Raw genomic sequence first — 72,089 nt, 5'->3', positions numbered from 1 at the left:
CCTTTAGGCTAGATATAGTCTAGAATCAAAAGCTTTCACCGTAACATGCGTTAAGCTAGTATGAGCCGCAGAAAAATGAAGTAAAGATTAAAGAGTTAGAAAAAAGAGTGAATAAGAGTCGGAAAAACAAAATAAAGTTTAAAAAGATGGAGAAATAAATAATAATTTTTTTTTTTTGTAAAATTTGAAGAAATGAGTAAAATTAATAATAAAGAATCGTTGTTTCCTTGATCAACAACATTTGGTAGTATATAATGTATATCCCACTCATTTTCTACTGCATTGATATTCAGATGATTATCAAATAAAACATTCTCTATTGTCATTCATACGTAGAGTCATATTTTGATTAATAAATATGAGAAAGTGAATAATGGAAAAAGGTTAATATCGGGCTCGAATTTACCAAATTTATTTTTTCTTTAAACCTTATGAATTCTTACATTAATTTCACTAACATTAGTAAGGATACCTCTACCCCACTTTCACAGTTTAATAATATTAAAAACAAAACCAAAAGGTCATCTTCAAGTCTGAACATCGACAAAAAAACATAAAACCAATATTCCAACCACAAGGACTAGTATTTGTTTATGAATGAATGGAGAGCTAGAATTTTTGATATCTCATATGAACCATTGAGCAAACATCGTATGTAATGGAAATTAAGATAAGACGGTGATTTCCCTCAACGAAGTAGTAACTTGAGACGAAAATCACTAAATTTACGTTAACTACAATTAGGCTAATGCTTGGTTAGGTAAAATCCCTAAGTATGATTAAAGGCTTTAAGCTTTATGAAAATCAAGGCTAAGCCATAACCTAAATCATCAAGCCACATTATCCGGTTAGGGAATAAGATTAATTACAATGAGTTGTTGAATTATTTACTTGGTTAGGTTTCATAATTCAACTTATCTTAAATTTCTCATATAGAAATAAAATAATGATTCTTTTGCTAATTTCTTATAACACAATATAAAACTCGTTAAAGATTCATATTTGATTAGACTAAGTTCACCTTCATCCTAGCCCACGTGGATTTAGCTCATGATTGAGCTAAAACGTGTAAGCATCATGAGAATGGAATTAGGAGAACTCGTGCTAGTAGAATTGAGATCTTAGAAATGGAAGAAGATGGAGATAAAAGAAAAAAAGAACTTCAAAACAAAACTGGAATTGAAATCTAACAATAATGAAAAGGATCTAAAAACGGTGTGTAAATGGTCTAGAGCTAACTAGCAAATGTCCCTATTTATAGGAGTTTTGGGACTCCTATTTACATAAAAACCACCTAAAATGTCTCCATGATCTTTAATGTTACTGCCTTATCTCGCAATAATTGATTTGAAATTGAGTAAGGAAGATTTTGGAGTTTTTTTAGGTAGATTTTTTTTTTTAATCTCCCTAACCATCAAGGATGCTTTATTTTCTTTCCATAATTGATTTGAAGTTGAGTAATGATGGGTTTGGAGTCTTTTTACACACTTGAGCTTTCCTTCTAATTCTGGAGTCAGAGTCAGCTCGTCTAGTAGTCTCTGGGCAGATTTCTCCAATTACTTCATTTTATATCCGAAAACACTTGAAATTACTCAAAACTCCAATCAAGATAAGAATAAGGTAAAATACACTTAAAACTAGGGAGAAACACTCACAAAAGTCTAAAAATAATAAACAATGACTTAAAATACCATATAAAATGATAATACCAGTCTCGAAATAAAAAAAATTAATAAATATATGTTAATGAATCCCATAAATTAAAAAAAATGTCAACCCATATATGTTATTGTCATAAAATTAAAAGATCGTCAAGTTAATTTTTCATGATGGGAATTTAAATAGCATCCCTAAATATATATAAAAAAAAAAATGTTGACATGTATGTTAAAGCATTCTTAAATTAAAATAGATGTCAATCTAATCTATATAGAAAAATGTCCTTAATTATAAAATATGACATAAATTTAAAGCATCATCCTTTGATTAATAATGGGTTAATACACATATTTGCCCTTGTATTTTTGCAGAAAAACAGATTTACCCTTAAATCAAATAAACCCACAAAACTATCCCTGAATTTCCATAAACCTGCAATTATACCTTAATCTGACGGAGCTGCTAAACGACGATGACATCAAACTTTCTTGTCTCCAAAAAAATTGGATGACGACAATCAAAATTCATTTGGTTTCTTATTGTTTTCTATTGCTATTGCTTTTGGATTAATTAGGAGGTTTAGACGCCATTTTATTAGGTTAATTGAGCTTTTATGAAAATGAATTTTGACCAATCTGTTCTTCTAACTTGCTTTTAATCGAAATTGAATGTGCATAATTTTTTCTGTTTGTGATTGGTTGTTCTTTTCTGAAGTTTTTCTGGAGATAAGAAGGTTTGATGTCATCGCCGTTTAGTAGCTCCGTCAGATTAGGGTATAATTGCAGGTTTATGGAAAATTTAGGGATAGTTTTGTGAATTTATTTGATTTAATGGCAAATCTGTTTTTCCGAGAAAACACAAGGGCAAATATGTGTATTAACCCATTAAAAATCAACTCATTTTTATTAGTGTCGCTAAATTAAAACAAATACCAACAAAAAAAAATATAAATTTTTCCTAAATTTTGAAATACAGCTACATTTTTTTTTCTGAAGCAAATTTAAAATTATGTTTAAATTTAAAAATATTGTAAGGGTAAATTACACCCATGGCCACTGAATTTTACCCATTTTCACATTATAGCCACTCCCAGTATGGCCACTGAATTTTATACTTTTTAACACTGGTGGCTACTCAATTTTAACTAACTTCTCAAAATGACCGTTAACGTTTGTTAACGAGTTCAAAATGAAAATATTCCAGAATTAAAGTTGTTCAGAACAACATTTACCATGAAACCACATTTTTTATTTTCAAAAATAACATTTTTTGGATCTTTCTCTCTCTAAAAATTCACTTTCTCTCTCCTAAACAAACAACACATAAATGACATCAAAACGAAAATTTTCAAGAATTAAAGTTCCTTAGAATATTATTAACGCTTTGGATTTTTTATTTTTAGCCGTCAACGGTCGTTTTGAGGCGTTGAGTGACCACCGGTGTTAAAAAGTGTAAAGTTCAGTGGTCATACCGGGAATAAATGAAGTTCAATGGCCATAATGTGAAAATGGATAAAGTTCAGTGGCTATGGGTGTAATTTACCCATAATTGTAATGATTTCTAGAGTATCTGCGGATAGTGACAATCTCAAATCCGTACTCATCCTAGTACCTTAATGGATATACTGTTTGCATCACATACCCGTCTCATTTAATTCGCGAGTATCCTTATCCATTAAGAATCAATACATAAAACAAAAATATTACAAATTTAATAATCCATAAATCATCCATTTAAAAATTGAACATATCCAAAATTAAAAAACTCTAAATCACTTCAATTATCAAGAAATTAAAATATACGTCATTTTAATAATCTTGATTTTTCTTCCATTTTGTATCACCCTTATCAACCTTCAAGGGAATGAAATATACAATTTAATAAGTTATATTTCTAGTTACCCATCAAATATATATACCGAGCAACAGATGCCAGGTATCCTAGAGGTATTCCCTTACCCGTCACGGGTAGTGATGGTTACCCGCGGGTGTAGTACATATTGTCATCTCTATTTTTAATAATAAAACATATATTTAGTATTTTATAAGTTTTTCTCAAATAATCATGATTTCTTAAATATTAAGTAATTGATTTATTAATTTTAATATAATAATATAACTTTAATTTAGTAATGTAGAACTCTCATTAAAAAAGAGTGAAAAATATATTAAAAATTATCAAAATATGAGAAAAACTATTTTACAAATTTCATTAAAAATATTTTGATTAAATTTGAAAATTAAAAGATAAATTTTTATTTATATAAATTGGGGACTACAAGTGTACAAAACTTAGGGATTATTGTAATAACATGATGGATCTATTAGTACGTTAGTTAAAAGCATAGAGACCTTATAATCGTTTACCTTTAATATTTTAGTTTTAGAATTTATATTCTAGGATCTAGGAATCATAAATTAAGGTCTAGATTTTTTTTAGGATATATGAATTTATATTTTAGGATATAAGATTCATTAATTAGAATTTTTTTTTTTTTGAGAGAAATTAGGATTCATTTTTTAAAATCTAGAATTTATATTTTAGATTCGAGGATTCATAATATATGTTCTATAATTTATTTTTTAGAGTTTAAGGTGATTCGTTAAGGTCTACACTTTATATTTTAGAGCCTTAAATAAATAACTAAATTAAAAAATGGTTACTTTAATTATATATAGGGACAAGGAATAAAAATACCTCTAATATTGACATTTAAGAGCAATTTTACCTTTGTTGGCCCAAAATAAAATAAATTTTATTTTCATATGTATAGAAAGCTTGTGTTTAATTTTAGGGTATAGTTTCCATTTAATGTACAAATTTTCATTTCTAGTCAATTTATAGAAGAGGATATTTGTTGGTCCAATAAATAAATTTTATTTATTTATGTAGATATTCATGTAAATATGTAAATAGACTATATAATTAATTTTAAAGTAAGTTTTTAAATTATACGAAACGAAATAAAACGGAATAATATATATATATATATATATATATATATATATATATATATATATATAAACTAACCTCCAGCTCGGTGAACTGGAAGTCAGCTCGGCGAGCTAGAGGTCAGTCCTCGCCCGGAGCCCGTTTTCGGTCACCGACTTCTCCAAACGCACCCGGACACAACCACGAGCTAACCCACGAAGCCTAGCCCATCCCTACACCTAGGCCCAAGCCTTAAAAGTCTCTCTAACCACAAGGTAGTGGAGTGATGTGGCATGAAAGTTAGTGGTGGTTTGTGGAAATTGAGGAAGTTAGTGAGGTGGCAAGTTAGTGGGCAAAATTAGAGAGAAAAATAAGGGTTAGTTGATGATTAATTACCTAAAATGCCACTTAGAAATGTTATAAATAGACCTCAAAACCTTCATTCATACTCACTCACTCAACACAACAAAAACCTCTTCATAAAGGTTTTTTCCAATGCTCTCCTTTTAAGTTCTTAGTTCTTAAGTTCTTTGTTTTTGTTCTTCAAGTTCTTAGTTTTAATTCCTTATTTTAGCTTCCTTTAGCTTTAATCCAAGTTCCAATAGCCTCTTTCCAAGTTTTTCAATTCAATTTAGCATGTCCAAGCCTTTAATTTGCTCAATCCTTAGCTAGAATTCTGTTTCCAAATTAATTTTCCAGATTCGTCCAAGTATTTTCAAAGCCCGATTTAGTCAATTTAAATTCATTTTTTGCTTTCGATTCCTTCAACAAAGTTGTTCCTGACGTCTTGAATTTCAATCTAGTATATTTATTTTCCCAATTTCGTGCTCAGAAACTATAGTTACAAGTCAATCTTTACAGCCCAAATTCTTTTAGCTAGTCTGTTCCCAGAATTTTCCAGATTCGTCCAGTTGTTTTCAAAACTCAATTTCGTCCATTTAGATTCCGTTTTAGCCTTCGATCCCTTATAGAAGTTTGTTCCTGACCTCCTGAAGTTAAATTTAGCCTATTTACTCGTCCAATTCCATGTTCTTAAGCACTCAAACGAGCTCACCGAAGTCAAAGATTAAATCTGCCACATTTGCCTACCACACGTTTTGACATTGCCAAGATCATATATCATACGGGCCCAACCGACCGCAACGCTCCGAGAACTTCAAGCCGACATCAAAGTTCAACGTCCAGCCGAGATAGCTATTGTGGCTCCGAGTTTGTTGTTGAATTTCAATTTTATTTTAATTGCATTTCAAATCCTTGTATTGATTTGTTTTTTCCAATTCAATTGATTGTCTATATGTTTAGTATAGAAAATTTTCAATTGTAATTCATTTTCAATTTCATGCTTTTTGAACATATGTATTCAAACATTGATCAAATCAATAAAATACCAATTTTTTTACCAAATCCCGTGTCAATTTCGCACTTTTAATTTCTTTATTTTACCCGTCTTCAATTTATACGCTTAGCTTAAATAAAAATAATTAATCTAGCAAAGTTTTTATAACGGCGGTAGAGACCCAAGAGAGACTTTTTCAATCCTTGCGTCCCTCGCCAATCGTTTCGATTAGAATTCATATTTTTGGCGCACAATTTCATAAACTTAACCGTCTTTCATAATTGAGAAATAATTTCTCTGGCACGCCCGCACCCTAACCACACGTGACAAGGTTGAAATTAGCATATTTCGAAAATATCGCTAACAACCTTTAACGTTAAAAATGGTGCAAAATTACCCCTATCGTTGGGACCAAGAACAATTTTACTTCTAATATTGACAAATTATGTCAATTTGAGAAATAATTTATTAATCAAAATATGGCTCTATACATATGAATGATACAGTCTTGGTCACATGCACCTTAATGAGCATATAGAATTTGTTCATTCACCGTTAGATCTAGGCTTATTAGAATCCTAAGGTGGAGATTCAAAACATCCTGAGACTTAGATTTAATAAGCTTATATCTAACGGTGAATGCGTAAATTCACTTGTTTATTAAGATGCATGTGAAAATTCCTGATGAATGACAACACAAAATGATTTTTTTTTTTTTTTTTTTATGATCATGTGGATAACAATGTAGTAAAAAATGAGTGGAATATAAATAACATTCTACCAAACAATGTTGATCAAGGAATTAGTGGGTCCTTATTTGTTTTTCTACGTCCTGCATATTTTTTTAATTATTTGTTTCTCAACGTTTTCAAACTTTGTTTTATTTTTTTCACTTTTATTCATTTTTTCTAACTGTTTAATCTCTGTTTTATTTTTCTGCAGCATATGCTTGCCTAGTGCATGTTACGATGAAAGCTTTTGAGTCTAGCCTACGTCTAACTCAAAGGTTGGGAATGATTGAGTTCTTGCTGTTAGATATATTGTATTTATGGTAATTATGTATTTATGGTAATTATTCTATATTTATGCTAATTGATATATTAGTATAAATATAGGATAATTATCATAAATACAATATATATCCAACACTTGCCAAAACCTATTTTTTCTATACAATACGTTGTAGATGCATGCATTGAATGCTCAATTTAGTTAATTACCACACACCGGAATCACAGTAACATATAATTATCCTTTTTGAGGGGCTAAAAGGTCTAAACCGCTGTAACGAAGTGATTTTTAGTTTTGTTTGCTTTCTTTCCTTTGGTTTTCCTTTTACGATGTTAGCTTTTATTTTCAAATGCTCTTCAAAAAAAACTTTCATTTGAAAATAAAAGTTAACATCCTAAAAAGAAAACTAAAAGGAAAGAAAGCAAACAAAACTAAAAATTACTTCGTTACAGCGGTTTAAACCTTTTGACCCCTCAAAAGGATAATTGTATGTTGTTATGACTCCGACGTATGGTAATTGACTCAATTGAAAATTCATTGCACGCATTTACATCATGTTGTATAGAAAGACTAGGTATTGGTAAGAGCTTAAGTTTTCCCAACCTTTGAACTAAACGTAGTCTAGACTTAAAAGTTTTTACTATAGCATGCGCTAAGCTAGCATGAGCTGCAGAAAAAATGAAACAGAGATTAATAACATTAAAAACTAAAGTAAAAGGTCATCTTCAAGTCTTAACAACATGGAAAAAAAAAGCTAAAATCAATATTCCCACCATAACGACTAGTATTTGATTACTTTTTCTTACCTAGATTTTATAGGGTTAAATTCAAATAAATGGCCTGTTATTTCACATTTTTTTTGCGGAACGGTACCTATGATTGGCAAAATTTTCATTTTTCCAAATTTGGCCAATAACGACCTCAAAATGAAAATGTTCAAGAATTAAAGTTGTTTAGTATCATATTTACTATGGAACCATATTTTTTATTTTTCAAAATCATTAGTTTTGAAGTTTTTTCTCTCTAAACATTATCTTTCTCTCTCATAAAAAAACCACATAAATGACCTCAAACCTAAGAAGTTGAACAATTAAACTTGCTTAAAATAACATTTAATTCTTGAAAATTGAGGTCGTTATCGACCAAATTTGAAAAAATGAAAATTTTGCAAACCACAGGTATCGATCTGTAAAAAAAATCATAGGGTTCTATTTGAAATTAACCCAATTTTATATTACCTAAGGAATTAAATAAGTTAAATTTGTTTTAAAACTAATTAAAAGAAATAACTTTAATAATAAAAATACAAAGTTTTAAACATTTGATTTGTTTATAAATGAATGGAGAGTTGAGATTTTGGATCCCTTTGCTATCTCATATGAACCATTGAGCAAATATTGTGTGTAATGAAAATTAACATAAGACCGTGATTTCCCTCAACAAAGTAGTAACTTTAGATGAAAATCACTAAATCTACTTTAACTACAATTAGGCTAATGCTTGGTTAGACAAAATCCCTAAATATAATTAAAGGCTTTAAATTTTATGAAAACCAAGATTAAGCTGTAGCCTAAACCACAAACCAACATTATCTGGTTAAAAAATATTACTTGGTTAGGTTTCATAATTCAACTTATTTATTCAATTACCTGATTAGGTTTCTCAAATAGAAATAAAACAAGGATTTTAATTAATTCTTTTGTTAATTTCTTATAACACAATATATAAAACTCATTAAAGATTCAAATTTGATCAGGCTAAATTCACCTCCATCCTAACCCACGTAGATTTAGTTCATGATTGAGCTAAAACGTGTAAGCATCATGGGAATGGAATTAAAAGAACTCCGTGCTCTAATAAGAGTAGATTTGAAATCTTACAAATGGAAGAAGATGGAGATGAAAGAAAATAAGAACTTCAATAATACAAATCAAAATCTAGATTTACAAGGTCTAAACTATGGATTAGTTTAACCCTTACTGTTATTTTGGAATCCCTTGCCTTGTATTGATTTGGAATGAGATATTTATACATGAGATTACAATGTGAATGCTATAAAATCTAGCTAATTTACAGCTAATATAATTCCTTAATCTGTGGCTGATTTACATTACTAATATTAACATAATTGTCTAACACACCCCCGTAGTCGAAACGGGAGGAGGATGAACGTTGAGACTAGACCGAAAGTCTTCAAAAAGAATCTGAGGAAGACCTTTGGTGAAGATGTCAGCGATTTGGTGCCGAGAAGGTACGTGAAGAACTCTGACCTCCCCTCTCGAAACCTTTTCACGGACGAAGTGTATGTCCATCTCAATGTGTTTTGTCCTCTGATGTTGGACCGGGTTACCGGACAAATAAACAGCACTGACATTGTCACAATAAACCAAGGTGGATTTCCGAATCGGCAGATGGAGCTCTAGAAGGAGATTCCGAATCCAACAGGTTTCTGAGACAACATTAGCGACCCCGCGGTATTCCGCTTCAGCACTCGAGCGAGAAAGAGTTGGCTGACGCTTGGCAGACCAGGATATGAGGTTGTCCCTAAGGAATACACAGTACCCGGAAGTAGATCGGCGAGTATCAGGACATCCGCCCCAATCAGCATCAGTATAAGAGACTAACGAATCAAGGGAAGAAGCTGTGAGATGAAGCCCATAATCAAGAGTTCCTTTAACATAACGGAGAATACGTTTGATGGCGGCCATATGCTGAGTCCGAGGAGCATGCATGAACAAACAAACCTGCTGTACTGCGTACGAAATATCTGGCCGAGTCAGAGTTAAATACTGTAATGCACCGGCGAGACTACGATACTCGGATGGATCATGATAAGGTGAACCAGAGGAGAGACTGAGTTTCTGCTTGGTGTCAACAGGTGTAGTGCAAGAGTTAGAGGAAGAGACCCGGCTTTTGTGAGAATCTCATTTGCATACTTCTTCTAAGATAAGAAAAGTGATCCCGGGGTGCGAGTGACGGAGATACCCAAAAAATAACTTAATGGACCTAAATCCTTCATAGCAAACTCAGAGCTCAAGTGTCTGATGATAGTCTCTCGTAAAGCAGGAGAAGAAGCTGTAAGGACTATGTCGTCAACATATAGGAGCAAATAGGCGGTCTCGGTCCCACGATGAAAGATAAAGAGCGAGTGATCAGACTTGCTATGTGAGAAACCCAAAGTTGCAAGAAAAGAGGCAAACCGTTGGTACCACGCCCGAGGAGCCTGTTTCAAACCATACAGTGACTTTTGGAGGAGACAAACATGTTCCGGATAGTTGGGATCTCTGAACCCCATTGGCTGATGCATATAAACTGTCTTAGAGAGATTGCCGTGAAGGAAAGCATTCTTAACATCGAGTTGGTGGAGACCCCAGTTTTTGGATAGAGCAATGCTGAGAACGGCACGGATCGTTGCAGGTTTAACAACTGGACTGAAAGTCTCGCCACAATCTACACCAACTAGTTGATTAGCACCATTGCCAACAAGGCGAGCCTTATAGCGCGCAAAGGAACCATCTGCATTAAATTTGTGCCTGAAAATCCACCAACTACGCAAAATGTTAGCATTAGGAGGACGGGGTACAAGGACCCACGTCTTATTTTCAATAAGAGCTCTATATTCATCGGCCATGGCACTTTTCCAATTTGGGTCTCGTAATGCGAGGGAAGGGTTCAAGGGTAATGGAGAAAGAGTGGAAGTGTTGAGGTTTAATTTACAGATGGGCCTAAAAATTCCTGCTTGGCTTCGGGTGACCATGGGATGGGTGGATATTATTGGGGGGGAAGTAGGCTCAGGGGAGAGGGTGTCATTAGTGGAAGGAGAAGGATAGGGGCTAGGCTGTTGGGCCTGTTGTGGAGGCCCAGGCGGACTGAGTGAGTGGGCGGGGCTGGGCTGGTCAATTGGTCCGGGTGGGCTGGGAGGTGGACTGGCGGGCGTGATAGGGTGGTGGCATTGGGGAGATGGCGGGTTGGGCTGTGGAGACGCTGATTGGTGTTGGGCCGGATCTGTAGTAGGCTGAGGTGGGATTAGATATGGGCCAGCTTGGGTAGAAGATAACGGGCCTGGATTAGGGGTAGGGAGAGTGGACGAAATGGCAGTAGGGAAAGGTGAGGATTTAGCAAATGGGAAATGGCTTTCGTCGAATACAACGGGTCGGGAAATAACAATTTTGCGTGTAGAGACGTCATAGCACTTGTAACCGCGGTGGTTGGGTGGAAATCCTAAGAAGACACAAGGAAAAGAACGTGCTTGGAGTTTATTACGAGAAGTGGAAGGAATAAGGGGAAAACATAAACAACCGAAGGTGCGGATATGAGTATAACTAGGATCACGATGATAAAGAATTTTGGTGGGAGAAAGGTTGCTGAGGTTGCGATGAGGTAAGATATTGAGAAGATAGGTAGCATGACCTAGAGCATGTGGCCAAAAATTAGAAGGGACGGAGGCGTGGTGAAGTAAAGTCCGAACAATATCGTTAATGGTTCGAATGGTTCGTTCGGATTTTCCATTTTGAGGAGATGTGTGAGGACAAGAAAAACGAAATTGCATACCATTTAATTTGCAAAAATCATGAAATTGAACATTATTATATTCACCACCATTATCACATTGAAAGGTCTTTATATCGCGTTCAAATTGTGTACGAATGAGAGATCGAAAAGTAAGAAAAGTGGAGAAAACTTGAGATTTAGCAGTAAGTGGAAAAGTCCAAAGGAAATTTGTAAAGTCATCAAGAAATAAAACATAATAACGATAACCGCCGGAACTCACTGTAGGAGACGTCCAAACATCACTATGAACAATATCAAAAGGCATGGTTGAAAAATTAGAGGAATCATAGAAAGGCAATTTAATTTGCTTTCCAAACACACATGAAGAACAAACTGAATTTCCAAAGATTTATTGCAAGAAATTAAATTGTTTGTTCTAAGATTATTCAAAATATGAGACCCAGGGTGTCCCAAACGATTGTGCCAAATAGTAGGAGTCAAAGCAGTAAAAGAAAAAGATAATCCAGATGAAGAATCGGCGGTAACTGGGTAAAGATCACCGGTGCTATTACATCTCATAATAAGCATCCCCGTACGCAAATCCTTCACAGAGAAACCAAAAGGATCAAATTCCACAGATACGTTATTATCGACAGTAAATTTTCTAACGGATATAAGGTTTTTAACTAGTTTGGGGGCATGCAAAATATTGTTCAAGTGCAGGGATTTATTGTTGCTAGCTAAGGACGCATTACCAAGACCGACTATAGGAATACAATTGCCATTTCCAACTACAATAGTATGATTTGAGCTCTTATTTAAATAAGAAGTGAGCATACCTCCATCCGCCGTCATATGAGCGGTGGCGCCGGTGTCCATGTGCCACGGGTCCGGTGGCGAAGTGATCGCCAGCGTGTGCATCGCTGCAGCAATGTTGGTGGGAGAGCAGTCCTGGGCCAGATGGGCCTGCTGAGTGGGCCGTGCTCCAAGAATACCCTGCTGAGTTGGGTGGGCTGGTGGAGTCATGAATGGACGGGTTTGTCCATGTGAGGGTAAAGTGGGATATGGGCATGGGGCTGAAGCCCATGGAAATGGAGAAGCCCATGGTGCTCCAAATCCCCACGACCTATATTGTTGCTGGTATGGTCGAGGAAACCAGCGACCTCCACCACCACGTCCCTGCCTTCCATGTCGGCCTCCAGTTCTGCCGCCACGATGAAAACCGCCGCCGCTGCTCCGATTGAAAGAACCACCGCCGCCACGAGACTATTGGGGCCGGAAATTTGCTACCGGTGGGGGAAAGAAAGGCTGGGAGGTGTCGGAGTTCGCGGTGGCCAAGGAAACAGCCGTTGAATTGACGGTGGTCTCCATTTTCTTAGCACGAGCTGATTCCTCAAGTACAATCATTGATCTCGCCTTGTAGAATTGAGGAAGAGTTTCTCCGTGCCGGATTTGGCTTCCAACAGATTCAAATGCCTCAGTAAGACCGGAAATCAATTGTAGAACAAGTCTGTCGTTATCAACCGGAGCGCCAACATTATCCAATTGATCCGATAAATTTTTCAGATGTTGACAATAGGATGATGCATCGGGAAAGTTTTCCATGCGAACATTCGAAAATTCCTGCTGCAAATACAGTGCGCGGGAATGCTTGTTATCAACGAACAATTCTTCCAAGCGTTCCCAAGCCTTGGCCGCCGTCAATTCTTTCCCAATAATGGTATTAACTAAGTCCAGTGTTATAGTCGCATATAGCCATTGTAAAACAATTGCATCTATCCGTTTCCAGAGACTAGGATTCTTAGTTTTCGTAACGGAGGAGGAAAATTTCGAGCTGTCATCGGTGGACGGGATGATATAATCAAGAACGAGGTAGGCCTTGGCATGATTTTTAAACAGCTCTGTCCAGGTGTTATATTGGCCTGTTTTCTGATCTAATGGTTCTTTAATGATTGAAGAAATATTGGTGAGAGTTAGAGCAGGATGCGTAGGAATTTGGACAGCCATGATGATTGGCAACTGAAAAACTAGAGGTAGAGAAGAAAGAATATGAAAACGAAGAAGAAGAAGAAGGTGGCAGGGAAAAAAAATCGGCTGGGGTTGAAGAGGAAAAGACCTAAGCTGCTGATACCATGTTATTTTGGAATCCCTTGCCTTATATTGATTTGGAATGAGATATTTATACATGAGATTACAATGTGAATGCTATAAAATCTAACTAATTTACAGCTAATATAATTCCTTAATCTGTGGCTGATTTACATTACTAATATTAACATAATTGTCTAACACTTACTACAAGAAGAAAATGCTAGAAATAAAATGGTGAAAATAACTTAAAAGCAAAACTGAAATTGAAATCTAACAATAATGAAAACGATCTAAAAATGGTGTGTAAATGATCTAGAGCTAACTAGTAAAGGTCCCTATTTATAGGAGTTCCGAGACTCTTATTTACATAAAAAAACCACCTTAAATGTCTCCCTGGTCTTTATGTTGCTGCCTTATCTTGCCATAATTGATTTGGAATTGAGCAAGGAATGTTTTAGAGTCTTTTTAGGCAGATTTTTATCTCCCTAACCATTAAGGATGCTTCATTTGCTTTGCATAATTGATTTGAAGTTGAGTAAGGAAGGTTTTGAAGTCTTTTTAGGCAGATTTGAGCTTTTTTCTAATTTTGGAATTGCAGTATCGAGTAGCCTATGCACAGATTTCTCCGATTACTTCACTTTAAGCTCAAAATACCTGAAATTACTTAAAACTCCAATCAAGATAATAATAAGGTAAATATACATAAAATTCTAAAAAATAACACAAAACAATGACTTAAAATGCTATATAAAATGGTGATAACAGTCTCGGAAAAAAATACATAAATATATGTTGACATATATGTTAAAGAATCCTATAAATTAAAATGCCAACCCATATATATTAGTGTCATAAAATTAAAATACGTGTCAAAAAGTTAAACGTCATCAAATTAATTTTTCATGATGCGAATTTAAATATCATCCCTAAATAAATAAAAATGTTGACATATATGTTAAAGCATCTTTAAATTAAAATGGATGTCTATCCACGTAGAAAAATATCTTTAATTATAAAGTATGACATAAATTTAAAGCGTCATCATTTGATTAAAACAAATACCAACAAAAATAGAAATTTTTCCTAAATTTTAAAATATAGCAACATTTTTTTCCTACAAAAATTTAAAATTATCTTTAAATTTAAAAATATTATCGCTTTTTAAAGACCTATATAAAATTTAAAAAATGTCATTAAATGGTAAAACACAAAGACACAAATATTAAAATGTCACTAAATTTTAAAAAAACTTGGGACGCTCCAATTGACAGTATGTTTTATCGATGATTGAGGGCATGTGCGGGGGTCATCAGTACAAGGTTCCCACAATAGCAGGGTCGCAGTAGCAAGATGGATTTGCCCCGTTAGGGGTTGGCTCAAGTGTAACGTGGACGGGGCCATATTCCATCAGGCAACTAAGTGTGGGTCTAGGGCTGTAGTATGTTGTTCCCGTTTATCACAGCAGGTCGAGTTGTTGAAGCATTTGCATTGCGCATGACAACTGAGTGAGTGATCGATTTTCACAATACTAATGGCATCTTTGAATGCGATACCAAAGAGGTGGTGGATAGTGTTACTTCTAGCATGGAGGATCGGTCAGAATATGTCAATATCGTTCAAGACTGTAATAAGGTTCTTTTACATAATAGACTGAACTATCGAGTATCTTTTTCTCATCGCCTAACGAATGAGGATGCTCATGTTGTGACAATAAATGCCCTTTCCAATGCTAGCAGATTCTTTTCTTTTTCGATCCCTAGTTGGTTAGAGGATTCGCTTTGTAATGACTTGATTGATTCCGTTTAAATACAATGCTTATTTCTAAATAAATGTTTAACAAATTATATTTTAGAGGTTATTCTTATTTATAATAAACTCAAATTGAAACCAAATTTTGTTATAATAAATTAGAGGTTATTTATTTCTCCATAAAATATTAAAGATAAAAAATTTTGAAAAACATTTTTGTATAAAAAGAAAACATAGATAAATAAATTGGCAAATAAGCATTGAAATGTTCAAAAACACAGATAAAAACAAAAAAAAAAATTAATATTTGTACAAAAATACTAAACTAAAAGTTCTTGAAAAACCAGAACGACTTATATTTTGGAAAAAAATTCCACTTTTTAAAACGATTTATATAATGAGATGAAAAAAATACTATTTTAATATAAAGGAAGGGAGTTTATTAGTCTCATCTTATACAAGTTCCATTTTCCCACCCAAATGGAGCCTTTTGAGGATTTAATCATCAATTGGGCTTGGGTTTGGCATATTGCCTACCGTGGGGGTTTCTGCTAACCTAAGGCGAAACCGGTAGGATCTATATCTGTTTTCTGTTGCAAAGAAGCCGATAGAAATCCTATTGGTTTTTAATTTACCAAAATTATAATTTTTTATTTTTGTAATTCGAAGCTGGTAGGAGGGAATTGAACATACGCGGTGTTTGTTAGAAGGGATATAGGAGGTGGGATAGGGATAAAAAACACGAGATAAGTTATCCCGTGTTTGTTTGGGAGATAAAAGAGTGAGACAGATGATGGATAAGTTTCTTATCCCTCAAATCATATACCTAGGAAGGGGGTGGTATAAAGAGGTGGAATAAGCTCCTGCGATTTTAATAGGATGGAAAAGTCCATCTTATCCCTCAAATTAATGTTATATAGTTTAAATAAGGTTAAAATAGTAAAATGTATTATTTTATCCTCATCTCAATCTCATATACCAAACATTAAATAATAATTCTCGACTATCATATTTTATCTTTATCCCAACTATTTATCTTTGTCCTATCCCAACCTTTATCCCTATCTCATCCCAATAGAATACCAAACGCCCCGATAAGACTTTTTAAAAATGAATATTAAAAATGAATTCAAAAGTATTATCAAAATAAAATTAAAATAAATAAAAACTTTTTAAAAGAAAATGAAGTTGGAGGGAATTGAACATAAGACCTCTCAAATAGAAGTAAGCATCTTTAAGTATCCCATCTACTTTTAAACATTAAGTAAACCTTACTTTGTTTTTTTCACCATTAGATGATAGTGGACTTTAACAAAGTAAGTTTATCTAACGGTGATAAAAACAAAGTAAGACTTACTTTGTCAAAAACAAAGTAAGCATAGCCTAACCCTATAATAATACTACGTAAAGTCAATACAATTCTGTCCAAAATATTATTAGACTCCATTACTGAAAAAAATAATTTCTCAATTGTCCGACGGTCTATCGAGACTCGAGTCCACCCCAATCCTCTGGTCCCGCCCCTGTGTACTACTGGTCTTAATAAAAGCATAGAGAGATCGATAGATATGCTACGAGTCTCTTACTTTTTCGAATATGCGTCAAACCGTAGGCTGATACAAAAGTAAAATCGGTAGCAGAACTACAGGTTTCGAATTACAAAAAAAATTATAATTTCGGTAAATTAGAAACGGCTAGGATGTCTACCGGTTAAAGAAACCCATACAGCTCCTACCTGTTTTGCCATGGGTTAGCAGAAACCCAGCCATATTGAGGATTAAATGCTCAAAAGAGCCCCCATTTGGGGGCAAAATCCGTATAAGCTCAAGTTCAAATCCTCGCAGATCCAGAAAAAGAGATTAACAAATTCCTCCTTGAATAGCATTTTCTCTTACTCTCTCGCTTCGCCCTTCTCTGCCTCCAGTCCAGATTCGAAAGAAGAAGAAAGGTTTCTTTCTCAATATTATATTAGCTTACACTTTACTTCATCGACCTGCTTAACTTCTGTTTCTTACTTTTTGTGTTTAAGCTTTTCCAGCTCAGACCTGTTTGTGTCTTACTTCTGGTTCTGCAATTGTTTGCTTCACTTCCATTTTGCTCCGATCTTTTCTTTTTTCGCTTAATTTATGTGAAATTGTATTTGGTTTACAGCATTGCGCTAGCTGCTGTCTCTCGAGCTTGAATGAGTAAAAATTTCATCATATTTGCTTCAATTTTCTCATTGTGTTTACTTAGAATCAATCAAATTCAAGCTTACTACAAACTTCTTCAGGTTTCTAGTATTAATAGGTGATGAATTTACTGCATAACTTACCTGGTTACTTCAATTTTTGGTAGAATAATATAGTACGATATCGGAGATTATCAAGATTAAAGGAGATAGTCAGATTTGGAGTTTTCCTGTCATTCGATTGATGCTGTTCACAGAAATAGTTTAGGATTTAAGTGTTTCTTGACAAACAACTTTTTAATTCTTGCGAGGAAGGAAACAGAACTCAATGTAAATCAATTTAAAAAACACTTTTGTTTTCCAGTTTTTGGTGGTTAATGTGAGTTTTTCTCTGTATATTTTCTGATATCCATCTCTTTGGTTCCTTCTCATCTATGTTGCACGGAAATCTTCTTCATTAGTGTTTATGCGTTTCGTGTCGGTTTTCATTTCTTTTCCCATTACCGTTATCTAGCTAATTTTTCTTAAAAATAACGTTCCCCGGTATCCATATCCGTTTCTGTTTCCGTGCAACATAGCTACTCATTGATACTAATCTTGTTCATTAGCAGTACATCTATAATTTCTTTACCTGTCACTTTTATGTTACATCTATGTATCAAAAGTTTTAAGTTACATTTTCTGTGCCATGGATCAATGGTGAAACCATGAGCTTGATCAATGGAAGCATTTAAGCTTGTTGATACAAAAGAATTGGAAGCCTTAATTCAGCTTGGCATTCTGGCGAGGGGTATTCCATAGAGTTGCCACTGAGTTACTGAGTTTGTGAGAAGTTTTTTCTGCAGCAGGAGAATGTACTGTCGAAACCTGATACTTGGCTCTGTCAGATAGTATACTGAGACTAGGAGAAATCTTATCATTCTACATTTTTTCTGGACATATCAACTGTTTTTGCTGGATATGATGATCCTTTTTCTCTCTTTACTTTATTAAGTATTGTTAAGAGATCCTACACTGTTGCCCATTAGCAACACTACTAAGGTCCTAGAGAAATGCTTTGTTTGTGGCAGAAGCTCCAAGAAGGAGATGGTGCTAGATGCTGTGGTGACAGGAAATAATAAGGATATATAGTTGATGTTTACAGGCCTCACAGTGCAAAGAGATTGATGTTGTTTTCAATAGAATAGGTGTTACCTTGTATGATGAAAGTCACATCTAGGATCTAGGATATAGATAGTGCAGCGTATAGAATCAATCTGTGTTTAGTAAACAGCTATGATGCACGAAACTCATCATGACACCCGTTTCAGCGTTTCCGGCAGATGTGGGAAACGGAAACTCTCGAAAACTGATACGAAAGGTTTCCTGGCACGTTTCGGTAATTACCCAAAATATGAAACACAGTCTCTCAGTTTTTAAACAGTTTTCTCGGCCTATTTCGATCAAAATTTTGGAAATTCAAACTTTCTATTTTGTAATTCCTATTCAGTCTAAGATTAAGAAAATTGAAATTTCCTATTTGACTGATAACTGCTTTCTTGTATCCTTCAATTTAAAAAACTTACATATATTTTTTTATCCTATAATTTATGTCTCTTAAATCTCGATTGAGTTTGGACTTTCTTCATCTTGTTCTTCCTTCTTTTTTTTTTGGCAAAAAACATAATTAATCCCTTGAACTTTACATGTTTTAAGGATCAAGCTCTTGATCAATTATTTTTCCGCATTGAGCCATTGAACATTGATTCTGTTACGGATCCAGCCTTATTTAACATTTCCGTCGAGTTTGGGCGACACGCATCGTTAGGGCGATTCGGATAAAATATGAGTTTATTGATTAGGATAAATAGAGAGTAAAAAGCAAAAAGAAATATCAATTTCCAGTATCTTCTCCTCTTCCATTTCGTGATTTTCAGCATTAGAATCGCTAAATCGATCTTTCTTCTAATACCAAAATCTATTTCTAGCAGGTTCTTCCAAGCTCGATTTTCAGCTTGAAAGAACATAGTGAAAATCGATTTCTGTAATTTCTTTTTACTTCGTTAAGAGGTTGAATCCCTCAAAGGCTCGTGTTGCCCAAACTCGAGGGAAAAGTTAAATAAGAGCGGATTCCATAACAGAATCAATGATCACAGACTCAATGTGGAAAAATAATTGATCAGATCCTTAAAACATACCAAGTTGAAGGGCTTAATTATGCTTTTTAACATTTTTTTAAAAATATTTTTAATATTTATAAATATGTAACTATATTTTGAATATTTACATGTTTTCTTAGAAATTAGGTTTCCCAGTGTCCTTTTCCGCTTTCATTTTTGTATCGGTTTCCCTGCAATATAGATAGTAATAGGATATAGAATTATTTGGCTTTCCCTTAACTAACATGAGTTTTGTACTAGTTGTTTGTTGATTTTGTTATTCATAATCTAATTAAAGGAATGAAAGATTACATTTGATAGTTAGAGCACATTGGATACAAGATTGAAAAGAAAATACAGAATCAAGCAGACATACAACCTATTCCATACCGAGTATTAGGGAAGACGAAAAAGAGTCCACTACAGACAACACCAACCATGATAGGAAAACTGTCCATGACTTGTTCCATCTCCTTAACATGATTAGGGAACAAGCAATGAGTAACCCTATGATCAGAAAACGCAATGGCGACAAACACCATAACAGACATGATAGCATGAACAAAATCATTTAGCCCAACATTATACCTCTCATCTTTAGGGACTTGAACAGCAAGTCCAGGTTTGAAAACAGCCAAACCATTTGGGGTAACAAAGCCATAGTAGACCTTGCCATCAGAACCTTTGAAACTGTCTGTGAAATGGAAGAAGAAGCAAGAGAGTGCACAGAGGGAAAGAAGTAGAAGAAGCATTAGAACTGCAACATGAGTGCATTCTCCACTCTTGAGTATGGATGGAAGAACCATCTCGAAGGTTAAAAGTGTTCCTGTAGGAAGGAAATTAACAAGCATTGCTGTTTTTGACAGAGTGCTTTGGACTCCCTTAGACATTGCTCGCATTTTCCTTCCCGGTTCTTTTGAGGGTGGTGCTGGTGGCGGCGGCGGTGGTGGTTCAGACGAAAATGGTGTTTGTTGATCAGTTTTAGGGGATGTTGTGTAGATTTTGATTCCCACTTCTTCTACTGTTTGCTGCTCCATCTTATCTCAGATGATTAAGGAATTGCTTTCATGTATGTGTATATTTATCACAAGATAATGCTTAACCGTCTTTCAATTTCAAATCTATCTATCTATCTATCTATCTATACTTACAAACTGCTGCTGATGTGGCATTCTAAGATTTTTTTGAGAATTTTTTTTTTATTGAAAAAACTGAAAGTACTCCATCTGCCTTTGCAGTTTTGTGGTAGTTTTAAGTTTTCTCTCATGCAAACCGTCTCAATTAGAATTCCCTTGAGCCGACAAAGGTTGAACTGATTCTCATTCTTACTTGCTTCTAATCTCCTATTAGATCTGCATGCCGGCTGCATATGCCAAATTCTGATCTTCCTGGAACTGATCTGCAACTCTGGAAGAGGTAAAGTTTCTAATGTCCATTTTGTAATGAATTTTGTGGATTATTCACTTTTTGTTCCACTTTTTTCCTCTTTTGATTAAAACGGCCCTGTTAATATTGTTGAAAGGTTCTATAGTTTGAGTTGAGAGTTAATTGTAGCTGTTTATCTCAGGTCTTTTAGGGTCTGTTTGGTTACTGGTTCCTGCTTCTGTTTGCTGTTTGCCTTTAGAAAATGCTGCTTTTTTTTTGTTTGCTGTTTGCTTTTAGAAAATGCTGCTTTTTCAAAAAGCAGGGATACAGGACGTGTCTAACCAAACACCTCAAACACCCTCTTAGAAATCAAGCTATCCATAGCAAATGATATTTGCTTTAGAGCTTTTGACTAGATTAAACTAGATTGTTTGAGAGTTAACAATATCTAATTTGGTTTTGCATTTTAATTTCTCGAACTCAAGCTCATTTTTATGGGATGAATTGATTTCGTCAGTTTGGAAAAAATTGCAATGATTTAGGTAAGAATTTGCATCCGAAATTTAGAGGAATTTCATGCAGATGCAAATTCCTCTTGCGATCTGCACTTGAAATCTACACTGTCTTTTACTACTCATCCCTTCTGGCGAGATCGCTCGACTTTTGTATCTGTTCTTTGAATTTAGTTTGTTGTTCGTTCTCAATTTGGAGGACCTCTTCTTTCTCCTGGAGGCAACTCAGTTCTTTGAATTTGTTATCACTTAATCTCTCCAGCTGACAAGATTTTCTTGACTTACAGGGTAAATTGTGGTTTTTACTTATCTTTCTCATCTTTATTAGAGCTCCTTATGTCTGGGCAATGTTTAAAACCAAGGCGGGCGCTTGAAATCGAAAATCCGCTCCGATTTTCCCTGATTAATCCCTCTAATTTTTAGCCGCTTGGACTCCGTCTCGACGCCGCCTATAAACAACAACAACAACAAAACCTTAGTCCCGAAATAATTCGGGATCGGCACATGTTTTTCTATATTAAATAATTTTATATCGTCTATTAATATACTAAAAGCGGGATACTAAAACTGGTTATGTGGCTGAATTTTAGAGATTGTGTTGACGTGGCATTTTTCTAGAGCTCCTTTGTTCGTAGATTTTTTTTATCTCACGATCTTACGCGTTTATGGAAATAAGAACTAACCACTTATGCTTTATGAACTTTTTAATTCATTTAAATTAGAATTTTTTTTGTTTGTTTTAATTGTCATCAAATTACCCACTCAAAATAAGTCTTGTGGTTTCATCGATTTGTAAAAAAAGTCCACGTGGTTTAAAAGTATGTGCTTTTTGCCGTTTACAAACTTAATCATCCATTCAAAAATTATTGCTGTGACTATTTACCCTGAAAGATGGCGCGATTTAGAATAATTAAAAATACTGATTTTGTAAATTATTCAAAATTCAAAGTTTAACTTTGTAAATTAACTAAACCACAAATATTGTTTGATCGAAAAATTGACTCATATCATTTAACGATAAAATTCATAAAATATAGATATATATTTAAATAAACTTTTAAACCACGAATATTGTGTTTATAAATCAGTCAAACCGTAAAGTTTATTTTATATTTTTTCCATTTTCTTGTCAAATGGACGGCATTGTGTATTATTAAACCTAAAAATTGATAGTCGGATTCTCACCAAAACATTCAAATAGAAATTAATTAATTAATTAATTAACTAAAAAAATATAATCGTTAATTCGTTTCTAGAAGAAACATTGATGAAAAAAAAAATGTAAGAGTATTTGTCAGATTGTCACCTAGAGCTGGTAAAAATAATGATATGAAATCCACAAGTAGTTTTAATGTTTAGATTTAGCTTAGTAAATAATGTGTTATTTTTAGATTAAAACGAATTGATATAAAAGATTTTGGATTAGATTAGGATTGATATGTTAACACGAAAATGACACGAATATTTGAAAGGATTAATTTAAAAAAAAAATATGTGGTTTTGCTAATTTGAAAATTTGTGGTTTTTTTTGTTGTTAAAAATAGAGGATTAAGATTTTTTCTATTTATAAATCAATAATTTTTAGATTGATATTAACAATTTGACAGTTGATGATTTCAAAATAGAAAATTTGAAGAATTAAATTTGTTTTGTATCATATTTATTATAAAATCATATTTTTTATTTTTCAAAATCATTATTTTTATTAATTTTTTCTCTCCTAACCAAACACCACGTTAAAGACCTCAAAACTAAAAAGTTGAAGAATTAAAATTGCTTAGAATATCATCCATTCTTAAAATTTTTTATATTGATGTTTAATCTCACTATCACAATTAGGGCTGGGCACGGATCCCGGAGATACTGGACCGGACCGAATATCCGAGGAAAAAACTCCAGAATTGGACCGGGCCGTTGACTTTTTTTGAAGAATCGAACTGGATTGGACCGTTGACTTTTCGTCAAAGAACTGGACCGAACTGGACCGAAATTTATCCAGGACCGGACCGATAACCGAATTGGATTGGATTGGATTGGACCGAACTGAAATAACCGAAAGTTTAGCAATAATAAATTTATATTTCATACATTAACTTTATATAAAGAGAAATATTATATAATATATAGTTATATATTTTGTAAGGTTTGGTAAACTAATTACAATAATATAAATTTATAATTTATTAATAAGGTATAACATTATTATTGTTAATCGCCTTAACCATCTAAACCAATTCTACTTCTTATTAACCATTTAATTAAGTAACAAATATTAGAAGTTTTAAATATTAAAATTTTTAAACATTTTATAAAATAGAATCTCGTGCTTCTTTACCCCATTCTCTCTGCTTCGATTTTTTTCTACGGTTCTATCTCCTCCATTGCACTCCATCGCTGCTACCACCTCACACGCCGCCACCTCCACCTTGCACACCGCCACCTCCACCTTTTACCGATCTAAAGTCTGGTAAGTTTTCTAAACTCTGAACTTTTATATTTCAATTTCTAAACTCTGTGTTGCGTACATTGTGTAGATTTGAAGTTTTATATGTTCTGTGTTATATTTGAAGTTTTATATGTTAGGGTATTAGATATAGTTCTTAATTAATTCACAGAAGCTTCCTCTCATGGAAAATCAATTAGGAAAATTTTCTTCACCTGGTTTTTCAGCCATGGAAAATTTTCTAGACAGCCACTCCCACCTTTCCCATCTCATCACCTCTTGTTCAATCGGGTATTATGGGGTCTTATAGCTAAGCAATAAACTTCAAACATCACCTACACTTTCTAATATAAACATCAATATAAGGGACCTATAAAGCTACAAAAAATGGAGGAAATCTTCGTGAAATTATGCATATAAGAGAAGGGAGATATCAGTCACTTGAAGAATGTTTGGCTCGTGAATACAGAATCACTCTTCGGACTATTTCTTCACAAATCTCCAATAATTTATAGTGGAAATTCATATGAACAATTGAACATGTTTTGTGTTATTTACTTTTTTTAGTCCATTTCGCAGTATGAACTGTCTTAATTTGGAACGCCTGTTTATTCTCTTGGGAAAAATTTGCATATTATGATCTCAAATCATGTTAATTGTTTGGTGAATCATGATTGACCTTGAATCGCATTGTAATTTTGTGTTTGCCGAATTAATTTTGTGTTTATTCTGTATATGATTCTTTAAGTGAATCTTGTCGTCTTATGCTTCTATTTTATCATATCTATTGTGGTGGAAGGTTAATGTTATGCGATATCTTGCTTTATCCAAAGTTGTAAAAGATGTTTTTGCAATTCAATGCTCAACTGTGGCTTCTGAATCTATGTTTACCACAAATGGTAAAACTTTGGATCAATTTATGAGTTTTTTTAACTCCTGCTACAACTGCGGTTTTAATTTGTTGTCAAGATTGGTTGAAAACTTCAACTCAAGCTTTCAAGCATGAAGAAGAAGTTGAAGATCTTGAAGCTATTGAAGAAGGTAATATTTACTTAGCAATTATATTTCATAGTTTTATTTTAATTAAATGTTTATGAATACTAACTATATAAATGTTATTTAATTTGTAGAAATTAGTTTTGATCCTGAAATTGCATCATCTCTTTTATCCATATTTCAATTGGATATCTAAGGTTTTTTTGACCGAATCAAATGCACTTTGGTAAGCATATTTTTTTCCTTTTACTTTTTGCTAGTGTGTTGATTAATTTTATTGAAGTGAAAGCTAATTAATTTAACATTTGTTGATTCACTAATATGGTAAATTTTATATGTTTAGATTGATGTTTGGCTTTTACTGCCTTTGCTTTGGAAAACAAGGAATTTGTTGCGTTAAGAAGATTCAATTACAAATTGGGATGATGATTAGGGAGATTTTGCTAATGAAGTGTTGTCTTTTTTGAATTAAAGGTTGTTTGTTTTTATGGATTTGTTATTTTGTAACTTTGATTTTGTGGGTTTTTTTTGCCTTGTTGTCTACCGTAACTTTTAATACTTTGATTTTATTGGGTTTTTTTAGCCTTGTTGTCTACTGTAACTTTTAATGAATGTTGTTTACTTCCTAAAAAAATATCATTTATTTCAAGTTATGTAAGATAATAAAATTTTATATTTTATTATTTTATAAATTAAATTTTTAATTTATTTTTTAGGACTTAAACTATTAGATATTTATCCGAATCACCGAAAAATTATATTGGATTGGACCGGAACCGAATCTCCGAATCCCCGAACTGGACTGGACTGAAATTTTGGGGCAATTCAATTCTGGAGATTTATTCTTTCAATCCAATTCTAGAGATTTCATTTTATTAATCTCCGAATTTCAATCCAATACTGGAGATTCATGAATCCCCGACTTGGACCGAACTGTGCCCAGCCATAATGCAACCTAAAAAATTTTGATTTGTAAATTGAAAAGAACTTTCGATCCTCTGTTTTTTAACAAAAAAAAAAAAACCATAACCATTTGTAAATTAGTGAAATCACATTAACTCTATTTAAAATTATTGTTATATTCTGTCATGTTTTTACATGTTATTTTTATTGATAAATGTAATACAATTAGAATTAGGGAAAAGTACAAAAATAAACTTGTGGTTTCACCTGTTTTCGATTGCAGCCTTGTGGTTTAAAAGTTTACAAAATGGTACATTGAGGTTCATTCCGTTAGCAAACACATACCAAATTGACTAACGGTGTTAAAAGTCAAAGGGAAAAAAGTTAATTTGGTCCTTATATTTATTTATTTTATAAATTAACCCCCCTTATTATCTAATTATCACAAACAAACCTCAAAATTAAAAATAAAAATCAAATACACCTTCTCCTCCATCTCTCTCTAATTTCTTATTTTTTTCTTCTTTATCTCTCACCTCTCCCTAAAAATACAAAATCAAAAATACAAAAATTATTTACAAAACCAGCTTTCGAAAAAAAAAAAAAAAGCTCGACCTCCCTGCCCACTCTATCCACAAAAAGCATACGCAACCCATTGTCCTCCCTGCCCACCTCAACTTCAGGTAAAACAATCTGCAAACCTTCTTTTCCTCTTCTGGCATTGTGAGTTGTTGGAAATGGTTCTCCATTGTTGATGAAAACTCCTAAGACCAATTCTCTTTGTACTGTCTTGAAAATCTCTTCCAAACCAGAGTCAAATATTTACTAGCAGCCAGGGCCGTCTTAAACATTTTTGGGGCCTGTGCTAAATGAAAAAAAAAAACTGGACCCTATTCATTAAAAAAATTAATACTTTCATATAATAATAATGTTTCTTTCTTGTTCAAACATTCATTTTTCCTTTTATTAATATATTGCGGGTTTGACAGTTCTTGGACCATGGGTGTTCACCCCGCCCTAGTTCTGTCTCGTCCCAATTTCTATCAAAAAAAAATGTTTCTACAAAATGAAACACTAAAATACTTTTAACTTTATTTAAATATAATAAAATAATTAAATTAGATATTGTATAATAACAATAAAAAAAATTGGGACCCTTAAGACTTTTAGAGTGTTAATTTTCTGGATAAATTAACATTTACTTAAATTTTCACATAATAATTAATCATAATAAGACTTTTAGATAATAAAAAATTGGACCCCTTAAGACTTTTAGATTTGTATAATAAAAAAATTGGACCCTCTTAAATTTGGGCCATGTGCGGAAGAGCTCATTGTACACCCTTCTCCTACTCCCCTGCTAGCAGCAATCAATCATCAATTAAGATCAAAGCCCACAGCAATTCACCACCACTGCCTTCACCTGGAACTCGCCGGACACAAGAGACTAGCTAGACACGATTCGCGCAGAAACAGGAAAAATGGCTTCGAAGTCCAAACCGATCGCACAAAATACCGGAAACAGTACTCACCAAAAACCTCTCACAAGAAACCTGGAGAGACAACTCTCACTTGCACAGCCGTCGCCAATCTCTGACTAGGTTGAAGGAGCCGCCACCGCACTTAAATCGCGATTGCCGAACTCACAGTCTAGGGTTTGGAAATCGCGGCAACGTACCTGGAGAGACCTAGAGACTAATTTTTTTTTTATCTTATCATGAAATTATTCATTGATGAAAATGAAGTTGATGAAGTTCATAAAGAAATTGATGTTGGAAAGCTTGACTTGAATGATAGATAAAAGTTCATTGATAAGATTTTTAAGGCTGCTGAAGAAGATAACGAGAAATTCTTGTCCACATTCAGAAATAATTTGGTAAAGGAATAATTTTTGTATTTTTGATTTTGTATTTTTAGAGAGAGGAGAGAGAAAGAAAAAAAATTAGAAATTAGAAAGAGATAGAGGAAAAGGTGTATTTGATTTTTATTTTTAATTTTGGGGTTTCTTTGTGATAATTAGATAATAAGGGGAGTTAATTTATAAAATAAATAAATATAAGGACCAAATTAACTCTTTTCCTTTTGACTTTTAACACCGTTAGTCAATTTGGTATGTGTTTGCTAACGGAATGAACCTCAATGTACCATTTTGTAAATTTTTAAACCACAAGGCTGCAATCGAAAACAGGTGTAACCACAAGGTTTATTTTTGTACTTTTCCCTTAGAATTATTACATGCAAACACGCCCCCGACATAATATTAATGGACTTTTCTTTTTAGGAAAATATTAGCAGACTTTTGGATGATTACTGTTAACATATTAATTCAAAAATGACATAAATATTTAAAAATAGCACAATATCCTCATATATTTTTAAAAGTCACCATTAATATACGCATGTAGTAAAATTGCATGTGATCTGAAAGCATGACATGAAATCGATACTAACTCGATTAAGGGTCTGTTTGGTTCAGCTGTTAGTTAATAGCCGTTGCGGTTGCTGTTAACGGTTTGTTATTAGCTGTTTTAATTATTAGTGTTTTGTAAAATTAATGTTGATGTTAGTATTTAAAAGGTCCAATATGGACATGTTTTAAAAATATTTTCTGGAAATAAAAAAATAATTTTGTCAATAACAAATAACTACAAACAACTGTTTATGAAAAACTCCAAAAATGAATTTTTCGTTAAAAGCTCTAAAACGCAACAGTTTCCAGAGAAAATGCTAAACAATGCGGTTATATAAACCTACCCAAACACTTTATTTCTTGCAGTTTGGAGTGAAACGCTAAACGCTTTTCTGAAAATCTAAAACAAACACTCACTAAGTTAACATAAAAAATTTAAAACTAAGTTAGGATTGACTCATTTTTACACTAATATAAAATTGACACGACACAAACCCGATAATTGTCACCACGAAACTTTAGTTTATGATATTAATGTTGTGAGAATATTGGATTTGGCTTTGGCAACACAAGAGGGCTGCGGTGGCTAAAAAAAATCAAAGCAATTGACCAAAATTTCAAAATTCAAAAGGAAAGAAAAAGAGAAATTGAAATAAATTAAGATAAAATAAGGAGATATAAATATATATACTATGAATAGATAGTTTTTAGGGTAAAGTACAAAAAAAAAAAAAAAACCCTGTGGTTTCCGACTTTTGCAAACAAGGTCCCGTGTTTTAAAAGCGTACAAACGGGGGTCTGTGGTACCAGCCGTTAACAAAGAAGGTATTTTTTATGGATGCCGTTAAGTTGGGCTGACTTGTCACTTTGACTGAAAATTGCACCAAGGGCAATTATCATGTTTGGAAAATTTTACTTGACAAATTTAGTTCAGTGCACAGAAAATTGAGAAAGAACTTTCCCAAGCATCAATAGCAATCCAACAAAGTCTATCAACTCAATACTTAGAACCATTATAAATACTTAAAGACATACCACAATGAACTGCAATCCTGGAAATTTTGAACCAGAGTCTGTATGGACCAAAAAAGAAGAGGAAAAGCGAATTTGGGGATGGAATTTCTCAAGCCTTTTATACCACAACTGGGATGCGAAAGGATGAAATTGCCCTTGGTGCAATTTTCAGTCAAAGTGCCAGGTCAACCCAACTTAACGGCATCCATAAAAAATCTCTTCTTTGTTAATGGCTAGTACCACAGACCCTCGTTTGTACGCTTTTAAAACACGGGACTTTGTTTGCAAAAGTCGGAAACCACATGGTTTTTTTGTACTTTACCCTAGTTTTTACTTTTCACTAATTAGGCACTAATTAGGATTATGTAAGTCAACTTAATTTAAATTTAACAAATCTTAATTTAATATTGTTGTATAGTTTTGATAATTTACCCAACTTATAACTAAATTTTAAATTAATAGAATTAGTCGGAGCTTTACATATTTGATATCTTTAGTGGGATCGGGTATAAAAAATACCCCTAACGTTTACATCGAGGAATAATTTTACCCCTAATATTTAAAATGGTGCAATTTTACCCCTAATGTTAGCAGTGAAGAGCAATTCTATCTCTAACGTTGACAAGTTTAGTCAATTTCAGATATTATTATAAATACAGATATTTTGTTCTTTATTATGCACCAATTGTATATCAGTTCGTTATATATATATACGATTTAATAACGGAATTGAAAATTAATATTTATAAATTCGGTGATTTTTTTTGAATTTTTATTAACCAAATCGTACAATAGATAGTGTAAACAAAGGTCTAACTCACCCAAAAAGGTACCTCAAAGGGTGAGGATTGTCTCACATATTTAAGGAGCCATATAGCTTCCCCATTTAGCAATGTGGGATGTTTAACAGATAGTATATTTTTTTTAAAAAAAAATTAGTTCTAATAATATGTTTATATGATTTGTTACTAAGATTTATGAAGTGTAGATGACAAGATTTATGACCGAGAAAACAGTTTGATGAATTATTCCTCAAATTGACCCAACTTGACAACATTAAGGATAAAATTGCTTTTAGCTGCCAACATTAGAGATAAAATTGCATCATTTTAGACGTTAATGATAAAATTGCCCTTGGTTATAAATGTTAGGGGTATTTTTGTACCTTATTCCATCTTTATTTGTTGGTTGGGTTCAATTCAATCCTCATTTCATTAAAATATGGATTTTTTAATAAATAATTGCCCTAAAACATACGCGCTCAAGTTGTTCATTTCGGTCACTCTGCTTCCTGAATTTAAGAGACAACCTATTAACCACTTCAATTCTCTGAAAGTAACATAACACGTCCTTTATTTTTCTCACTCGGAGAAGATTTTGACCTATGAATACCACTCATCTTTATAACGTAGCTTTTCGGAATGATATTTTAAAGTGTGTATGAGTTTAGAGAGACTATAACAAAATATGCTCCAAAAATGGATAAATTGTTTTGAAGGGAAAACCCAAATTGCAATTGGAAAGTCAACCGCCAACGAGGGTTGGTCCAAGTGGTAATGAGTTGAATATCTGCTTGTTAGACTTAAGGTTCGATTCCCGAAACTTAACACATTATACTAAAATATATTATTTTATTTTATCTCTTGTCCATATCATTTTTGACAACTTAAAAAAAAAATGCACCAATAGCAAACAACTAAATCATTCGTTTATATATTAAAAAAAAAGATAAAGTATGGGTGTCAAAAAAAAGTGTCAATGTTGTCATAAAAAAAACTAAGCCAACTATTGTTGCTCCAATGAAAGACATTCTTTGATAGAATATTCCACCTCATCAAATAATCTTTCAAGCGCCTCCCATTAGAAATGTTCTTAAAAGCATCTCTAATAGAGGTTGCGGTGCCTTCTATGCTTACTTTGTTTTTTCTACTATTGGATGAGCTTATATTGTCAAAGCACCATCCAATAGTAGAAAAAAAAAAGTAAGACTTACTTTATAAAAAACAAAGTAAGCATAGTCTAACCCTAGAGCTTGCTATAAAAATTGCCTAAAATTAACACGTCATAATAAAATATAATATTTTATTTTATAACTCATCAAAATCACTTTTGTCAACTTTTGTTAAAAAAACACTCCAATAGTAATCAATATTTTTTTTTAATGAACTTTAAGTTACTTCTAGAGGTTAGAGTTTGTAGGTTAAAGGAAGTAACATTTAACTTCCATTAACATTTATTTACTGTCCAAAAACAACTCTCAAACAAGATTAATATGATATTTAACATTGCATTACTTCCATTTACCTATGTTAACTCCCACCTAAATAAGAACTTAAAAGAAAAATCAACTATTAATATTTCTTAAGGTTAAGGTGCAAAAATACTCCTGACGTTTTGGATCGGGAGCAATTTTATCCTTAATATCTAAAATGATACAATTTTACTCCTAACATTAGAAGCCAATAATAATTTTACCCCTAACGTTGATAAATTGGGTCAATTTGATAAATAATTCATCAAATTGTCTTCTCGGTCATGAATCTTGTCATCTACATTTCATACGTGCGTCATTTTGCTAAATCGAACTTGTTTAATTTTTTTTTGTATATATGCGCGTTAAAATTTGAATGGTCAAGAACCAATTTTAAGTGAATAAAAAAAAACAATTTTAAGTATTAGTATACAATTTCTCAAAATTAACCTAGATTTTTTTTAATAGTCCTAACATGTAAAAAAAAATTGGATTTAGGGAGGGCTGAAAATGTAAAAAAAAATCAAAAAAAATTGATTTCAAATGGCCTATCAGGCCCAAAAAAATGAATAATTTGGATTTAAGGAGGCTTAAGAGGTAAAAAAAAATTAAAAAAATTGGATTTATGGAGGTCTAACAGGTAAAAAAAGTTAGAAATTTGGATTTAGAAAGACCTAAGTGGTAAAAAACATTAGAAATTTTGATTTATAGAGGCCTGGCAGGCCTAAAAAAATTAGAAATTTGGATTTAGGGAGTACCTAATAGGTCTAAAATATTGAAATTTTGAATTTTGGACAAGCCTAACACGTAATGAGATATATTTAATTGTTTTTATTAGTTCAATGCTAGTTTCTAAAAAAAAATTATAACATTTTTACATTTTTTATTTTTAGTTTTAAATTTAGAAATTAAATTGTTTGAGTCTCAAAAATAAAAAAAATAATTTTTTTAATGGAAAAAACATAATAAAAATAAGTTCAAAATGTTCAAAAAAAAAAAATAAATAAATAAAGATAATATAGTTTTGTAATTATTAAAAAGTAAAATTTAAATAAATAAACACTTTCTAAAATAAATTGAGTTTAGGGGAATTAAACTTATGACCTTTTAAAAAGAAGCAAGTATTTTTAACCATCTCATATATCTTTAAACAATGAAATATTAATACATAGAGTCTATTTAGACTAATATTAATGGGGTCAAAACTACTCGTGACCATGATAGTTCCGACGGCCAATGCCACGTGTCATTTTTGTAACAATCACTTGGATACATTTCACCTCGACGACCACAATCGCCAACCTCAACACCTCGATAAGGCTGCGACGACAAACAACGACATCACCTCGCACGAATATGGAAAAATTTAATAAAAAAATGACATGTGGTATTGGTGTGGTCAACAGTCGAGCGCGTTTTCTATACGGGTCTATATTTTGACCGAACATAGTGGTGTAAGGGGTTGTATGTGATGTTTTTGGAGAGTTGAGGGGGTTGAGAGATTGTTCCCTAAATTGAGAGGGCCAGATAAAAAAAAATGTTACAAGTTTAAAGGGTCGGATGCCTATTAAGCCTAATATAAGCTTTTAACATCACGTTGACGGAGAATTAAGTTGGCGGAAATGTCAGCAAATACTCAGTGTGGAGAAAAGCCAAAACCACTAAATAAAATATTATATATATACATAAGCTAAGGAAAAGATAATTGTCTTAACCAAAACCGATAGAATAGAGCCGTTGTGAGATCATATCATCAATATGGGTAATTTTCATAGCTGTTCTTTGAAGAACTCGAGCAAGAAGAAGGTTAAAACTCGTGACTCGGAGGAAACAAAACATCATCAACTCACTACTTGCTTACGATTATTTAACAAGGTATGATCACCTTCTTCTTCTTCTTATTATTCTTCAATCTGAGTGCAGAGGCGGATCCAGCCTAGAGCCCGGGGGCCGAAGCCCCCGGCCATCGGCTCCGCCTCCGCCATTGAGTACCGTTATTTTTGTCCCGTGTAGCTCCCCAAATATTAGTATATATTTAACTGATGTAGTAGTATCACAAAAATTTAAAGTAGTTTAGTTGGTTAACAGTCTTCTTTTAAGGTGAGAGGTTATGGGTTCAAACCATCGTAAATCTTATTTTTTGTTTTATATGAAGTTATTTTTATTATATCTCTTTTTTTAAGAATTTATTATCTCTTTTCTATAAAACAAATAAATTTTCTATAAAAAAAAATCAATTTCTTACTTTTTAGATTCAATTAACTTAATTTCTAAATTAAATTTTATAAAAATTATAAAAAAAATATAGCTAAAAAAAAGTGTGAAAATATTACAATTTTTAGCTAACATACAAAAACCATAAAGTTTAAGTATGCTACAAGAAGGTTAAAAAAAATTGTCCAGCCCTATAGGCTGGACTTCGAAAATTTAAACAACAACAAAGTCTTAGTCCCGAAATGATTCGGGGTCGGCTAACATGAATCATCATATAAAACCGTGAAATCAAGTCGTGTCAGCGAAAATTTAAACATCGGACTAAAATTAGCCCCCTCGGACGTCGATTCCTGGATCCGCCACTGTCTGAGTGAAATTTAAGGTTTTATTTATGACATTAATGGCATCCATATCCATTACAGAGCTGCAAAGACAATTCTAGGCTCGGTCTGGACATATTTAAGGATTGGAATTTATAAATTAGAAGTCTATAATATATTTTTTTAGGGTTTATGATTTATGAATTGGAGTCTAAATTTTTTAAATTATAGTATAAAATCATAATATATAGAGAATAAATAATGATATATTAAGAATTAATTTTGGTGATATGACTTAGTTGTAATTTTGTACTTAATTATGATATTCATGTATTTGACCCTTTACTATTTGCATCCCATTACCTTTTTAGCCCAACCCAAATCCTGTTTATATTTTATTGGAAAATTTACACGGGAATATAGATTTTAAAAATTATTTAGTTTTTTGATAGAGAAAAGAAAAAAAAAACAAAACAAAACACCACAACGCATTAGTCCGGGATTAGCCGAGCAAAGCTAACTTCCACATTATCATCAAAAAGCAAAGACAACAGGAGCTCAGGGAAAGAAGAGAAAATAGACACGCAAAACCCTTAGTTTTAAAAAATATATATAATTTTTTTTAAACCTAAAAAATTATTATTTTTAATATATTTTTAAAGATTGGAATTTATAAATTAAAAATTTAGTATATTTTTTAAAATTAGAATTTATAGATTGGAGTTTTAAATTTATATATAAAAACATACTTCTTTTATAATAGATAAAAAAAATAATATATTTTGTTATAACTATTGTGATTTTCGTATAAAAAGCAAACATAAACTAATGGATTAAATACATGAATATCATAATTAAGTACAAACTTACAACTAAATTATATCACCAAACTTAATTCTTAATATGTCACTATTTTCTATATATTGTGATTTTACATCATAATTTAAAGATTCTACACTCCAATTCATAAACCATAAACCGTAGAAAATATATTTTAGACTTCTAATTTATAAATTCTAATCCTTAAATATATTAAAAGTAACTAGTTTGACATAATCCAAAACCATGGCTTGACATAGTTGTAAATAGTTTTTAAAAGATGAATTTCTATGTAATTTTCCCTATATTTTATTGGAAAATTTACACGGGAATATAGATTTAATTTTAGAATTTATGGATTGGAGTTTTAAATTATATATAAAAACATACTTATTTTATAATATATAAAAAATAATAATATATTTAAAATTAAATTTTGTTATAACTATTGTGATTTTCGTATAAAAAGCAAACATAAATTAATGGGTTAAATACATGAATATCATAATTAAGTACAAAATTACAACTAAGTCATATCACCAAATTTAATTTTTTAATATGCTATTATTCTTTATGTATTATGATTTTACACTATAGTTTAAAAATTCTAGACTCTAATTCATAAATCATAAACTCTAGAAAATATAGTCTAAATTTTTAATTTATAAATTCTATTCCTTAAAATATATTAAAAGTATTGATTTCACTAGTTTGACATAATCCAAAATTATAACTTGACATAGTTATAAATAGTCGTTAAAAAATGAATTTCTGTGTAATTTTCTCTAAAATAATTGTGGGTTGATCTGGACATCTACTATTTGCAGCCCATCAACCTATCAGCCCAATCCAAACCCCTGTTTATATTTTTCTAGAAAATACTTTTTAAATAGGGAAATTTACATATAAATTCATACTTGAAAAACTATTTACAATTATATCAAGTTTTAATTTTGAATTATATAAAACTAATACAGTTATTACTTTTAATCTATTTTTTAAATTGGAGTTTATAAATTATGGGCCTAAAATACATTGTCTAGAATTTAGAATTTAAGAATTAGAGTTTAGAAGTTTTAAATTAGGGTTTAAAAATATACTTTATTTGTCATATATAGAAATATTCAGAATTAAATTTGATAATCTGATTTAGTTGTAAATCTGTAGTTAATCATGATATTCACGTAGGAAGCCCTTTTAAATATAACACACCAATCCAATGTGTCTAAATTATTTTAGAATAAAGTAAAAGAAAAAAAAATATTTGTACTTTCACTTTTGGTCTAATTGGTATCTGTAAATTTCTTTTTCCAAAATTAGGGGATAGCTGGAGTTTTTTGTTTTACTAAAAGTAATAACCTTAAAATTAAAATCAGTATCGATAATTTTAAAATTGAAAAAATTCGAACGCTTGATAATATTTTAAACAACTTTGATTTTTCAACTTTTTAATTTGATGTTATTTAGGTGTTGTTTGATTAGGGAGAAAAAATGAATGTTTAGAGAGAAAACGCCGAAAATGAAGATTTTAAAAAATAAATTTGTAAATGTGGTACTAAACCACTTTAATTCTTGAAATTTTCCATTTGGAGGTTATTAACAGTTATTTTTATAGAGTCAAATGAAAAAATCATCGTTTTTAGCAATCGAAACATCAGTCATCGTTTGGAAAAAAATATTAATTCAAACAAAAGCATAAAGACTTGTTTCGGATTCTAAATATATATCAAAAACCAACTACATCCCCGTATTTTAAAATTGAGCAATTGGGTCCCCAATTTTACATCTAACATTGATGGTCAAGCGCAACTTTGCATCAAATTGTTTTCTCGTTCATGAATCTTGTTATGTCTATTATATATATACGTCATTTTAGCATTTATCATTAACTAATTATAAACATGTATATACACATGAAAAAGATTAAAAAAAAAAATTATACTGTGTACAAATTGGACAAAAATAAATTAAAAATCTAAATATTTCATCAAGTTTTAAAATATTAATCTCGAATTCCATTATGAAATTACAAAAAGATTTAAATTCTTTTTGTTTTCGTTACGACTGATATGAAATTAGTGTATAATATATAACATAATTTATGTGTTTTATTATGATATCTGAAGTTGATCTAATTAATTTGCCAACGTTAACCGTAATAAAATTGCATAATTTTAAACGTTAGAAATAAGTTTACTTATGACTCTCAACATTAGAGGTATTTTTGTAGTCTAATTTTTTTTAAAAAAATTAATGTTTAAATTCTTAAGATTACCATCGAAAAAAAGTATGCTTTTAATTCTATATTTATTTTAATGTTAATTATGATAAATTCAAAAAACTATTCATCATTTTAAGTAGGGATAAAGTGCAATAATGTTCCTAACATTTACAGGCAGAAGTAATTTATCTTTAACATTTAAAATGATACAATTTTACTCTTAATATTGATATTCAAGAGCAATTTTATCCATAAATTGGCTAGTTGTGTCAATTTCAGATATTATTATAAAGGCTTAATATCTTTTCAGCCCCCTCAAGTTGTTCTAATACTGCGATTGACCCTCCGAACTTAGACTTGTTACAACTAACCCTCTCAACTTGCTTATTTAGAACAAATAACTCCTAAACCTAAAAAAACATTCTAAATAATATTACATCATAAATAAAAAATTTCAAAATATCGGTTGCTACATCTAAGTAATCTATTGATACATTAACTAAAGGGGAAAACAAACTCCTGAAATAACCTATTTAAGGGGTTATTTGTTTCAAATAAGCAAGTTGAGGGGTTAGTTGTCACAAGTCTAAGTTTGGGGGGTTAGTTGCAATATTGAGACACTTGAGGGGGCTTTAAAGGTATAAAGTCTATTATAAAACACAAATATTTTGTTCCTTGTTCTGCACTAATTACACGTAAGTTGATTTTAAAAAAATCATATTTTTTGTGATTTAATAATATAATTAGAAATTAATAATATTTTAAAATTCCGTGAAATATTTAAATTTTTATATCCAACTCGTACAAAATATATCTTTTTAAATTATTTTTAAAAAGTTCATGTTTAATCATATGCTTGCGATCTGTTACTAATGAATGATAAAATTACGCATGTGTGAAGTATAGATGACAAGATTTATGACCGATAAGACAATTTGATGAATAATTTCTTTAATTGACCAAACTTGGGGATAAAATTGCTTTTAGCTGCCAATATTAAAGATAAAAAATTTAAATGTTAAAAGTAAAATTGCTCCTAAATATAAATGTTATGGGTATATTTTAAGTAATTACTTATGAGGATATTTTAATTATGTTAGTGTGGAATATTGATTTGGATAATTTGGAAAATGCACATCAACATTACATATTAAAAATATTATCTTAGAATTCACTAACTTTTAACTCAATAAAAAATTGTTTGTTCTATTAATTTCTAACCTATAATTATGTGTAATGATGTCCCATTATATTATCCCAACTCATCAAAATTAACATTATAGTATTATAAAAAAAAATTAATTTATTTTAATGGTATAAATTAAAAGTTAATAATTAAAAGTGATCATCAACACATAACTTAAACATAATTAAAGTATCAAAATTAAAATATCTTTATAAATTATTAGTTGAAATGATGATTTTTTTTAAATAATGGTTATAGTATAAGTAATTAAAAAATTATAATTTAGAAATAAATCAGAGAATGTTGAATCTATATCTTCAATATCATAGATCATGATAGAGCAACAGTATATTGTGTTTGAAACTGTTTTTGGCACAACGGCCAAAAACACTTTTCACTCAGAATCGATTTTATAGTATTTTTTTTTTCAGAATGACTTCGTGATCTTTCAATGAGCCATATATATATAATATGGCTCATTGAAAGATCACAAAGTCATGCCGAAAAAAATGCTACGAAATCTATATGATTACAGATAATTTTTTTATGTTTTTTCATGAAGGAATGATAACGCTCATATAGGAGACAGATGATAATCACTTCTATAGGGAGACATACCATAACCAACAATAAAATGAGAAATAACAAAAGAAAAATACAAATAAAAAATAAAATTTTAATTTGCTATAATTAACATTAATAAGCACATAATTAACAATATAGTCCACTTGTTTATTCTTTTCAAATCATAATGGTAATCTTTAAGCATTGAAATATTCATTATTTAATTATTATAACAACATTGGGTAAATGACACATTGACACGTTAGAGAGAAGGAGGGAATTTGAGGTTTCCACGGAAGGTTAGGGACTCAATTGCTCATTTTAAAGTATGGGGATGTAATTGATTTTTGTTGTATATATTAGGGTCTAAAGTTAGCTTTAAATCTTAAATAATAGAAGTCTTTAATCAAGGGATAAGGTATTAGTTAAAAGTAGGGACCTAAATGAGCCAAGTTGTTAATGAATGTATGACTCAATAAAAGTTGGATGGTATTCCATTTGATTTATAAACGAGTCGAGTTTGAGTATGACGAAACTCAATTTAGAAGCTTATGAACAGATTTGATTATAGATTTATGAACAAAGGAATGTCCAATGATTAGAAGATAAGTTAAACAATATTAATTAAAAGGACTCCGCTGCTGTTCAACGGATATGAGTTGCCAAGTTTCTTCTTTTCTTTTTAATTCTTGCATCAAAATTCTTTTTCCATTTGTGGCATCATCAAGTAATCACTCTGAAGAATGCATTTTAGCTGAGATGAGAGTTTTTCAAGGAAATCTCAGTCCTCAGCTAGTCGATGTCATGGCTATCAAAGAAGGTTTAAGTTAGATTAAGATGCATCGCTCTAGTGAGAAAATTCAAATTCAGTCGAATTGTCTCATCATAATCAAGACAATTCAATTGGGTTTAGAAGGTCGTTCGTATTTACTTGACATTATTTCTGATTGTATTCATTTATTACAAGATTTAGAGTTGTGCTCTATCTCCTTTATTAAACGTTCAGCGAATTCGGTTGTCCATACTCTAGCAAAAGCGGTCAATTCTGTGTTTGTTCGGGGTGAGTGGATATATCCACCACTATTTCTTAGCAATATTCTTTCATCTAATTTAAATTAATAAAACTTGATATTATTTCAAACAAAAAAAGGATAAGATATTGAGTTTAAGTTTTTTTACAGAAGTATCCATGTAAAAATAACAACAATGCAAGCTTAACGTTTAAAAAAATAGTATCAACTTACACATCGATAACGGAATATGACACATATTATTCTGTTAAGTTTTGATTTCTCTCTTCATCTACAATTAATGGAACTTAACGGAGTAATATGAATGACGTATCACGTTCCGTTATTGAACCTAAATTGATATTATTTTTTAAACATTTTTTTTGAAATCATTATTTTTTAAACATTAAATCTACATTAATACTATTTTATATGTAGAGTCTAAATTGATAACCCACTTACATCTAGATAAAAAGCATAGTCTTGATAACCCACTTAATGACTTAAATTAAAATATTAAGCACTTATTTAACTTAAGTGCGTTTGATAACAATTATTTCTCCACCACTTAAATTAATAAATTAAGTTAAAAATCACTTATTTTGGTAAGTTAAACATTATCAACTAATATTTTTATAATAATTATATCACTCAATATTTTCGACACTTATAATATTCAGCATTTAAAATTCAGTACTTATTTTTTCAGTACTTAATTTTGAGTTTTATCAAACAACGCGTTATTTGACCCAGTACTATCCATGAAGCTTCTACTTATTATTCTTGAATCCTAAGAAATTAGAAAATAAAAAAGATTCCATCCTAATTTCTAAAGTGAATATCCCCCAAAAGTTGAACCTTTATTCAGATTTAGAATTTGTTTAAAAAACGTTAATTATTCGGTACATCCGTTACTATATAATTATCATCAGTCAACGGTAACGACGTCCGTTCATCTCTCCGACCTTTAATAATATAAAACCGATAAAAACCAACTGAACTTCAACTAACCAATTCCTTCTCCCTCCATCTGATTTTCCTTCTTCACTCCATATCTTTAATCTCTCACTTTCTTCTCAATTATATGAATGCAGATTGATTCCAATTCTACCATGTCTGATTCTGATTTGGAGTCCACGTTGAAGGAATTCCGAATTCGCTCTTTCATTTTCCAATCTGATTTGGACGCCTCCGCTGTTGATTGTCATCCTGAAGATGACAATTCAGCTCCCCCTGATTGTCCTGTTTTGGTCTTTATCAACTCCAAGAGCGGTGGCCAGCTCGGCGGTGATCTCCTCCTTACCTACCGTTCCCTTCTCAATCCCAAACAGGTTTTTTGTTTTTTCCTCTTCCTCGTTTTATTTTTCTTCAAATCTATGTATGTGAATGCGTTTGATTTGTTCTTATTTTAGGTATTTGATGTAGGGGTGGAGGCTCCTGATAATGTGTTGAGAAGAATTTATTTGAATCTTGAATTACTCAAGTCTCGAAGTCAGTTAGCTTATGAGATTCAGAAGAGGCTCCGAATCATTGTAAGCCCTAAATTACCTACTATTTCCTCTGTTTATGTTTATAGAATTCTATTTGAAATGTATGTATACCGAATGATGTCTTCTCTTTATGAACTGGGCATAAGGATTGCCCTGAATACCTGAAATAAGATTAGCAAAGGAGGGGCTGGAATCCGGGGTTCCCTCTCTTTGGTTAAGTCAGTAGACATATAAGCCTGCTAGTACTTTTAGAGAAGGAGAAGTTGTGTGTACCTTGTGAGGTTGAGCTTGGCTGATCCTATACTAAAGTCTCCATGTGGCTGATCCTACACTTTAGCAGGTCTTCACGTGTTGACGACTTGGATTTGGATTGATGATGATGTTTGATATGTTATTAGGACTAGGAGTTTTATTTTGTTTTACAACTTTAGAAGTTAAACGAGTCATTATGAGTTATAGTTTTATTTTTTGTGTTTTCTAATTTGTTTGTGGCCTCACATCTGAGAGGTGGTCGCCTCGCCTCAAGGCGATATTTTTCCCTTGTTAGAGCATAAGTCAATGTAATTAATGAATAGCATGTCCAAGACTGCTCTAGGGCTGCTAGAGCTGCTGGTAGGGTCAGTTTGTCTCTTTGATTGAAGGATAACCTTGTATATATATGTATTGCTCTTAAATAAAACATATCAATGTAGTTGTAACATCCCTCATCGGCTCGGCTCACCTTTCGACTTTCACAACTATGCCATTTAGACCTCCCTACCCTTTTCGTAAGTTTCCGCATCAAGCGGGGAAAGGAGGGTGTGTGTTTGGGTTTTTGTGGTGTGATTGGGACACGTGTACTCGGGGATTATGCCTTTTGAGGAAGTGTCCCCTATTATCCACGTGTAATTTTTTCATCATTTCTTTTATGGCATGGTATCACCAAATTTAACCTTTTTTTGAATCGCTTAGGTTGCAGGTGGTGATGGAACGGCTGGCTGGCTTCTTGGAGTTGTTTGCGATCTCAAGTTCCCACATCCACCTCCAATTGCCACTGTGCCTTTAGGAACTGGAAATAATCTTCCTTTTGCATTTGGTTGGGTGAGATTTCTCCCTCTTTAAACTTGTAGTGTTTCATTTGGCTCATTAAATGTGCATCCAGGCAGTAGACACTTTAACAGCTTCTTCAATAGACTTTCTGAACTAATAGACAAGGAAAATATCCTTTTCTTCTGTTTCAAAAGAACTTCTCTTATGTGTTTCTCTGGTTTATGAAATAATGTAATTACTTGTTCTTTTTTCCTTATTGTAGGGAAAAAAGAATCCTGGAACTGATCAGAATGCTGTGTTGTCTTTTCTGAAACAAGTAAAGGAAGCCAAGGAAATGAAAATAGACAAGTCAGTTAACATGCCATTCTATCTCTTTCCCTGTTTCTATATCTCATTACACTTTTAAATTGGATTTCTGTTATTATGGGGGGCGACCCGGTGCACTACGCGTCCCCGCTGAGCGAGGGTCCGGGGAGGGGTCCCACCACAAGGGTGTACTGGGGGCAAGCCTTCCCTTGCCAATTTATTTGGCAAGAGGCCGCTCCTAAGACTCGAACCCGTGACCTCTTCGGCTGCTTTATCTGTGTTTCTAAATCATGAGGAACCATTGCTTATCAGCGCTTGCCATAGATTACCCTAACCTAATTACTATTTGCATTATTCATCACAAATTGTTAGTTCTTCTTATTCTTCTGCTAGACAAACAACTGGATTTTGTCATTTTGATCCCCAAATTGTCTTCTCATCATATAACTGTAGTTTTTAATTTCTTTGTATCTGAGAAATGCTGAGATAGATGGGACAATAAATAAGTATGCATTTTTCTGATTATTTAATTCATTTTGTTTTTGGTTGTTCATGATTTCTTTTGTATGATTCCTTTATGTGATGAAGCTGGCATATTCTAATGAGGATGAGAGCTCCCCGTCAAGGTTCTTGTGACCCCATTGCACCTCTTGAGCTACCACATTCTCTGCATGCATTTCATCGTGTTTCTGTAACTGATGAATTCAGCAAGGTTAGTACTCTTCTGACATTTGCTTTTCATGCACTCTCCATTACTTGCTCCTGGGACATTCTACTGAATTTTCTTTTCCAATGGGCTTGATTATATGTGAAAACAAGGTCCACACAGTGTATTAGTAGGGATAGAACATTACATTATGCTTGGTTTTTCCTGATTCCGTTTTTCTATATTATTTCCTATTTTCTAAGAGATGTTGCATTATGCATGTTCTTACAAGTAATACTTCTGTTCCTTCTTAGGAAGGTTACCACACATTTCGTGGTGGATTCTGGAATTACTTCAGCATGGGTAAGATTTCTTACTTGGACAAATGTATAAAAATATTAGCGTACTTGTAAAGCTGTTCTTGTTTGACAGGCTCGTTTTGTTCTGTAGCTTCTATGTTCAAACTGGATTACAATGGATAAACATATATTTTTGGATTTTCATTGTCTTTCTTCATGTGATGGATTCTTCTATTTTAGATCTTTTCAATGAAATTTGTGTTTGACAGTTAGATGTCTTTTGTTGCTAACAGGAATGGATGCTCAAATTTCATACGGATTTCATTCCGAGAGAAAGCTGCATCCTGAAAAATTTAAGAATCAGTTAGTTAATCAGGTATTATAATGTGTTATGCTTTATGTATGTATGCAAATAGGCTGATTTTAAAATTATAGCATTTGAACATTCTTACGAGGTTGTTGCATAATTCAAACTTTGTGTTATTGATAGTTTTATTATGATTACATTACTGGATCACATTCTGAAGGCTTAATACATTTGTTGCCCATGTACTTGCCTCAAAAGTTCAACTGCCCCCCTGAACTTTCAAAAGTTCCAAATGACCTCCTATTCTTGTCCAATTTCATTCAATAGCCCCCTATTATTTTCCAATTGCATTCAATAACCTCCTATTTTTGTCCAATTGTATTCAATAACCCCAAAGCTTCAACTGCCCCGTAAACTTTCAAAAGTCCCTAATTATTTGTCTATTTGGCATTTCCTTTTTGACCCGGGGTGACCACTTTGACACGTGACAGAGCGTGTCTCCCATTTTTTGCATTCAACAATTTCTATTGAGAAATAAGGGGTTATTGAATGCAATTGGACAAGAATAGAGGGTCATTTGGAACTTTTCAAAGTTCAGGGGGCAGTTGAAGTTTTGAGACAAGTACAGGGAGCAACAAATGTATTAGGCCCATTCTGAAAGTCTACTTTTACTATGAAAAGATGTCACCTTGAAACATGTCGAGCTGCTTCAATGTCTATGGTTTTCTGCAGGTTTTAAATATAACCAATATGTGGTGGATTAGGAATTCTGTTGCAATATGCAGTTTATGTAATGGAATTTGCAAACTGTGTGCAGGGTGTTTTTTCTTATTTTGTTGAATTCTAGTCGGAGTCAAAATTGTATGTCATCATCCATTTATAATTTAACCATGTTTTGAAGTTCCATAATCAGTTATGGAAGCACTATTATGGTAAACGAGTACCCAATAGGCTGATTCACATAGGAGAAATACTATTATAGTACATAGCTTGCTCAATTAGTTTGTAGGATACAGCATGCCGTAGGCTTCGGTGCATAGCTTTGTTTTTCTCATGCATGGAATGAATACTATTATGCTATGGAATGAATGCTATTATGCTATGGAATGAATGCTGCTTATTGCTTTTCTAACTGTTGTCTCTTTTTAATTTTTCTGCCATCCTTTTGCTTGGGAACCAGAGTACTTATGCAAAGCTTGGTTGTACACAAGGGTGGTTTTTTGCTTCTGTTGCACATCCCTCTTCAAAGTATGTATTGCTCCTTGCATTATGAAACTGCCACCCCCCACCACCCCACAAGGGTGGTTTTTCTCCTTACTACATTCTGTTTTGAAATTTTCGTTATGTGAGAAGGAATCTTAAAATGCTTTTCATATTTCTGTTACTGTATTTTGAATTTTCTCTTAGTAATGATTAGAGTTAGGAGTATTTGTACTATCTATAGCCATAAAATTGAATTTTAACTTTTCATGGAACTGAATATTTGTTACATCATTAACCATAAAACCACCTTCTAATTTTAAGCATGTCAGTTGTAGCAATCTTGGGCAATACCAAATTGATTGCAATAAAGTTTTCCACAATTTGAGTTTCTTCCCATGTTGGAATGAAATGCTAGTGAATGTGTGGTATGCTTTAGTTAGATTTCTGCCAACTCTAGTCTGCTTTTCTATATCTATGTGATGCTGGGAGCAGAGTCTAAGTTCTTCAACTTGCGGTAGTTAATTTTTTCTACTGCCAAGCTCGTAGACTCCTCTGCTTGCAATAGTACTGCCTTTATCCATTGAATTAGTTTATAGTTCATCCTCAGATGTTATAGCTTTATTTTGATGAAGTTTTTTAGTATCAGGAAAACGTAATAGACGAGTTTAAATGTTCTAAAATATGTGATGTAAATATTTATTACAGGAACATAGCGCAGCTTACGAAGGTTAAGATCATGAAAAGACACGGTCAATGGGAAGACCTACAAATACCCCACAGGTAGCTTCAATTTTCATATGTTGTCACATTACATGGCTTTGTATGTTGAGTCTGTGTGTTTATGAACTCATCATCTTTCCATGCTACTCTCTTTTAATAAACAGCATCAGGTCGATTGTCTGCCTGAACTTACCCAGCTTTTCCGGAGGACTGAGTCCTTGGGGAACACCAAATATCAACAAACGGCTCGATGTCAGTCAGTCTACTTGGTTATTTGCCTTAAATTTTCAGATTTGCAATTAGAGTAATTAACATTTTAAGCATACTGATGAATGGTTTCTTCTCTGTTTATAGAGAGACTTGACTCCACCATTTGTCGATGATGGACTTCTTGAGATTGTTGGTTTCAGAGATGCTTGGCATGGGCTTGTTCTCCTTGCTCCTAAAGGACATGGAACCCGTCTTGCACAGGTAAGAGAGTTAACTGTCAAGTACGGCTGGTAATTTGTCAGTGAGTCGTGTCTAGTGCGAAATGAGTCAACCCTTACTCAACAGAAATTTTTTTGTGCCATAATTGTCTCAACCCAATCGGGTTCTAGTTGTTTTCATGTCATGTTCGTGGGTATGTAATTTTACTATCTCAACCCAATCGAGTTATAGTCGTTTTCATGTCTTAATACATCCGTTGTTCCCGTACTTGGTCCAAAACATCAACTGCCCCCTTGAACTTTCAAAAGTTCCAAATACTCCCTATTCTTATCCAATTAAGAGATGCTTGGCATGGGTTTTTTCTCTTTGCTCCTAAAGGACATGGAACCCGTCTTGCACAGGTAAGAAAGTTCACTGTAAAGTACGGCTCGCAATTAGTGTCAGTACATTGTGTCTAGTGTGAAATGAGTTGACCCTTACCCAACCGGAAAACATTCGTGCAATAATTGTCTCAACCCAATCGGGTTCTAGTTATTTTCATGTCATGTTCACGGGCCACGTGGAACTTTTACTATCTGTGTTAATGATGACATGAAAAATATAGAAGGATATAGTAATGCTTAATACGTCCGTTGCCCCCCGTATTTGGTCCAAAACTTCAACTGCCCTCTGAACTTTCAAAAGTTCCAAATACCCCAATTCTTGTCCGATAAAGAGATGCTTGGCATGGGCTTGTTCTACTTGCTCCTAAAGGACATGGAACCCGTCTTGCACAGGTAAGATAGTTAAAACTGTCAAGTAGGGCTGGCAATTAGTGTCCGAGAGTCGTGTCTAGTGTGAAATGAGTCAACCCTTACCCAACCGAAAAAAATTTCATGCAATAATTGTCTCAACCCAAATGGGTTCTAGTTGTTTTCATGTCATGTTCGCGAGCCACATCGAATTTTACTATCTCTCTTAATGGTGACAAGAAGGAATAGAAGGATATAGTAAAAGGCTTAATACATTCATTGCCCTCCTACTTGGCCCAAAACTTCAACTGATCCAGTGAACATTCAAAAGTTCCAAATACCCCTATTCTTGTCCAATAAAGAGATGCTTGGCATGGGCTTGTTCTCCTTGCTCCTAAAGGACATGGAACCCGTCTTGCGCAGGTAAGAGAGTTAACTGTCAAGTACGGCTGGAAATTTGCATCAGTGAGTCGTGTCTAGTGTGAAATAGTCAATCCTTACCCAACCGAAAAGAATTCGTGCAAGAATTGTCTCAACCCAATCCGGTTCTAGTCATTTTCATGTCATGTTCGCAGGCCACATGGAATTTTACTGAAAAATATAGAAGGATATAGTAAGGCTTAATACACCCTGAACTTTCAAAAGTTCCAAATGACTCCTATTCTTGTCCAATTACATTCAATAACCAATAAGTTTTCAATAACTCATATTCTTGTCTAATTGCATTTAATAACTTCATGTTCTGTTCTTCTTGTCCAATTGCATTCAATAATAGGGGTCATTTGGATTCAGGGTGCAACGAATGTATTAGGCCATATAGTATATTCCTAATATTTATATTATTTTTTATTAATAGGTTAACCCTAACCGCCCAAATTTTTTACCCAAACTCTACTTAAAAAACTCTTAATCCACAAATATCATATTGAATTCGTGTAACGAGTTCACAGGTCACGTGTATTTTTACTATATCTTTTATGAGAGTTTGAGTCATGAGTAACAATTGTAATTTGAGCATTTCTACAATTACTTTCAGAGCAATACACCCGATCATTTCCCATGAACTGGTATGTATCCATCTTTTGACTGGTTGGGTCTATTAGTTGGGGGTATGGTAGAAATTCACTTGTAATTTTATTACCTCTATTAAAGTGACATAAAAAAAATTGAGATAACACAATAATAATTTTAAAGGTTAATTCCGGAAAAAAAAAAACTTGCAAATCAATGATTTTTGGGTTGAGATTACCAATTTGATCTTTAACGACCTCAAAATGAAATTTTTTAAGAATTAAAGTTATTTAGTATCACATTTACTATAGAACCACATTTTTTTTCCCAAAACATTTATTTTTTAAGTTCTTTCTCCTCACCAAATGACCACTAAACTAAAATGTTGAAGAATTAAAGTGGGGACTGCCACCTCAGTTTAAACATTATCATTGTAGTTGGTTAAGTAAACAACTTTCTTCTGTCAATAGGCTCGGCGAATCCGATTCGAGTTCCACAAAGCCGAAGCTGACCATACATTCATGAGGATCGACGGGGAACCATGGAAACAACCCTTACCGGAAGACGATGATACTGTTGAAGTTGAAATCTCCCACCTTGGCCAAGTCAACATGCTTGCAACTCATGACTGCAAATCTAAAAGCATTCATGATCCCTCGTCGCTAAGCCATCACGACGGTGGTGATGATGATAGTGATGAAGAGTCTGAAGAAAGCGAAGAGCGTAAGAAATTCGGTGCAGCTGAAACGTTTAGGATCCCAGAAGACGTCGACATTTCCCATCTCAGTTGATCGAAACTCTAACGTATATATTTCTTTTCCTGATTGTTATTTTTTGGTTTGCAATTTTAGTCATTTTTAAACAATTACCTTTTTATCAAATTAATAAGTGAATAGGCATTTGAAGGTTTAATCTAATTTTTTGTGATTGTGTACATGAAAAACAAGTATGTGAAAAGCTAGATATTCCAGTTGTTCAGACAGGACATCTCAACAAATGATAAAAAAAAATTATTATCACTGACGCAATAGAAATATCAAAGACGTCAACAAACGTTGATTCCCGTACGAATATCCGTTAATAATCCTTCAAAATTCAAAGAATTCTGAAAAATACGATATATTATGGCCTAATACATCACCAGCTCTCTGAACTTGTCCGAAATAGTAGATTAACTCCCTAAACTTTACAAGTGTCTCACTAGCTCTCTGAATTTGCTTATTTCGTATCACCAGCTCCCTAAACTTGTCCATAAAAGTAGATTAGCTCTCTGAACTTTGCAAATGTCTCACCAACTCCCCCAACTTGTTTACTAAATACAAAAACTACCAACTCTCGACTCTCGACCCTCATCCATTCAATCTCTCAAACCTGCAACACTAACTCTTATAATAGGTTGAAAGGTAGGAGAAGCGAAATACCTCTCGAATGGATGAAGACGTATTTTTACAATTTAGGTTTAATAAGTTTTTGTATTTAGTTGTTACAGAATAAACAAGTTCAGGGAGTTGGTGAGACACTTGCAAAGTTCAGGGAGCCAATCTACTATTTTGGACAAGTTAGGGGAGCTGGTAATGTATTAGGCCTAGTATTATTGAATGTTAAAAGTTGTCCAATATATCTATAAATGCTTCTTAAATAGCAAAAATGAAGCTCTAAACTGTTTCCTACAGAATACGAAAAGACTTATAAAGAAAATTACATAAAAACCTTAAAAAACAGTAGATTGCAATTTCGGAGACCTAAACGAATGAATTTGGCCGAGAAAGCACAAACCTTTAGCATAAATTATAGCGCCATTGCATTAAAATTTATCAAATTGTTCTAAGAACTTGCAAGCCAATACTTCAGCCGCATCAATTACCACAGAAAATATTTGTAACTAAACATAAAATCTCCTTTGTAATTCCATTCTACTCCGTATCACAGATTCATCACTAACGGAATCCAGATCGAATTATCCATCCATCTTTGATGCTTAGTTCTTGTATTTTTTTTTTTTTTTATGATTTTGAATCCATCCATTTTGTTTTGGTTAGTTAAGTTTTGGGGTGCAATATGAGAACTTCCCAAGAGGTCATTCATCTTAGTACTACTCTCGTCCAAGCATGTTTACCTTCGGAGTTCTGATGGGATCCGGTGCATTAGTGCTGGTATGATCGCACCCTGAATCCATCCATTGACCGTACGAGTAGTTAGTTCTAACATGCGACTCACGTGGAAAGAAAAATTATTATTTCCGACAGAAAATATTTGTAGCTAAACATAAAATTACCGTAGTAATTCCGTTCTACTCGTAGTCTCACAGACGGAATCTGCATCCAATTATCCATCCATCTCTGATGCCTAGTTTTTTTTGTGATTTTTTTAATAAATTTTCATCCATTGACCCTCCGAGTATCGAGTTCTGACTCGTCGACTCATGGTAAAAATCAAGAAAAATTAGTATTACCGACAGAAAATATTGTAGCTAAACATAAAATCCGCTTCCTAATTCCATTCTACTCATAGTCTCACAGATTTAACATCACCTTGGCCAAGTCAACATGCTTGCAACTCATGATTGCAAATCTAAAAGCATTCATGATCCCTCGTCGCTGAGCCATCACGACGACGATGATGATAGTGATGAAGAGTCTGAAGAAAGTGAAGAGCGTAGGAAATTCGGTGCAGCTGAAACGTTTAGGATCCCAGAAGACGTCGACATTTCCCATCTCAGTTGATCGAAATTCCTGAGTATATATTTCTTTTCCTGATTGTTATTTTTTGATTTGGAATTTTAGTCATTTTTAAACAATTACCTTTTTATCAAATTAATAAGTGAATAGGAGTTTGAAGCTTTAGAGGGCGAGCCTTGGCGCAACGGTAAACGTTGTTGTCGTGTGACTAAGAGGTCACGGATTCGAGTCGTAGGAGCGGCCTCTTGCCAAAAAATTTGGCAGGGGAAGGCTTGCCCCTTATACACCCCTTGTGGTGGGACTCCTCCCCGGACCCTCGTTTAGCGGGGACACGTAATGCACCGGGCCGCCCTTTTTTTAGGAGTTTGAAGCTTTAATCTATTTTTTTGTGACTGTACATGAAAAAAATAAGTGAAATCCAAATGTTCAGACAGGACATCTTGACAAATGATCAAAAATTAGTATTAGCGACAGAAAATATTTGTCACTACATGCGTCGTAATTCCATGCTATGAGTAAATTTCACCAATGGTATCTGAATTGTACCTGATTTACACTTTATACTTAGATTTCATTTTATCTGAAAATATATGATTGCATAATTTTGTACATTTGATCGGTCAATAATTGGTCAATACGAGTTTGACTATTTTCAATTAAAAATTGAGATCCATTATACATTCAATTAACATAAAATTACAACACTATCCTCTCTGTCGAAATAATGGGGAATTCGTCAATAATCGTGAAAAAGGAAGAAAATCATTGATGGAGCATCATAATATCACAAAGCGAAAACAGTACGTCTCCCATGAATTAAGTCGTGTCGCTCAAGACAAAGTGTCAACAAATAAAGAAGCAAGAACTTGTGGAAGCTAAGTAAGCCACCAATCGCTGGTCCTGATCCCGGGAGACCTTTGAAACAAAACATTGAACGGGATTGTAAAAAAAATGCACCCATGAAACCTGGAAATCGTAATCGATAATTGGCACAAGGAAGGCAACAACTGGAAACTTGGAAACCATAATTGACAGATTTATTTGTTGACGATAACCCATAATTGAGAGAGCGAGAGAGTTAAAGCGTAGTATTGTAATTTTATGTTAATTGAGTATACGATGGATCCAAATTTTTAATTCAAAATGGTTAAACTCGCGTTCATTTGTCACTTATCAATCAAATGTACTAAATTGTCCAATCACCTTTGCTTGACATAATTTTGGAACAAAATAAAATCTAGGTACCAAACTGTGAAATTAGAGTAAAATTGAGATATCATTGGTGTAATTTACTCTCTATTCTACTCAGGTTCTGTTCTTTTTGACTGAAATTAAGTAAATTGAACTGAACTGAATACTACTAAACTGAAATCATAATATTAGACTCTAAAATAGCAATAATTAAAATAAATAAACTTATAATAATAATAATGGTTCTAATAATAAATAATAATAAATTATTGAACTGGACTGAAATGAATTGAAATTACTATGGTCTCTCAAATTTAACATTAATAACGGAAGTATTGAATAATCCATCCATCTTTGATGGATAGTTCCAATACTTTTTTTGTGGTTTTTAATAATTTTTCATCCATTGACCCTCCGAGTATTGAGTTCTGACCTGCCAACTAATTGTAGAAATCAAGAAAAATTGGTATTACCGACAGAAATATTGTAGGTAATTTGTAAGTCCATTCTACTCATAGTCTCACAGATTTAACATCACCGACGAAATTTGGATCCAATTATCCATCCATCTCTGATGCCTATTTCTTTCTTGGTTTAATACACAAATAACGTCATGAACTTGTCCAAATGTTGCAACTGCCCCCTCCAACTTTCAATTGTAACAACTTACCTCTTAAACTTGTCCAATTGTAAAACATAACCCCAAATTGGCAATTTTTTTACTCCGTACTTGAAGCAGCTGTAAAAACATTTCTCCGAATTCGTATCACACTTCACGAGCGTTGCAGTTTTTGTATTTCACGTGTTTCTTCAATTGCAGTCCATGTCAGCAATTTGGGGTTATGTTTTACAATTGGACAAGTTTGAGGAGTAAGTTGTTACAATTCAAAGTTCGAATGTACAATTGCAACATTTAAACAAGTTCATGAGGTTATTTGTGTATTAAGCCTTCTTTTTTTTTGTGATTTTAATAATTGACACTCCGAGTATTTAGTTCTGACCCGCCATCTTGTAGAAATCGAGAAAAAATAGTATTACTGACAGAAAATATTTGCAGCTAAACATAAATTGTAATTCGATTCGTACTCATTTAACATCATTGAAGGAATCTGGATAGTTGAGATTTAACATCAGCGACAGAATCTGAACTGATGGATAGTTCCTTTTTTTTGTGATTTTTAATAAATTTTCATCCTTCGACCGTCCAAATATTTATTTCTGGCTCCGTTACTACTTATGAACTCGATAGGCGCGTCTATGATATTTTTTGAAAATAGTAGGATCACTATGACCGAGGGTAAATTATATATATGGTATACAACATTTACCCTTCCACACAAAACTTTACAACCTTCTAGTGACCTCTCACTAAAGTGTACAACCGGTAATTAACGCAAAGTCAACGCGTCACATCAGCAAACTGATCTCCCTAAAAGTCAAAATTGATGACGTGACGCATTGACTTCGCGTTGACCACTCTAACTTTTGACTTCAATTTCAAATTGCTGATGTGGTGCGTTGACCATTCAACTATTAACTTTTAGAGATGTCAAATTGTTGACGTGACGCGTTGACCAATCACAATTACCGGCTGTACACACCTGGGAGGTCACCAAGAGGTCGTACAATTTTGTGTGTTGTATACCAAAATGTGAAATAGGAAAAAGGTTATGTAATTTACCCCTATAATGACTTCGACACTATCCTTCTACGCTGCCCTTCGAAAAGGTACATATGCTCTAACAATTCCATCTACGTGTACAAAAACAACTAGACATCAAACCAAGTACGTCGCGTAAATAAAGTTCACGCCCCAAAACTGTTCTGAACAATCCACCTTTTGCAGGATTATTGCCAACGTAATCATAATCACTCGTTCTTAAACCCAACATTTTTAAGACCAAAGAGAGAGCAGAAACGAGATGGACGAAACTATCCGTTAAATAGCAGATTGTTTCTGATATTGTACTCTTATTAATTGAAAGTACAAATACAAAAAGAATAGCCCAAAAGTTGTTTGAAGGGTACAGAAAGCTGTGGTTGATTAATTTTACAGGAAGATGGAGATATAAGATTTTAAGAACAACAACATACATTTGTGGTATACATACGAAATATAAACGTTGCGGTGCGAAGACAAACTCCCGAATCAAGCAAAAATCCCGAATCAGGATGCCGAAGCTTAGGATTTAATCAGTGAAGTTGGAACAGTTAGCGATTTGACGACTAGATCATGTACTGAGGTTCTCCCGAACAACTTTTTACAGCTTCGTTCGCCTTCTGTGATCCTATCCGCTCTTCCTGTTTCTTCTTTTCCCTGCAAATCGAAGACGTATAAGAGAAAGAAACAGCTATGAACAAGATCATATACGAGCATAGTTCTCATTGGCAGTCATTTTGAGAACCGGTGACTTAATAAGATACCGTATTTTCTAATCGATTTTCCTGTTTAAAAAGTTGCGGTCGGACTTCTTATGGGAAACCGAATATACAGAGAACCGGTGACTTAATAAGATACCGTATTTTCTAATCAATTTTCCTGTTTAAAAACTTGCGGTCGGACTTCTTATGGGAAACCGAATATACAGAGAACCGGTGACTTAATAAGATACCGTATTTTCTAATCAATTTTCCTGCTGGAAAAGTTACGGTTTGACTGCTTACTGCTAGAATGAAATGCAATTATAACACCAATTGATCTTAAGTTCATACTATCTAATGGAGTATGGGAAACCGAATATACGAAGAACTGGTGACTTAATAAGATACCATATTTTCGGGTAAATTACACCCATGGCCACTGAACTTTACCCATTTTAATATTATGGTCACTGAACTTCAATTCTTAACGGTATGGCCTTTACACTGGTGGCTACTCAATTTTAACTAACTCCTCAAAATGACCGTTAACGACCTCAAAATGAAAAGATTCAAGAATAAAAGTTGTTCAGAACGACATTTACCATGAAACCACATTTTTTATTTTCCAAAATCACACTTTTTGGAGCTTTCTCTCTCTAAAAATTTACTTTCTCTCTCCTAATCAAACAACACCTAAATGACCTCAAAACGAAAATTTTCAAGAATTAAAGTTCCTTAGAATATCATTAACTCTTCAAATTTTTTATTTTGAGACCGTCAACGGTTGTTTTGCGGTGTTAAGTGGCCACTGGTATTAAAAAGTGTAAAGTTCGGTAGCCATACTGTTAAGAATTAAAATTCAGTGGCCACAATGTTAAAATGGGTAAAGTTCAGTGGCCGTGGGTGTAATTTACCCCCATATTTTCTAATCAATTTTCCTGTTCGATAAGTTGCGGTTCGACTGCTTACTGCTAGAATGAAATGCAATTATAACAGCAATTGATCTTAAGTTCATGCTATCTAATGGAGTATGGGAAACCGAATATACGGAGAACCAGTGACTTAATAAGATACCGTAATCAATTTTCCTGCTCGAAAAGTTGCGGTTCGACTGCTTATTGCTAGAATGAAATGCAATTATAACACAATTTGATCTAAGTTCATGCTATCTAATGGAGTATGGGAAACCAAATACACGAAGAACCAGTGACTTAATAAGATACCGTATTTTCTAATCAATTTTTCCGGTTTGAAAAGTTGTGGTTCGACTGCTTACTGCTAGAATGAAATGCAATTATAACACCTATTGATCTAAGTTCATGCTATCTAATGAAGTATGAGAAACCGAATACACGAAGAATCAATCGTTTTCGTTCTTACCTTTCGACATACTCCTTGAGCAACTCTTTAGCTTGAACCAATTTAGACAGGAGGTTGCGGTACACATCGAGGTCCCGGTCCACACTTCTCTTATTAACATTTAATGCTGCACAGAGCTGTTCAATAGCAGCGAAAACAAAGATGTCAACCCGTCAATTGTAAATCTCTCTTATGAACGTTCTATAAAATGACACGAATATTTGAAATTATGAATTAGAATAAAGCTATAATTTATAAATGATTATACAGCCAGAAGACACAGTCGATAGAGGTGACAATTGTATACACGACCCAACAACACGACACAAACCCGAAGATGAATTTGATGGATCACTTTTGGGTTGACACAGAAATTTCCAGGTTGGATTAGGGATGCCCACTTAACTCAAAAATAACATGAATATATAAAATTATTATTATATTTTCTCATGTTTTAACATGTCATAAAAAAGTAATAAAATACAATTGTCACCCGCAAACACGACTCGAAACCCCCAATATTTTTATATGTCATCCTTAACATATGACCTGTGAACATATTACACGAATCCACGTGATATAAGCATATCAGGGGTTTGTTACATAGATTTGGTCAAATTTTTGGACAGCTAGAGTTAATATGCTAATCCAAAAACGACATAAATATTTAGAAGTACTACTATATCCTTCTATATTTTCAAATATCACCATTATCAGAGGTAGTAAGAACCAACCCCGGTTGAGTTGACACATATATGATACGAAATTTTCTAGGGTTGGGTTAGAATGGACTCATTTGACACAAACCCAATAATTGACACGATACGAACATGACCTGCTTACACGAATTGCCACCACTACAATTGATTCAGTCAACTTGGAAGAAAGAATTACTGTCTAGAAGTAAAGGAAAAAGAGTAGGAAAACTAGCAAGCTAGGAAGCACCGACACTTCTTAGAGGTTAACGTTACGAGTGTCGGACACTCCGACACTCCGGGGACACGTACCCGACACTCCAAAATAAGTGTCCCCTCTTTTTTAATAGGGACACTTCGAGGACACTTCTCGGACGCTTTGGGACACGGATTCTAAGTTAATTAAGTAGAATATAGAGGTATTTTTATTTAATTTTACAAAAAAAAAAACAGAGGTTGATATATATAAAAAAAGAAAACACTAATGAAAAAAGGAAATCAAAATCTAATGAAAAGAATATAGCAGGCGTCCCGTTTTTGGTAGTTTAAATAGTTCGAAGTACTAAATGTTTCTTTTTGATGAATTAATTACTTATTATGGATGTTATTTATGGTTTATAATGACTAGAATGTTATATATATATATATATATATATATATATACATATTTGGCGTGTTCCGTTGTACTCGTGTCTTATATCCTTAAAAAATGCCGTTTATCATACCCGCACCCGAAAGAGTATCCGTGTCAATGCTTCCTAGCTAGCAAGCTTAGAATTATGAAACTAACCGATAAGCAAAACAATATTCACATAAAATCTAAGAACTCCAGCCTTTGAATGCAACTAAATCAAGCAATAGACGATGATACAAACTACAACAAAGGAATGCAAAGACTCCACCTTTTCTAATATTGTGGGTTCAGTAGCATTTGACAGCTCGAGAAGACGAAATAGGCCAACTGCAAAGAAACGGCTGTAGCTGAAACTCCCATTGCTAGCCCTTTCTGCAATGTCTTTCAGTATCCCCTCAACTTCTCCTTCTTTGGTTGAAAACTCAACTAACGAAGCGGAAGACTGTGATCGAGCCCACTCTTCCAACTTTCTTGCATCATTTCTACATTGCAACAACCATTGTCAAAAACTATACTAAATGCTGGTGGAAGTTTTTCAAATGTATTGACTGTTAAAGGCGCACTAAAGAAAAATAATACATAAAACCATGAATAACAACAATTAACATTACTAAAATGCAACAAATAGTCAAAATAGTAAATTATATCCAATCATCAGTAATCTTAATCATAAATTCAAGCATGAAACAAATTCAAAATAACTATTAACTCTTCCATAATTATAATTCATAATGATAGATGCTAAATCTGAAGTGAAGTTCAGTCAAATCCTAAGATAATTAATGACTATAGTTGAAACTCCCATTGCCAGCCCTTTCTGCAATGCCCTTTAGTATCCCCTTAACTTCTCCTTCTTTGGTTAAAAAGAATCCACAACTTTGGTTGATTCTCTCCTTTGAACCAAACAGCTACAAAAAGAATCAGGGGTATATCATTCTCTTTCTGGAACCGAAACAAACAGAGGGAGGAATTCAGGGTCATTCCTTTCCTTTCACTTTGTTTCCCTTTCTGGATTCCTTTCCATTACCCTTGCACGAACCGAACGCCCCTGATAGTCTAATAACTACTTTTCATCAAGACTAAAGTCTCCATAGTTCATAATTATCACTCATCAAAGTCATCACCACCAATATCATCATCTCCAACATCAAATTCATTTTCAAGGTTATCAATTTCATTCTCTTCATCTTAAGATTCATCTACAAGACTATAGAGCTAGATTATTCATCCTCCTCATCTCTAAGAACTCTAGTTCTTTCTCGAACACTAGAAGATGGTGCTTTAGCCTTCTCCTTTGGCCTAGGCCTAACAATTGAAGTAGAAATATTCATGATATTTTTTCCTACTCTAGTATGATAAACACTTTCTGCAACCGTAGATGATATAGATATTAGATACAGAAGGGTTGAGATTGAAACAACCACTTTTAACTTGGAACCCTAAAAGAAAATTATGTGGCTATGAAATTACGCCTAGGCACATCTCCAACTAGGCACTAGGCTACCAAAGGTGCATCCGGCCCAGGCCTCTTGAATATACCGCCTTTTGGCTTCTCATACTACATGCCTAGAGCCTAGCACCTTTAGAGCCTGAAGCGCGCCTGAGCCTAGCTATTCATATAACATTTGCATTCATTTGGCATGTCTACTTTTGTGAGTCTCGAATTCAACTAGTTAAATAATTTCGGTGGTTTCGAACAAGTAGAAAGCACAAATACCAAAGAGTAGTCTAAGCCAACCCTTAGATTGCTGAAATGAAATTGAAATGAGATGCAATGCAATGCACTTCATACAAATGTCAAGTAAAGTTTTGGCACATGGAAAGAAGAAGAACAGTTGATATGGAAGACAAACCTATATTGCTCAGGTTCCTCATTCAATGCGTTGATATAAGCCTTAAAAATCGCCTCTCGGTCCTCATCGCTTGGGTATCCTTCCATGAGTTGATCATACACAGTAACAAAACCAAGAGCAAAGACAGGATCATAACGGTATGTTTTCTTGTACCTCATCAAATGTTGCTGAACAATCAACTCCTGGAGAACAGTGTTGTAGATACTTGGAATTGGTTTCTTGTAGGACTTAAGAAAACTGAACTTGGTCTCAGATACAGTAGGCACATCTGTAAGCCATTCCAATCAGAACAAAAGGAAAAAAAATTGGAAAACTGTTCTGCAAATGTGTTAATTGAACTCTACAACTCAAGTAAATCCATAAATAAGAAAAACACAGACTTTTTCCACTTCTAATTCTTCAGCAGAAAACGTGAGCATTGCAAACTTAGAGGGTGAATCGCATTCGCACTAACGATCATTGAAGTTTGGATGATTAAGGTTCATTTTTTGTATCCATAAATAATTAATCTTTGCATTTTGTACCAATAAAATCACTTCGAACATTTCGGAACAAATTCTCGCCTATGTGCACGGAAACTCTTCTTCACTAGGATTTCGGCGTTCCGTCTCTGTTTCCATTACCGCTTCCTAGCTAAATTTTCTTAGAAATAAAGTTTCCCGGTGTCCATTTCTATTTCCATTTCAGTTTCCGTGCATCATCACCATGTGTATTAATTTACTTCCATGTGGCAGTGAATTAGTACAAGAGACGCTGAGGTAGTTTGGTTGAATGGACTAAGCATACTAATCAAAATTTCCAACGAGAATTTAGCCTTAAAATGTTCAAATTCACTTTATTGGAACAAAATGCAAAGATGAGTTATATTATTGGACTTAATACATTTGTTGCATCCTGTACTTGGCTCAAAACTTCAAAACCTCCCTGAATTGAACTTTCAAAAATTCCAAATGACCCCTATTCTTGTCTTATAAATAAACCCCTACTTTTGTAGGATTGCATTCAATAACTCTCTATTTGTATCCAATTGCATTCAATAACCCCTTATTCTTATCCAATTGCATTCGATAACCCTAAAACTTCGACAAGAATAGATAGTCATTTGAAACTTTTGAAAGTTAAGGACAGTTGAAGTTTTGGCCAAGTACATGTATTAGGCCTATTTTATTGCTACAAAATGAACTTTTGTGAACTGGAACACTAAACAAGAGTGAATGTAGGAGAGATTTACCAAATTAAGTAACTACAGTAAGCCCTTTCCCTTTAATTATGACTAAATCATTCATAAAATCATCCTCTTCAACAGATATAGAGACATGAGAAATCCCAAATTAATCACTACTAAAAATCCCCCAAACAGCAATTCATCACAACACACAATAATGCATTGAAACCACGAATTCCATCACATTCAAAAACAAAAACAAAAACGAAATCAGAAACGAAAAAGCAAGTTACCAGAAGCAGTAGACACGCAATGAACAACCATCCGAGAACTGGAATTGGAAGTTCTAACACCCATATAATGGCAAGAAAACCCCAGACGGAAGCGGAACGAATCGGAATTTGAACGGGAAGAAGGAGCAAAAGGCTTTCTCTCGGTGGACGATTGAGCTATTGCAGAGAAGGAAACTGAAGTAACTGCCGCCATTTTTGTTGTACGAAGGAAGAATTGAGGGGTTTGGAAGAAAATTGAAGTTTTCTTATAACATAGCGGAGAAGGAGAGAAAATGCAGAGAAACTAGAGGGATTAACAATGGCATTCCATGATTGAATTATGGTTTAGTCTTGTTTGGGAAGTGAGAAAAGGAAAGAAAGTGAGGTTAGGAAAAAAGGCTTATCCTTTCCACTGAAAGTGAAATTCGAATTGAGGTTTTGGAATTAGCCACTAAGATTTTGCCACGTTTTCTTCTTGCTTAAGCTCGTACTCTTGCTTCTTGTGGCTGTGGCTTCTCTTGCATAGAAACGGTGTCGTTTCCCTGATTTACTTTTTTTTTTCTCCCTTATCATTTTTTTTTGGGAATAAAGTGCAAAAATACTCTGAATATTTTACTTCTATCGGACAAACATTTAGTTTGATTAATTTCAGATATTATATATTTTACTTTTTATTCCGCAACCGTTGCATATTAGCTGGTTCTAAAAATATTCACATTTTCTGTTATTTAATAATAGAATTGGAGATTAATAATGTTAAATTCGAAGAAATTTTTTTTTTTTTGTCCAACTCATACAAAAATTATAATTTTTTGTTTTTATTTTAATTTTTTACGTCTATTTATATGTTTGTGGTCTGTTACTAATGAGTGATAAAATGGAGCACATGTGAAGTATAAATGACAAAATTCACGATTGAGAAGAAAGTTTGATGAATTATTTCTCAAATTAACCCAACGTATCAATATTAAGATATATTTGCACTTTACTGCTAAGATTCAGGATTAAATTTTACTATTTTAAACGTTCAGGATAAAATTGGTCTTATTTATCAATATTGAGGATATTTGGCTAATGATTTAGCCAAATGTTTTCAAACTAGATCAATTTTGTACATAAGTTATCCAAAATTTGAAATGCTAGTTAAGAAAAAAGGGCTTATCCTTTTCACTGAAAGTGAAATTCGAATTGAGGTTTTGGAATTAGCCACTAAGATTTTGAAACATTTTCTTCTTGCTTAAAGCTCCTAGTCTTGCTTCTTGTGGTTAGGGATGACAACGAGTACTCTATCCGCGGGTATCCAATACTACCCGATTCTAATGGGACTATCCGTACCATGTATAAAAGGGTATGAGACGGGTATGAGATCAAAACCATTACCCTTTAGGGTAATGGGACGGGTATGGGAATACCCTCCAAGGTACCCGGTACCCGTTACCCATCATAATTTTTTTTATATATTATTGTGTTTTAGATGTGAGATTTGAACCCCAACCTTTTGTTCTTCGACCATTAAGTGATACCACTAAGCTACTTTATTTTTATTGATTAAGGTTCAATTTGTTCAATTTTTAGATTGGTGATTTATTAAATTTATATTTGTTAAATTTGTAATATTTTTTATTTTATTTATTAATTCTTAACGGATAAGGATACCCGCGGGTACCCCTGAATTAAATGGGACGGGTATGAGATGCAAAACATATACCCGTTAAGGTAATGGGAAGGGTATGAGTAATTAAAAAATAAACAGGTAAGAGTTTGAGATTGACACTACCCGCGGGTACCCTACCCGTTGCCATCCCTACTTGTGGTTGTGGCTTCTACTTCTCTTGCATAAAAACGAAGTTGTTTATGATTTATTTATTTTTCTTTTTGGGTATTCGGGAACAATTTTACCCATGCTGTTGACAGTAGGGGGTGTTTGGTTGTTTATTTTCATACTCATATTTACCTTTTCACTTTAAAATATAGAGTTTTAGGTGTTTGTGTTTTACACCTGAAAAGTAGTTTTTTACAAAAGCAGAGAAACCATACTTTTTGAAAAAGTAGTTTTTTCAAACAGCAAATAGAAAATAGTAGGTAAATCAAACGGGTTCTAAGTATATTTACCTTTAACATTGACAAGTTGATTTAATTTCGGACATTATTAATATATATATATATATATAATTTCTTATTCTGCATTAGTTCCATATCAGTTGGTTCTAAAAAAATATTTCACATGTTTGTGTGATTCAATAATATAATTGGAAATTATTTTTTTTAAATTCAACTAATATTTCGGGGTTTTTTTCAATAATACAGTATAATTTTTTATTTTAATTTCTTTCACGTTTGATGTTTTCAATACTGTGACCTAAATAAACAATAAACAGTCAGAGAGGAGTCCGGCGTCCCCTTTCCACTGCTTAAGTCAGTGGATTACTTAGGAGTAAGTAATAACTTGAAAGCACTTAGGGGGTATTTGGTTCGTACAGATATAACATAATGAAATCAAGAAATGGAAACAGTGAGAAAGGAATTGAATGAACCTCTGATTCTCTTTGAGGTTGTTTGGTTCAAATGAGGTAATAAACCAAAGTTGTGGTTTTAACAACAATTTCTATACATACATGTGTTTGTATTAATAAAATATAAGAACTAAAATTAATTAATTTAACCATTAAAATCAAAAGATAATGAAAAAAAAAAGAAACTGAAATAAAATTAATCAAAGAAAATACATAAACATTCTATTTTAAAAAAAATCATTATTTTTAAATAATTAAAAATAAATAATAAAACCAAATAATATGATAAAAGAAAAAAATTGGTCAAAATTATTTTTCAGGATAAAAAATTAAAAATAAATAAGTACAGAGATCAAAAGTGAAATTAATCTAGATATAAAAAAATTATAAATAAGTGGATTGTTATTCACCGTCCCCAAATTACTTATTACCGTCCCTAAATTAAGTTGCATGTGTTCAACATATTGCATGTGGACTTCACATCGCGTCGTACGAGATCATAAGATAAATCCATGTCATATTTCTATGAAAAATTAAGCTTTTTTAATGGATGGCCGATCAGCTACCATGGGTGGCCAATCGGCCACAAGTCTTTTCTTGACAAATGGTGACATTTTAACGAAAGGGTAAATCTTCCCCATTAACAAGTTGGTGGCTGAATCTTCCCCATTAACAAGTTGGTGGCTGATCGGCCACTCGAGGTAGCCAATCGGCTACCTCGACGGTTTTCACAAATTTTTATCAATTAACTTCCCACTACAGGAGCAGTTGAGGAAGTGAGAAAGAATTTTGTGTATATCACACAAAAAATAAGTTTTTGAAGAAATAGACATTTTTTAGCAGGAAAAAAGAAAAACAAGAAGTTAGAGAAGGGTTAGAGTGGGAAAGTGAAGGAATTCATTCTTGAAGGAATTCATTCTTTTCTTTGATTTCTTGAATTAAAAAACACTAGATTGAGGTTGATAATCAACCAAAGACTGAATTAGTATCAAAATCAAGATATTGTGAAGCTATCCTTGAGTGAGAGATCATTTGAAATTTAGTGAAAGTGAGTGAAATCCCACATTTCAATCACTATGAAATTAAGGAGTTTTAATACTTCTAATAGCAAAGGTAGGGTTCAAATCAAGCATTTGAAGCTATTCTAATTCTATTCTAATTTCAATAAATTTGGGTCAATGTGCTCGGGTTTCGTTTGGGATGTCGTTCGTCTGCTGATGCGTGCCGTCTAGTGTAGTGTTTTCTATGACAAAATGTATATTACGATAAGTGCGTTACGACTATGGATGTGATCTTTCTAAATGCTCTATATTTACTAGACGTCACTACTTAGGGGCAAGTGTACCCCGTCGTATCAAGTAATAATCCGGTTAAGACCGGGTATCGAATCCATGAGATTTATAACTGCAAGTATTAAACGACTCAGTTTTATACGTTATTTAAGCGGTGAATACTTTGAGGTTGATATGGGGACCAACTACAAACTACTCCTAACTACGGGTGAGGCGAATTTATATAACAAAACTCTACGAAGTGATGTGAATGCGATAAGTTATAACTATGACAAATAATGACTTCTAATGTTTACACGGTTGATGGTTTGCTCTTGCAATGACGATTACGTGTAGTGTGACCGACCCGTGAAGTACTTAGACTACGTGGTTCCTAGTCAAGGCGTGTCTAATGCTTGAGACCAGAAATTAGGGCCCGTAAGTTCCGTGGCTTGTCAATTCCTACGGTTTCCGGTTTGTCACTTCCGGTAAGACAACACCTATATGAATCCCTAAAGATAGCCCGAATGGCGTCGGAAATCGCGTTCTCCTACATAATAATCAATTATGAATATCAAAACAAGTACCAAACATCAACACATATATAGAAAAGAAGATTATGAATCATAAATTATAAATATGGAGAATGTAAATATGAATTACAACCAAGCCTAGTACATAGGATGAGTACAAGCTAATTAGCAAGTGTAAAGGGAAGAATCCACCCTCGGAACTAGCTAACCGGACTCAAAGCCGTCTCTTAGGACTTGGATGGTGGAGCTTTCGAGCTTGGTGCACGGAAATGGAGCGGAACTTTGATGGAATGCCGGAATCAACGAACAAGCTCTCAAGGTGGAAGAGTTTGGCTATATAAAGCCTAAAACAAAATCTAAAACTACAAATGACAAGAATTACAAGGTGCCTAAGATATGTATGGTGTATGGTCTATATATATGGTGTGTAAATGAGTGCTAGTCACTCTTATTTATACATCAAGCTGGGGGTAAGATTGTAATTCCACAAGGTGCAAGCATGGAGGAACATAATTTTGTGCAGAAATCCCATAATACGCCCCGCGTATGGTGGTACACGCCCTGCGTGTGTGCCCATTCCGTCAGAAATCTCCTGCATGTGGACCAATTTCAGATCTTGTTGTCTCAAACACGCCCCGCGTAGGTTGGGATGCGCCTCGCGTGTTTGAGACTCTGACTTTTTATTGCTTGATTTGGTCCTTTTACGTCGTGCGTAGCTTGAGGCACGCCCCGCGTATGGATAGTTGACTCAGGGAGACCATGCAGTCTGACTTTCAGGATTAGGCTAATCATTTCTGACATGTGTCATACGCCTTGCGTAGGTTGGCATACGCCTCGCGTATGCTGACTAGATCCCACGTGGTGCCTGTGGATAGGGCAATTATTTCTGACTTCATGTTTCACGCCCCGCGTAAGGAATGAGGCGCCTCGCGTATTGAGTGGATTTTCACTCCTTGCTTGTACCTGAAATACAAATCTCGAGAGCCGAGTTAGCTTGACGTTTTTATTTCCTAATTTAATCAAAAACAAGGAAAATTAACTGAAAGCACGGAATTTATTTTTATTTCGTTATTTTATTAAAACACTCTATTTTTTTAATTAAACTTATTTATTTCTTCTAAAATTAACTCGTAAATCACGCTAAAAGATATGGGTAAAATACTCCTATCAAACCTCCTCGGACTTTAAAGTTTTACTTGTCCTCAAGTAAAAGAAATCGAAAGACAATGGATTGAGATTATTAAGAAACAAACCGTCGGTTGGTTTTACCAAGTACGTGATTTCAAAGTTAAAGTTTTATGCAAAGTTTTTGGTAAACACCTACGCAAACAATCGAGTGACCAAAACTTATTTGAAACCTCCATGATCAAAATTAATAGGCAATATTAACGGGGATTGATTATCTTTTGAGAACCCGATAGTACCTCACTAAGGGATTTCACTCTTATGCTCAAACTTTGGTGGGTCGGTGTTTTAGCATTCTTCTTTGCACTTACCCGAGATCACTTTGAGTTTGCATTTTCATCCGGGTTTTTCCTCCTATGTTATGGTTTAGACAATATTAAAAATGAACCCGAAGGGGGGGGGGGGGTTGTAATGTGGGTGGCTTTTTTAGTGGTTAATTTTTAGAAACTCGAGTTTAAATACCACTTTAGTGATCGCACCATATTTTTATTTAGGCCTTGGCGAGTTCGTAAGGTATGGCTCGAAATTGCTTGGGTGGAGCTTGAGAATGCCTTTTTGCTCTTTATTATGTTCTTCTTTTTCTTTTTGTTTTGAGAGCGGCACAAAAACGATCTCGAGAACTTATGGTGTTCACTTATTAAGGCCTTGACTTATTTTGGGTGCGAATTGATTTTGTTGGTATTTAAACAAGAGGAAAAAGAGGGTTAATTGTTAAAAGGGTATTAACAAGAAAAGTCGGTTAGTAGGCTCAAGGGAGTTTCCTAGAGGTTGATAAAAACGAGAAAAATAAATTAAGAAAAGAATTAGACTAAGTGGGCTCGTTTTATCATCTATTGTCATTTTAACCAAAATAGGTGTACTTAACCCGGTATTAGGTGCAAACTCTATGAGTCGAGTGAAGTCAAAGCTCTCGAAAAATTGTGAAAGAAATAGAGTTCTCGTACGAACTCCTTTAGGCTCAAAATTACCTCACAAAATTTTGGGTTCAAATTGTGTACTATCGAATCTTCGCTAAACTTTCAAACATCCCGTTTTTATTGCCTTTTTAAATTTCATTATGGAGATGACATGTGGGTTAGGACTCGATGCTTTTGTTTAGTATAAACCTAGGCTTTGCATAAATTCTAGAACTTCAAAATTAAGACTAAAATTTCTTACTAAAACTGATCCCTTGTGTTCCATCTTTTTATTTTAAGGACAAATAACGGAACTTTTATTTTATTTCCGAGGGGAAGGTAGTGTGTCGGAAAAATTTTAGAATCGATAAATTAGTTCAATTATTTTGTTGTTTATTTGATTTTTATTTATTTTTGTTTTTGTTAGTGCAAAACGAACTGAAAGTGCGGGGTTGCACGGCCCTCCGCGTTATTAAAATGACGTCTATTCCAAGGACGTCGTAAAAGAAGAGAAAAAACAAAAACAAAAATAGACATGAAATGAAAATTAGGCCCTTTAAAGGTTTGGTCCTACGCGAGGCGTGCCCCTGGGGGCGCCCCGCGTAGGAGGTGTGTTTTGAGCTCTTTTTGGGCAGAGACTCAAATACGCGGGGCGCAGGAAGAGGGGCGCCCCGCGTGTTTGAGTTTCTGAGCATTTTATACACGAAAAAGGCGATCACGCGGGGTGTAGAAGTGAGTACGCCTTGCGTGGAAGGTGCATTTTAGGCCGATTTTGGCCAGAGGCTCAGATGCGCGGGGCGTGACGGTGTGTACGCCCCGCGTGAGATATTTGGATCTGTATGGGATTTGTTTTTTGTTGATAAGAATAGTGCCTAAAAATAACAAACGGATTTGAAACATATATATACAACGGGTTTGAGGAACGCAAACCGAGGCTACGTTTAGAGTCGGAGTAGCTCGACTTTCTCGTGCGGCGGCTCAATGTAAGTTGTCCGTGTTGGAACTTGACGGGTCCGAACTTCCACTATTCAGGAGCATTATCGCCTGTCCGGATTCCCGATTTTTGCCCCGCAGATTTTGTTCGGTGTTCGCTGGGAGGGTTCCTAGTGGCCTTTCTTGTTGCTGACGGTTCAGATGGGCTACTTGACGGCCAAGATCCCTGCAAAACACCTCACTATCGGAAAGACGGGTTAATATATCCTTCAACAAAGACGTGACCGATTGGCCACGTACATTGTCGGGAGGTGGAGCGTTCCGATTACCGGGCATGGCTTGTGATTGCCCGAGCCCGTTTTCCCGATATTCTTGCTCAAAACAGGATGGGGGCCTCAACACGTTATTATTATTGCCATATGACAGGTTCGGGTGTTGGTATCGAGGCCACCAACCGCTGTTATTATTATTGTGGTGATGATAGGAGTTCGGATTAGGATTATACCTTCGATTGCCTCCTACATAACTTACACTCTCGATGTCGCCGGCAAAAGGGCTACCGGCTTGGCAATTGAGTCCGTCGTGGTCTCCACCACAGTGATTGCACATCAGGACCTGTGCACTTTTGTTGAGGCTCAACTAGGCAATTAACGCGTCAAGTTTCTTATTCATCTCCGCTATGGAACTTTTCGGAGCCTCTTTCTCCACAGCGAACATTTGATGTCACGACGGTCCGGCAAGCCGATCCTCTTGCCACTGCACGCTTTTTCTCGCGAGCTCATGAATGAGCTCGTAGGCCTCACTTGTTGACTTCCGAAATAGATCCCCACCTGCAGCGGAATCAACAGTCGCACGATTAGTGGGGGTTAAACCGTGGTAAAAGGTGCTTACCAAGTCATGCTTTGGGATGTCATGGTGGGGGCAGTTTCGGAGCAACTTCCGGAACCTAGCCCAAGCTGCATGAAGGGCCTCGCATTCCAGTTGCCTGAAAGACGTGATATCAGTCCGTAACTTGACCGTTTTGGACGGTGGGAAATAGTAGGAAGGAACTCCTTCTCGAGCTCCTCCCATGATGTGATGGATCCCGCCTCCAACGAGTGTAGCCACTCCAACGCCTGTCCTGTCAAAGAAAAAGGAAACAACTTTAGTCTCACAGCCTCAACGAGAACACCATTTTGCCGAGAGGTGTCGGCACACATAAGGAATTTGTCGAGATGTTCGTTGGGGTTCTCATGGAGTTCCCCTCCGAATTGACCGCATTGTTATAACAGCTGGATCATGCCAGTCTTTATCTCGTACGTGTTGGCCGGTATCGTGGGGGCGACAATTCCGTTATGGTTTTGAGGACGATGCGGAGCAAGGATCTCCATCATCGAACGTATGTCGTTGCCCCCGCAGATGTTGTTCATATGCGGCCTTTGGTTTCCTTCGGGCTGGTTGACCTCGGCATTGGGGTTTGCCATTTTCTCTCTCCGAATCCTACAAAGAGTACGTTCAATTTCGAAATCAATAGGAACGAGAGGACAACTTCGAGATCGGGTGTGCATAAAAAGAATGAAATAAAATACAATATCAACAAGAAAGAATGATGTTAGCAAAAGTATATATAAACAATTTATACAAAAAGAATGCTTAAACTAACAATAAAACGTTTTTGTCTAATATTGCAAGATGTCATAAATCCCTGGCAACGGCGCCAAAAACTTGATGCGTGCCGTCTAGTGTAGTGTTTTCTACGACAAAATGTATATTACGATAAATGCGTTACGACTATGGATGTGATTTTTCTAAATGCTCTATATTTACTAGACGTCACTACTTAGGGGCAAGTGTACCCCGTCGTATCAAGTAATAATCCGGTTAAGACCGGGTATCGAATCCACGAGATTTATAACTGCAAGTATTAAACGACTCAGTTTTATACGTTATTTAAGCGGTGAATACTTTGAGGTTGATATGGGGACCAACTACAAACTACTCCTAACTACGGGTGAGGCGAATTTATATAACAAAACTCTACGAAGTGATGTGAATGCGATAAGTTATAACTATGACAAATAATGACTTCTAATGTTTACACGGTTGATGGTTTGCTCTTGCAATGACGATTACGTGTAGTGTGACCGACCCGTGAAGTACTTAGACTACGTGGTTCCTAGTCAAGGCGTGTCTAATGCTTGGGACCAGAAATTAGGGCCCGTAAGTTCCGTGGCTTGTCAATTCCTACGGTTTCCGATTTGTCACTTCCGGTAAGGCAACACCTATATGAATCCCTAAAGATAGCCCGAATGGCGTCGGAAATCGCGTTCTCCTACACAATAATCAATTATGAATATCAAAACAAGTACCAAACATCAACACATATATAGAAAAGAAGATTATGAATCATAAATTATAAATATGGAGAATGTAAATATGAATTACAACCAAGCCTAGTACATAGGATGAGTACAAGCTAATTAGCAAGTGTAAAGGGAAGAATCCACCCTCGGAACTAGCTAACCGGACTCAAAGCCGTCTCTTAGGACTTGGATGGTGGAGCTTTCGAGCTTGGTGCACGGAAATGGAGCGGAACTTTGATGGAATGCCGGAATCAACGAACAAGCTCTCAAGGTGGAAGAGTTTGGCTATATAAAGCCTAAAACAAAATCTAAAACTACAAATGACAAGAATTACAAGGTGCCTAAGATATGTATGGTGTATGGTCTATATATATGGTGTGTAAATGAGTGCTAGTCACTCTTATTTATACATCAAGCTGGGGGTAAGATTGTAATTCCACAAGGTGCAAGCATGGAGGAACATAATTTTGTGCAGAAATCCCATAATACGCCCCGCGTATGGTGGTACACGCCCAGCGTGTGTGCCCATTCCGTCAGAAATCTCCTGCATGTGGACCAATTTCAGATCTTGTTGTCTCAAACACGCCCCGCGTAGGTTGGGATGCGCCTCGCGTGTTTGAGACTCTGACTTTTTATTGCTTGATTTGGTCCTTTTACGTCGTGCGTAGCTTGAGGCACGCCCCGCGTATGGATAGTTGACTCAGGGAGACCATGCAGTCTGACTTTCAGGATTAGGCTAATCATTTCTGACATGTGTCATACGCCTCGCGTATGCTGACTAGATCCCACGTTGTGCCTGTGGATAGGGCAATTATTTCTGACTTCATGTTTCACGCCCCGCGTAAGGAATGAGGTGCCTCGCGTATTGAGTGGATTTTCACTCCTTGCTTGTACCTGAAATACAAATCTCGAGAGCCGAGTTAGCTTGACGTTTTTATTTCCTAATTTAATCAAAAACAAGGAAAATTAACTGAAAGCACGGAATTTATTTTTATTTCGTTATTTTATTAAAACACTCTATTTTTTTAATTAAACTTATTTATTTCTTCTAAAATTAACCCGTAAATCACGCTAAAAGATAGGGGTAAAATACCCCTATCATCTGCATTCGTGAATCCACATCTATGCAAAGCTGGATAATAGTCCAGAAGGTAACATCTGAAGGGTTGTAAAGCCTTCCCTTTTACTTGTAATTTGTGTTTAATTCATTTTCTGTTCACTGCCATTATTGTGGATTGAAGATGAATTCTGCAATTCTGTAGGTGGTGGCCGATCAACCAACTTTGGTAGCCGATCGACTACTGTTGCAGAAATGCATAATTTCTGCCTTTCATCTGTTTTGTCGGGTTGAGTTTGTAATTTTCAGTTTCGATAAATTTATATATCAATAATCATTTTAGGCATATAATCATTCAACATGTAAAATATGATTAATTACAGGTATAGACTTAGTACCAGATTGAATTGCTACGATGATGTGTTAGATTTCTAGGATATGATTAAGTCCTATATGATCGAGTCCAGTGTTGTAGAGTAAATCTGAAAGATGGATCCCTACGTCCTGCAACTAACGTTTATCTGTTTTATAGGTTTAATAGATTTGTTTAGGGCTAGATCAAATGTATATGATTTTGATATTAAATTAGGATGTAATTTATAATTTCGAATTTATTTATCGCTTTCCGCAAATTGTGTGATGAATGTATATAAACCGAAAATGACATAGAAATATTTGGTATTTTAACGGAAGACAAGTCTATGATTTTATTAATCAAGGCCTTTAAAATGTTTAATTCACGAACCTAACTCTGAAGAAATGGCATAGTGTGAGCCTATATATCATCTAATTTATATGTTCCTCAACATTAATCTCGGGTGGCGATTCTGACATATCAAATTAGCCTAAAACATGATAAAAATGCTAAATAATGCATGCACAAGAAGGAACACACACCGTTTCATCCTTAAAAATGTTAAGTGGCGGTGTGTTAAGCCCAAAATATACCTAAAATATCATATATAAATACGTTAAATTTACATTGAAATCGTGCTAAATATATTCATTTTGAATACTTTTACGTCTTTATTTACTTCTTTGATGCAAGGTACTTAATTATTTGGTTAAATCCAAATAGGAGCTAAAACGGAGCTAAAATGGAGGAAAAACCTAAAAAACGTACCAAGAATACGTATCAGTCAGAAGAACGCTCAAGGAGGACAAGAAGAAGTCGAG

The 72,089-nt window shown here is 33.9% G+C and overlaps 3 protein-coding genes, 2 long non-coding RNA genes and 1 other non-coding gene across 7 annotated transcripts; 3 read left to right on the top strand and 3 right to left on the bottom strand.

Moving 5' to 3' along the window:
* Nucleotides 1-16,865: 16,865 nt before the first annotated feature.
* LOC136228750 (uncharacterized) lies at nt 16,866-22,147 on the top strand. Its single transcript, XR_010688830.1, has 3 exons — nt 16,866-17,216; nt 20,927-20,992; nt 21,741-22,147. It is a non-coding gene; the product is annotated as an uncharacterized lncRNA (long non-coding RNA).
* On the bottom strand, nt 18,653-20,782 carry LOC136228749 (protein DMP8-like). The gene has a single exon (XM_066017218.1). It carries the CDS (start codon nt 20,611-20,613, stop codon nt 19,939-19,941), a length of 675 nt encoding a protein of 224 aa, XP_065873290.1. The 5' UTR covers nt 20,614-20,782; the 3' UTR covers nt 18,653-19,938.
* A 946-nt stretch (nt 22,148-23,093) lies between the features above and the next one.
* LOC136228751 (uncharacterized) lies at nt 23,094-25,466 on the top strand. Its single transcript, XR_010688831.1, has 4 exons — nt 23,094-23,920; nt 24,866-24,937; nt 25,027-25,118; nt 25,236-25,466. It is a non-coding gene; the product is annotated as an uncharacterized lncRNA (long non-coding RNA).
* Nucleotides 25,467-33,182: 7,716 nt separating this feature from the next.
* LOC136229602 (diacylglycerol kinase 5) lies at nt 33,183-48,953 on the top strand. 2 transcript variants are annotated; one of them, XM_066018494.1, is made up of 14 exons: nt 33,183-33,345; nt 40,899-41,135; nt 41,217-41,336; nt 42,246-42,374; nt 42,586-42,671; nt 43,218-43,341; nt 43,590-43,638; nt 43,868-43,950; nt 45,062-45,129; nt 45,790-45,864; nt 45,969-46,056; nt 46,159-46,275; nt 48,001-48,031; nt 48,446-48,581. In XM_066018494.1, the coding sequence occupies exons 1-13, from the start codon at nt 33,229-33,231 to the stop codon at nt 48,025-48,027; spliced, it is 1,320 nt and encodes a 439-aa protein (XP_065874566.1). In that variant the 5' UTR covers nt 33,183-33,228; the 3' UTR covers nt 48,028-48,031; nt 48,446-48,581. The 2 variants fall into 2 exon arrangements, with proteins under 2 accessions (XP_065874566.1, XP_065874565.1); XM_066018493.1 differs by lacking the exon at nt 48,001-48,031 and having other exon boundaries at nt 33,185-33,345; nt 48,446-48,953.
* Nucleotides 48,954-50,023: 1,070 nt separating this feature from the next.
* LOC136231621 (5S ribosomal RNA) lies at nt 50,024-50,142 on the bottom strand. Its single transcript, XR_010689992.1, has one exon. It is a non-coding gene; the product is annotated as a 5S ribosomal RNA (ribosomal RNA).
* Nucleotides 50,143-53,777: 3,635 nt separating this feature from the next.
* LOC136230286 (protein THYLAKOID FORMATION1, chloroplastic) lies at nt 53,778-60,567 on the bottom strand. The gene is made up of 5 exons (XM_066019317.1): nt 60,205-60,567; nt 58,747-59,014; nt 57,162-57,375; nt 55,586-55,701; nt 53,778-54,161 (listed from the first exon to the last, which is right to left on the bottom strand). Exons 1-5 carry the CDS (start codon nt 60,395-60,397, stop codon nt 54,071-54,073), a joined length of 882 nt encoding a protein of 293 aa, XP_065875389.1. The 5' UTR covers nt 60,398-60,567; the 3' UTR covers nt 53,778-54,070.
* Between the last annotated feature and the right edge of the window lie 11,522 nt (nt 60,568-72,089).

The sequence above is a fragment of the Euphorbia lathyris genome, chromosome 5, assembly GCF_963576675.1.
Source record: "Euphorbia lathyris chromosome 5, ddEupLath1.1, whole genome shotgun sequence".
Classification (NCBI taxonomy): domain Eukaryota; kingdom Viridiplantae; phylum Streptophyta; class Magnoliopsida; order Malpighiales; family Euphorbiaceae; genus Euphorbia; species Euphorbia lathyris.
The sequence above is the reverse complement of the archived record's forward strand: the minus strand, read 5'-3'. Positions and strand labels throughout refer to the sequence as shown.

Coding starts and splice junctions, on each gene's coding strand:
- LOC136228749 (XM_066017218.1), bottom strand. CDS start 20,613: ATGGAGCAGCAAACAGTAGAAGAAGTGGGAATCAAAATCTACACAACA.
- LOC136229602 (XM_066018493.1), top strand. CDS start 33,229: ATGGGTAATTTTCATAGCTGTTCTTTGAAGAACTCGAGCAAGAAGAAG. Junction 41,136..41,216: donor CCCTTCTCAATCCCAAACAG/GTTTTTTGTTTT, acceptor TTCTTATTTTAG/GTATTTGATGTAGGGGTGGA. Junction 43,951..45,061: donor AGAATCAGTTAGTTAATCAG/GTATTATAATGT, acceptor CTTGGGAACCAG/AGTACTTATGCAAAGCTTGG.
- LOC136230286 (XM_066019317.1), bottom strand. CDS start 60,397: ATGGCGGCAGTTACTTCAGTTTCCTTCTCTGCAATAGCTCAATCGTCC. Junction 59,015..60,204: donor TTGCGTGTCTACTGCTTCTG/GTAACTTGCTTT, acceptor AATGGCTTACAG/ATGTGCCTACTGTATCTGAG. Junction 54,162..55,585: donor CTCAAGGAGTATGTCGAAAG/GTAAGAACGAAA, acceptor TTCGATTTGCAG/GGAAAAGAAGAAACAGGAAG.